The sequence below is a fragment of the Callithrix jacchus genome, chromosome 8 (genome assembly GCF_049354715.1).
Source record: "Callithrix jacchus isolate 240 chromosome 8, calJac240_pri, whole genome shotgun sequence".
NCBI classification, from domain to species: domain Eukaryota; kingdom Metazoa; phylum Chordata; class Mammalia; order Primates; family Cebidae; genus Callithrix; species Callithrix jacchus.
The window spans coordinates 135,433,954-135,503,027 of record NC_133509.1 but is presented as its reverse complement, the minus strand read 5'-3'; the positions used below and the strand labels follow the sequence as shown (position 1 = coordinate 135,503,027).

Genomic DNA, 69,074 nt, shown 5'->3' with positions numbered 1-69,074 from the left:
GGGACTCAGTCCTTCCATTGTCTGCTCTCCCAGCCTTTGTTGCTCGGCTTCCATCCCGTACGTCCCAAGGTGGCCCTTGGTTCCAGACATTGCCTGCACATGTTCACACACCCTTAGGGAGGACGGTGTCTTTCCTGTGAGTCTCTTCGATGGGTGAGAAAACCTTTCCCCAAAGTCCCTGCAGTGCTTTCCTCCCATCTCCTCGGGTCCGCCCCAGCCACCTCAATACCCATCCTGAACTGTTGCTGGCAAGACCAATGCCACCATGATTGGCTTGGTGGCCACAGGGCCACCTGCAAGAAACCAGGTGATCAGAGCAAATCAGGGTTCTCTTAGCAAGATAGAAGGACAGGCAAGGGGGTGAGGGGAAGGGTATCAGGCAGCAACACTCCACAGGCTGGCCAACCTTGCCAGGGAATAGCAACCTGCGGGAGGCGGGAGTGTGAGGGAAGTCACATCATCCATGCCAAAGTCACAGCCTTGCACTGCACCCCACCCCACCACTGGGACTCCCTGCACCGCCTCTACCACCAAACTGCCCCCACGGCTCCACCCCTGCACCCCTCACGCCACTGCCCCACCCCCAGGACTGCATCCCACAGGGCTACAGACCGCACTGTCCTCACCACTGCTCCTGGTAAGGTGTGTGGGCCCAGCAGGGCTGGACCAAGGCTGGCATGATATTTGGGGAGCAAGGGCAGGAAAGGGAGGCAGGACTGGGAACAAAGTCCACTTGTGGGCCAGATCAGGGGTTAGAGGAAAGACGCCAAGACAACAGCCAAGAAGACTGGCTGCCCTGGCCAACTGCGGAGGGGCCACCAGTCAGAAAAGGAAGGCAGAACCAGAGGCGGGAAGCAACAGGGAGGAAGAAGCTGGGCAGAGCAGGAGCAGGAGGGGTTCTGGACTCGTCTGCCGGCACCAAGTCCTGGCTGAGCAAGGGAAAGGGTCATCACAGGAACCCACCAGCTTCAGGGCTCCCCTGCTGTGGGTCGTCATCCTCTGGGCACTTTCTGGCTGGACATTGCCAAGAAAAGTTAGGATGCTTTGGTATGGCGGCTCTGTGTTCATTAGAATCAGATTTGGCTGCAAAACAGGAGGCATGGAATAGTGCAGGATTCAACCCTCAAGGATTTATTTTCTCCAGTAAAATTGTTTGGGAGGTAAGCTGTCCAGGGCTTGGGTGGCAGCTCATCAAGAACCCTGGCTCCTTCCATGCATCTATATTTTCCCTTATCTTCAGCATGTAATTTCCATCACTCAAAAAACCTCTTGGTCTAAGAAAGATCCCAGAATTCCAGCTATTACATCTTCATCCCAGACAGCAGGAAAGAGAAAAGCAGGAATGCCAGGGGAGGCATGGCCCACTTGTCTGTTCCCTCTGAGAAGTCAAGCTAAGAACTTCCATTTCCTGATAAAACTGAGTAACACGGATCAGATTTACCCTCCAACTTTACACTTTACACCCCCACACATGCACACATATGAAACCACGGTTTTCAGACACTGGATGAAAGGTAGTTCAGAAGAATGAGCTTGAAGCGAACATAAGCAAACCCTCTGACCAGCCCTGGAGAGAATTTCCAGGCTATATTCTCAGTAAGGAAAATCGAGAGCCCCACAATGTCTCTGAGATGGAACGCTGAGTTAGAGAACACAGGACACCTACAATTCACAGTGTAGAACACCAGAGGTGAGAATGCTGCACAGAGAGAAAGAGTTTCAGAGGTCTGCAGGGGCTTCTCTTCCAACCCTTAGCTAAGCACTAATCCGTGCACAAGCTTGAGGAAACTGCCATCACTGAGGAAAGGGCAATTAGAAAGGAAGAGGCAGAACAATCACACCGTGGAATGAAAATAGTTTATCTTCCCACTGGCCAGAGTAGAGAGACCTCCTAATGATAGACCGCAGAGTGTTCGGAAGGGTATTATTGCCTGGGTCATGGGTCAAACTAGCCCTAGACTGAAGGCTGACCTGGATCTGCCTCCAAACCTTAAAAGTAAGTCTTGAGGGGCGAGCGCAGCGGCCCACGCCTGTAGTCCCAGCACTTTGGGAGGCCGGGCGTGGGGGCCCACGCCTGTAGTCCTAGCACTTTGGGAGGCCGGATGCAGTGGCTCACGCCTGTAGTCCCAGCACTTTGGGAGGCCGAGGCGGGTGGCTCACGAGGTCGAGAGATCGAGACCATCCTGGTCAACATGGTGAAACCCCGTCTCTACTAAAAATACAAAAATTAGCTGGGCACGGTGGCGTGTGCCTGTAATCCCAGCTACTCGGGAGGCTGAGGCAGGAGAATTGCCTGAACCCAGGAGGTGGAGGTTGCGGTGAGCCGAGATCGCACCATTGAGCTCCAGCCTGGGTAACAAGAGCGAAACTCTGCCTCAAAAAAAAAAAAAAAAAAAGTATTGAACAAACTGTCTCTGAGTAACTCAAATGTGTCTTAGAACAAGGCCCAAAACCTTTATAGGAACAGGAAACCTCTAGGACCTAACAAACTAAAATGACAATGTCTGGCATCCAACAAAAAATTACCAGGCATGCAGAGAAGGCAGAAAAGAAAAATGAAACAGCTCTAGAAATGATCGGATGATAGATGAGTTAAATGGTTGGTAAAATGGATATATGTTCGGGAAGGTAGCAAAAATCACAAACACGAAAAAGAAACAAATAGGCCAGGCATGGTGGCTCACACCTGTAATGTCAGCATTTTGGGAGGCTGAGGGGGCTGAATCACCTGAGGTCAGAATTTCAAGACCAGCCTGGCCAAGATGGTGAAAACCACTCCCTACTAAAAATATAAAATTAGCTGGGCATAGTAGTGCATGCTTGTAATCCTAGCTACTTGGGAGGCTGAGGCATGAGAATCGCTTGAACCCAGGAGGGGGAAGTTGCAGTGAGCCAAGATCACACCACTGCGCTCCAGCCTGGGTGACAGAGAAAGACTCCATCTCAAAATGAAAAAGAAAAGAAAAAGAAACAAATAGAATATGTTTTAAAAGACCCAAATTGAGCTTTTAAGAGTTAAAAAAATAAAATGTGCGAGATAAAAAATACACTAGATTAGATAAGATTAACAACAGATTATATGGGATTAGCAGAAGATTAAACACTGTAAAAGGAAAGATTAGTGAATATAAAGCTATGGCAATTGAAACTATGCAACATATAACAGTGGGAAATTACTGGGGGAAAAATGAACAGAGGATAATTGAGTTGGGGGATAACACCAAGTGGCCTGACACATGTGTAACTGAGTCCCAGGGAGCAGGGAGAAAGGAAGGGAACAGAAAAGAATATTTGAAGATATAATAACCAAATTTTCTTCCAAATTTGATGAAAATAATGTATCTACAGATCCAAGAGCCCCAATGAGCCTTAAGCAGAAAAAAGAAACAGGAAGAAAACTACACCAAGCCATGTTAATAACCATAATTCTGAAAACTCGTAAAAGCAGAGTAAAAAGACACTTTACGTAGATAAACAAAGAAAAGAACGACAACAGACTTTATGTTGGAAATAACCCAGGCCAAAAGAAAATGGAGCAACATCTTTATTGAAAGGAGAAAAAAAATCAACCTAAAACGTAACACTCAGCGAAAATATCTTTCAAACATGGAGGTGAAACAGAGCATTTTTCAGACCTCTGAAATCAGAGGGAATTCACCAACAGTAGTCCAGAATTAAATGTGAAAGGGAGTCCTTCAAATAGAAGGAAAGTTATACGAGAAGGAATCTGAATCTACCCCAAAGAATGAAGAATACCAAAAATGGCTCTTAACGCAGAAAAAGATAAAAGACTTTGTTTTATGTTTTTAAAGATCTCTTTACAAGACATGTAACTTTCTAAAGCAAAAATAATAACAATGTATTTTGGGACTTACAGGTAGAAATAAAATGTAGAACAAAATAACCCAAAATCTAGGGTAGGGGAAGGTGAAAGTATATTGTGGTGAGGTTCTTATATTGCTCATAAAATAATCCAGTATTATTTGAAGGGAGAGTGTAATAAGTGAAATATGTATACCACTAAAGTGAGTTAAATGTGTACACCTAAGTGAAATTGTACACCTAAAGTACCATTCAACAACAGCATACATATACACACAAAACAAAGAAGGACAGCCGATGAGCCAACACCAGGGTACGATGTAATAATAAATACTACTCCATCCAAAAAGGAGGAAGGAGTGAGAAAAAGGGACCTGAAAACAGGCCAAATAGAAATAAGTATTAAGACAATCTAATTAAACTGAACAAAATTAATAACCAAAATGTAAATTGTGGCCAGGTGTGGTGGCTCACACCTGTAACCCCAGCACTTTGGGAGGCCTAGGTGGTCTGGATCATGAGGTCAGGAGTTCAAGACCAGCCTGGCCAACATGGTGAAACCCTATCTCTACTAAAAATACAAAAGTTAGTCAGGTGTGGTGGCAGGTGCCTGTAATTCCAGCTACTTGGGAGGCTGAGGCAGGAGAATTACTTGAACCCAGGAGGTGGCGGTTGCAGTAAGCCAAGATTGTGCCACTGCACTCCAGCCTGGACAACAGAGTGAGACTCCATCTCAATAAATAAATAAATAAATAAAAATAAAATAAAATATAAAACAACAAATTCACCAATTATAAGGCAGAGTTTATCAAATAGAAGAAAAATCAAGACCCAATTATATAGTGCCTGCAAGAAACCCACTATACATTCATGAAACCTATTACACATAAGTATAGAGGCAAAGATTTTGTGCCCTTAATGAGTGATACAAAAACCAACAGAACTGCAAAAAGAAATTAACAAATACACAATTGTAACTGGAGACTTCAACCCTACTTTCTCAGTGATTGACAGAAGCAGACAGAAAATCGGTAAGGATACAGAAGAACTGAATAACACTAACGATGAGCTTGACATTTACACAACACACCACCCACAACAGCAGGATACACACTCTTTTTCAGAGAATACAAATTATTTAACAAAATAAGATACGTTTTGGGCAATCAACAAGTCTCAGTGAATGTTGAAAGAACTGAAATCCTACCAAATATATTTTCTGACCATAACAGAATTAAACCAGAAATCAACAACAGAAAGATGCCAAGAAAATCACCAAACCTTTGGACACTAAACAACAAACTGCTAAGTAATCCATTAGTTCGAGAAGAAATCACATGGAAATTAGTAAATGTTTTAAGTTGAATGCAGTGAAAAGACGGCATATAAAAATGCAGCTAAGGCAACGGTTCGAGGGAAGTTGTGGCAGGAAATGCTTATGTTATAAAGAACAAAGTCTCAGATCAATAACCTCAGCTTTTTTGTTTTTGTTTTTGTTTTTTTGAGGCAGAGTTTTACTCTTGTTACCCAGGCTGGAGCGCAATGGCGCGATCTCGGCTCACCACAACCTCTGCCTCCTGGGTTCAGGCAATTCTCCTGCCTCAGCCTCCTGAGCAGCTGGGATTACAGGCACGCGCCACCATGCCCAGCTAATTTTTTGTATTTTTAGTAGAGACGGGGTTTCACCATGTTGATCAGGATGGTCTCAATCTCTTGACCTCGTGATCCACCCGCCTCGGCCTCCCAAAGTGCTGGGATTACAGGCTTGAGCCACCGCGCCCGGCCTAACCTCAGCTTTTGCCTTAAGAAACTAGAAAAATCCAAATTAAGCAGAAGAAAGGAAATGAAAAAGATAAGAACAGAAATTAGTGAAATGGAAAACATTAAAACACCAGAAAAATTAATAAAAACAAAAGCTGCTTCTTGAAGAAATCCATAAAATGACTAAACCTCTGGCCAGATTGATCAGGAGAAAAGAGAGAAAACACATATTACTAATGTCGAGCCTGAGAGTCATCATTATGGAACTCACAGACATTAAAAGGATAACAAACGAATATTCCGAACAATTTTTTGCCAACAAATTTGACAACCCAGATGAACCGGAAAATCTCTGAAGCATGCAAACCACTGAGGCTCTGTCAAGAATTAACAGATCTCTGAATAGCCACACATTTGTTAAAGAAAAAGCATTTGTAATTTAAGAATCTTTCACAAAGAAAATTCCAGACCCAGATGGCTTTTCTGGAAAATTCCACCAAAGCACTTAAGGAAGATAGATATGGTACCCATTCTACAGAAACTCTTCCCGAAGATAGAAGTGAAGAGAACTTTTCGCCTGGTTTTCTGAGGCTAACGTTACCCTGATGCCAAAACTGGAAAACAGCATCACAGGAGAAGAAAGCTGCAGACCAATATTTCTCATGAAATCGACGCACGAATTCTTAACAAAATATTTGCAAAGTGAACCCAGCAAAATATAAAGAGAATGACATTAAGTCAAAATGGGGTTTATCTCAGCAATACGAGATTGGTTTAACATTTGAAAATCAATCAGTATAATTCAGAATATTAACAGGCTAAAAAGAAAAACACATGTGATCATCTTGGTAGATACAAAACACACTTTTTTATAAACTTCGACTTCCGTTTCTAACAAAGACTCAGTAAACTCACAGCATACAGAAATCTTCTGAGCTGGGCACGGTGGCTCACACTTGTAATCCCAACACTTTGGGAGGCCAAGGTGGGTGGTCTTAAGCCCAGGGGTTCAAGACTAGCCTGGGCAACATGGCAAGACCCCATCATAATATTAAAAAAAAAAAATTTACCCTGGGTTTTTCTGAGGCAGCTGTAGTCCCAGCTACTCAGGAGGCTGAGGTGTGAGAATCACCTGAGCCCCAGAGGTCGAGGCTGCAGTGATCCGAGATCACACCGCTGCATTCCAGCCTGTGCCTCAGGGTAAGACCCCATCTCAAAGGAAAAAAAAGAAAAGAAAAAAGAAACTTTCTCAACCTGATAAAGGTCATCTAAGAGAAGTTTAACAGCTTAGTGGTACATTACGCTTAATAGTAAAGGGTCCTCAGCTTGCTTGCTAAGATAGGGAAGACACGGACGTATACTCTCACTGCTTCTGTTCAATATTGCACTGGAGGCCCCAGATACAGGGGCGCCTTGCAATAGGGCAAGAAAAACAAACGAAACGAGATGACAGTCATTCAGATGGCAACGCAGGAAATGCGAGTGTCCTTGCACCAAGATGCCACGGTAAAGGTGTGTGAAGAAGGTGTAAAGATTTCTAAGGAATTTGCAGAAAAACTGCTGGTACTAATATACAGGAGTCACAGGATTGCCAGTTACAGGGTCCGTTGACCTGTGTATACTAGCAACAAGCAATTGGTGAGGAAAGGCGCCTTAGCGCGGTAAAGACGAACCATAAGAGAAAAATCAATGAAGGGCACTTTCACAAAACTAAAGCCTTGTTTTCCTCTTTGAAAGTCACTTTTAAGAAAATCGAAAGGCAAGTAAAAGGCTGGGAGAGAATATTTATAAAACACGTCAAGTGAAATTAAGGCTGTTGAGGCAGAAAGAATTTGATCAAGCTTGCTGGAATCCAAATGTAAGGCTCAACCCGGGAAGACTCACCAGCAAAGCTGGGCACGTTCCAAAGTCTGTTACTAGTTGGAATGCTTTTGTGAGAAACGTGGCAGCGGGAGGGAGAGCTCCTTATATTAAAGTTGGCCTTTTTTTGTTTTTTTGAGACAGTCTTGCTCTGCTGCTCAGGCTGGAGCGCAAGTGGCACAATCTCAGCTTACTGCAACCTTCACCTCCCAGGCTCAAGGGGTCCTTCCACCTCAGCCTTCTGAGTAGCTGGGACTACAGGTGTGCTCTAGCACACTTAGCTAATTTTTGTATTGTTTTGTAGGCACAGGGTTTCGCCATGTTGCTCGGACTGGTCTTGAACTCCTGGGCTAAAGCCATCTGCCTGCCTTAGCTTCCCACAGAGCCAGGATTACAGTGTGAGCCGTCGTCCTTTTCCATTGGTGGGTATATTTATATGGAAGTTACAATCATTGGCTACAGGCAACAACATACAGGCTAACACGTTCCACATGTAAGACAATCAGTAAAACTTCATGATTCAGAAATAAATCAGTAAAACTCCACGATTTAGAAAAGTCAGTGTCCTCATCAGTGCCCGGAGGTTACGTATTAATCGGTAGGTCAACAGTTTGAAGGACTCACGGTAAGATTCTTTACTCGGGAACAGAATGTAAGCCCTGAATCATAAGACTTACCATGGCACTTAATTCGGAAGCCTGCCAGATGCAATCTGTAGGTTATCAAACACTTATCTGACAAAGAACTTATGTCCAGGCCGGGCGCGGTGACTCACGCCTATAATCCCAGCACTTTGGGAGGCCGAGGCGGGTGGATCACAAGAGATTGAGACCATCCTGGTCAACGAGGTGAAACCCCGTCTCTACTAAAAATACAAAAATTAGCTGGGCATGGTAGTGCACGCCTGTAATCCCAGCTACTAGGGAGACTGAGGCAGGAGAATTGCCTGAACCCAGGAGGCGGAGGTTGCAGTGAGCCAAGATCGAGCCATTGCACTCCAGCCTGGGTAACAACTGCGAAACTCCATCTCAAAAAAAAAAAAAAAAGAACTTATATCCGGAATAGATGAAGAACACTTACAACTGAATCACAGTAACACAAACAACCCAATGAAGACATGGGCAGGCCGGGCACGGTGACCCACGCCTGTAATCCCAGCACTCTGAAAGGCTGAGGCTGGCAGATCACCTGAGGTCAGGAGTTTGAGACCAGCCTGGCCAATGTGGTGAAACCCCATCCCTAATAAAAATACAAAATTTAGCTGGATGTGGTGGCTGGTGCCTGTAATCCTAGCTGCTCAGGAGGCTGAGGCAGGGAGCATTGCTTGAACTTGGAAGGCAGAGGTTGCAGTGAGCTGAGATTGGCCACTGTACTCCAGCCTGGGCAACACAGTGAGACTCTGACTCAGAAAAAAAGAAAGAAAAAAGAAATGGGCAAAATATTTGAACAGAGCATTCACTACTGTAGGTTTTTAGCATCATCTGTCACTAGGAAAATTAGAATTAAAATCACAGTGAGCTGTCACTACACGCCTATTAGAATGGCTGAAATTAACAAGACAGACCATTTCGGCAAGGATGTGGAGTAACTGAGTCTCCCGTACTCTGCTGGTGGAATAGAAAACAGTGCCATCACTTTGCACAGTCTGGCAGTTTCTTAACAAGTTAGAGCTAACATCTCCCGTATAACCCAACCATTCCACTCTGAGGTATTTATCCAAGAGAAATTAAAGCAATATGTCTTCACATAAAGACTTGTACACAAATGTTCGGAGAATCTGTTTATAACAACCCCAAACTGGAAAATCCCTCACATCCATTAGTAGATGAATGGTTAATGATAGCATATTCATATGGTGGGCTGTCACTCAGCGATAAAAAGGAATGAGCTATTGATACACAGGGCGACATGAGTGAATCTCAAAACTCATGATTCAGAGGAGGAGGAGGAAGACTACCCCACCAGAAAAAGCACATACTGTAGGCTGCCACTGACACAAAAGTCCAGAAAAATGCAAACTAACCTCTAGTGACAGAAGGCAGGTCAATGATTACCCAGGAACAGGGCAGAGGGAGGGGTGGTTTACCAGGTGACACCAGGAAATATTTGGCGTTGATAGAAATATCCGTTATCTTGATGGTGGTGATGGTTTCAAGAGTGTGCATATGTCAAAGCTTATCCAGTAATGCCCTTCAGCCATGAGCAGTTTACTGTAAGTCAATTATGCCTCAATACAGCTGTAAAAAAAAAAAAAAAAACAACGAAAGAGTCTCTTTCAACGACTTCCTCCACACAATCCTGGTTGTGCCTGGCTGCAAGGGTGGCTGGGAAACGCAGCCTCTGGCTGGCCCCATTCCTCCACTAGTGGCTTACAGGGGTTCCACTGGTGAGGAAGGAGCCTGGATGGAGAGGGGGCACCTGCCCCTTCCTAGGCTCTGGGATCAGAGGGACAATGGGGGCCTGTCTGGCCTCTGCCTTCCTGTTGTGACAGCAGATCCAGTTCAAACCCCAGCCCCTGTGCCGTGGTGCACACTTACCCCCAGGTCCCGCGCTGCGACAGCTGGACCCACGGTGGTGCATAAAGGGCTCTGGGGCCATGTGAAGCTGCTCCATGGACTTTTCCTTTCTGGCCCTCACCTTCCATGTGTGGAGCCCAGAGGGAAGACACCAGCCTGGTTTGGGTGTCACCAGCACAGAGCCCAGAGCAAGGTGAACGTGGGATGGGGGCTGCTGGGAAGAGCCCTGTCATCCTGAGAAGGCCAGGAGGAGGCCAGAGATGTTGGTGAAAGAAGACTCGATCCACTGGCCTGGGCCAGGACTGCTCCTGCCTCCGGCCCCCCAGTCCTGGCTGGAGCGGGACATCCCTGTCCGCACTGTGCATTTGAGGATGGCCGCAGCTACAGTTCCACGAGCTGAGCGGCCCCTGGATCCCTTGCAGGCACTAGAAGCGGCTGGAACACAGAGGAAGAGGCAGAAATAATTTTCCTGCCCAGTGGAGTGAGGCAAATTGGTGGCCGCCTCTGCAGCCCGTTTCCAACGAGGGCAGCCTGGGGCATCCCACAGCTGAAACCCTGCCGCCACCTTGCGTCCCTTTACGAGGAGCTCTGTGCCGGGCACAGAGGATGCCCCAGCATCAGGGTCTTCCAGTTATTTGCCCCCAGGACGAAAACTGCAAATGTCTCCCGGACAAGCCTCTTGTTTGCCGCCTCATCCCCTGCTCACAGGGAAGGTTTTCTGAACAGTTATGTGAGAAGCGGACCGAGGCTGGGGTGCGCTACCAGTCCACAGATGAAGAGATAAGGAAACTGAGCTCAGAGAGGAGAATGCCTTGCCCGGGGCAGTGGTGGGCAGGCAGGGCCAGACCCCAGGTTTCCTGGGGCCCTGTCAGGAGGTCTGACCAGTGCCGTGTGGACATCTGGGGAACGTATGGGTCACCCATGCCTTGACTGGCACTGTCCTGGCTAGGAGCCCGAAGAGCAGCAGGCGTGGGCACACCCTCGAGGGGCCACCATTAGGCTGGGAGGAGTGCATGTGGAGGCATTAAAGGATGGAGTGGTGAAGACAGGTGTGTCTTTGGGGCCAAGAAATGGTGTCCTGGACAGAGATGGGGTTGCACAGACCAGCCCCTCCCCCACCACCATTCCAGGGGCCCAGGATCACAGGAGCCTCTTTTTTTCTTCCTTTTTTTTTTTTAAGAGACAGGGTCTTGCTCTGTAACCCAGGCTGGAGTACAGTGTGAAATCACGATTCACTGAAGCCTTGACCTCCCAGGCTCAAGTGATCCTCCCACCTCAGCCTCCAGGCTAATTTTTTTTAACTTTTACTTTTTGTAGAGATGGCCTCTCCCTGCGTTGCTCAGGCTGGTCTTGAACTCCCGGGCTCAAGTGATCTCCCACCTCGGCTACTCAAAGTGCTAGGATCACACAGCACCCGATGGAGCCTCTTTTCTTATGGGAATGTTGCCTCCCGTCTTGAGCAGGGACAAGGGGAAAGGAGGCTATGTGATCGTGCCTGTGGGCAGACAGGGTGGGTGGAGGGCAGCCCACAAGGGGAATGAGGGGACAGCAGAGCCTCAGCATCCGCCAAGAGGATGAGACACCAGTGAGCCCATGGAAGGCCTTGAGTGCCTGGATAGGATGCAGCAGGCAGGCAGCTGAGAACCATGGCAGGTTCTTGAGCAGGGGAGGTTCAGGGTGAAAGAGCACTGGAACAGACACAAGGCAGGTTTCAGACACAGGGGCCGGCAGGAGACCATGGGGACTCCCCAGAAGGAGGAGGGAGCTCCTCAGCTGGGAACAGGGGGTATGGGGGTCTGCCAGGCTCTGGGCACCCTCAGCTGCTATCTTTTGGGCCAGCGTCCCACCTCCACACTGCCTTGGTCTCCACCTCCAATCCACGTCACTCAGGGCAGTGCCAGGCGAGCACAGCAGGAGCACTCCAGGCAGCCCAGCGTGCGGCCATCCCTGACCTCAGGTACTCAGGTCACCTGTCCACCTTGGCCTCCCACAGCGCTGGGATTACAGGCATGAGCCACCATGTCCGGCCGATCCATCCATTCTTTGGCACATTTAACCACAGTACCCAATGTGGTGCCACTTCCTGCCCTGCCTCCCACCACAGTAGAGGACCACACACCCCAGGGTAAGAACGCAGTAAGAGACACACAGAAAACAAAACAGGGCAACAGGATTGAGCCGTGGGGGTGGTGATGTCAAACAGAGTGGTCCTTAGAGGTATGAATGAGGGCAGGGGCCTGGGGAGAGTGTCCGCCACAGCCCTAGACTGTCATCTCCCAGTCCTGCCATTTTCATCCCTTCTTCCCACCCCCAGCTGAAACCTCACCTCCTCCAGGAAGCCTGCCTGATGTCCCAGGCCCTGCTGCTCTGACTGTAGCTTCCCTATCTGCAAAAGGGGGCTGGTACTTCTTCCCCCCCAGGGGCATTACAGGGATGATCCCTGACCCACAGCCAATGCCTGCTTCCTCTCCTCCCTTCCAGCTTGAGGGGCTGGAGTGGGAAGGCTGAAAGAGAGGGCAGGGAGGGTGGGGACAGGAGGTGGGTGCGGCATGGGGGAGGGGCTCTCCTGGGGCCTTCCCAGGCAGGCCCGAGCTGAAGCCTGCAAGCTGCTGGAGCTGAAGCAGGAGCCGCCCCCACCCCGCCCGCCCCTCCCCCGCCTCCCCAGCCATCTGTGGCGTTGGCAGCAGCAGTGCCAGGGCGGGCGGTGAACATTCTGGCACCATCTGAGCAGGACCAGCCTCTGGGGAAGCGCCGCAGCCCAGAAGGAGGCAATGCGGGCAAAGCCCCCCCTGCACCCCAGGTTCCACATCCCCCAGTGGTGTTTGTGCCCTGAGGGACTGGGGAGGGAAGGGACACTGGAGCTGGCAGGCTGGGCCCCCACTGCCTCTCACGGGCTGCCTCCACTGCTGTGTGCTGCCTGAACAGTGTCAGAACCTGAGAGGCCAGAGTGGAGGTCAGGGAGCTTGTCCCTACTCCTGCTGGGGAACCTGAGGCCCCCTGAGCAAAGAGACCAATCCCATGGTGCACACCAGTGACGGTTTGCACTCAAATGACCGGGAGATCCCCACCCTGAGCTGCTGCCTCCCATTTTGTCTTGACTGTGGCTGCACCTGCAGGCACTCCCTCTGTCCATTGTTACCCAATCATGTCCCTGGGGCCTGAGAAGGAGCACAGACAGGATTTTGCTTGGCACTACACAGCTCCAGTCAGCTGCGGGTTCTTCTTCTTGCCTCCTTTTTTTCTGGGTTTTCTCTCTTTCCCTGCTCTCAGTGCCTTTTCTCAGCACTGACACTGCCTGAAGGGAGCAACCTACTCCCCAATGAGAGCACGTGGAAACTGCAAAGCATACAGCACACAGCATACAAGGATGGCGGTGACGGCAGCGCAGCAGTGGGCACTTAATGCCCTGAACTGTACACTTTAAAAGTGGTTAAAATGGTAAATTGTATGTTTTGCATGTTTTTTCCACAATTATAAAATATATATACAAAGTACTCATTGGCAACATCTTCTAATCTGCCATGTATTTGGAAATGATATAAGCATGTGTGAACCATGAGCCCATAGGTCCCGAAGGAGGACAGGAGCGAAGCACACAGGCTTTGTGAGCTGTTTCCACCATGCAAGACCCTCCCTGGCTGCCAGTGCTCCTCCCCGGGTTCCCACGCTGGCAGCTGCTGGGCTGGCTGGGATGGAAGACCCTCATGCAGCTGGCACCCTCAGGAATGCCCCTTGCCTGCTTCTAAGGAGGCTCCAGCCTGACTTGGGCCTGAGATGCCTTTGGGAGGAGAGAGCACCTTTTCCAGGGCAGGACTGGGCCAGCCTGGCTCTACCTGGGCAGGTCGGCGGGATGCTTTAGACTGGGAGGAGAGGCGGGGGCACGCTGGTCCTCCTGAAGCCACCTTCCCTTCCTGAGAGCTCCCTGGGGAGAAGGCAAGCCCTGGAAGCCACCGACTGGGGGCCGGGGCAGGGCAGGGGCGGGGAAAGGGATAGCTTGGCCAGGCGGCACCCTTGGGAGCCAGGGTTTCCTTATCTGTAAATTGTAACTCTGAGAGGGCAGGAACTGGGTTTCCCTCGCTGCTGTACCCGCCTGGGGTCTACAGTAGCGCTGGTTGGTACACAGCAGGCGTCTAATAAATGTTGAAGGATTGAATAGACGGACGATGAAAAGGTTGGGCAGGTGGTTACTGACAGCCTCTGGGCTTCAGGGGCCCGTTCACTGCCTCACTCACCGTGGTGCCCATGCATTAGTTCCCTCATTTATTCATTCCTCCGCACGCTCTACAGCACTCATTCATTCATGCACTCTGCCATTCATGCACGCGCAAGTTCATTCATTCCCTGCCCCGCCACCGTTCCTCGCCCGGCCCCCGCGCACGCTGCACCCCCGCACCCCTGTCCGGCCCCGCGCCCACCACGTGCGTCCCGGCCCGGCGCTGCGGGGGGGAAGCGCGGGCTCAGCCGCGGCTGCGCGGGGCCGGGTCTGGCTGGGAGCCGGGCTGGGGGCGGGGGGCGGGCGCTCCCAGCGGGAAGCCGGGCGGGGTGGGGGAGCCCCGGCCGCGCCGGCTCCCGGCGCGCTTCGCCTCGGAGGGGAGGGGAGGGGAGGGGAGGGGGCGGCGGCGGCGGCGGCGGGACCGGAGCGCGGCGGCTGCGGCGAGGGCCGCGGCTACCCCGGGACCATGTGGACAGGCGGTCGCCGGCCCGGCCGGCTGCGCCGAGCGGTGAGTACCTGCGGGCCGGGAGGGCAGGGCACGGGCGCGGGCGCGGAGGCGGGGCGGGCGCCACCCACGCCTGGGGCGGTCCCTGCTCGGCGCGGGAGGTGGCCGCGCCCCCGCCATGGCGGCTTTACTGGCCCGGGAGGAGCCGGGCGGGTCCCCTAGGGAGGGGGTACCCTCTGGTGGGGCGGGGATGCCTGGCCTCTGCGCGCCGCCGGGAGCGCCCGGGTCCAATCGCGGGGTCCTTGCGCCCCCACACGCGCGCCCCTTCATCGGGAGGAAGGGAGGGACGGGGACCCAGGGCGCGGCCGGAGGACAGGGGACCCGGCACTGTCCGGGATGGGTGGCGAGGGTACGGGCAGGCCCGGTCCCGCCTGCGTCAGGGGGCAGGGCCAGCCCCAGCTCGGGAGGCCGGAGAAAGGCCCGGCAGCCGGAAGGAGGCTGGACCCAGGGCCGCCTCCTTGAGCATTTGCAGCGCGTGGGCGCGCACGAGCCTCGGACACCGCCGTCCCATTCAGTACCTCGCGGCAGGTACTGTCATCCTGCCCATTTACAGGCGAGGAAACAGGCCAGGGCCTCGCCTAGGGCGGCCCAGCCGGCGCGCTCACGCTCCCTGAGCCCCAGCACGTTGGATGGGAATTTCTGCCCCAGCGTTTCCGCTTCCTGCTTGGTTTGGAGGTGTTTCCTTCCTCGTCTGTGCCCCACCCATCCCCAGTGTGGTTTCTTCAGGGCAGGAACAGCGTGGGCGACGCGCTGGAGTCTCCTGAGCCGGCAGAATGGGAGCAGAGTGGGCACCCGCGAGCGGGGCCGGATGGGTGCGGAGCACTGCACTTGCAGAGTGCGCATGGCCGAGGGCGGCCGCCAATGCAGCCTGGGGGTCCAGCCCTGGGGGCATGGGGTGGGCGGGGTCTCCATGGCCAGGCTCCGTCTGAGGCCCCAGTGTCCTGGCTCTCTGGAGGCCATGGACAGTTCCTCTGCCTTCTCTGGGCCCCAGTTCCTCTGCCTGCCAGGAACAGCAGAGACCCCCACTACTCCTAGGGCCAGGCTCCCACCAGTAATGTGGGCGAAAGCCCCTAACGAGCTGCGGTGTGTAGCCCTGCCAGGCTGGTCTTGGTCCTGCCAGCTGGGGCAACTGGCCGTTGGGGGTGGCTCTGCCTGGTATCTGTGACACGCAGGGCGGGGAGGCGGCGGCAAGGGCCTTGGCAGCATCCTGCAAACCCTTAATTTTCGCGACTCTCACTATAATCAGGGCGGCTTGGAAAAGCAAGCATGGTGGCAGATGCGGCTCTGCCGGGGCGCAGCATGCGGGCCCGGGGCGATGGGCGGCTGCGCTGCCGCGGAGGGCCCTACCCAGCTTTTGTCTCATATTTATAGATTCCTAGGCTCGGCGTTCTGCTTGCCGTCAAAACCTGGAGCTGTTAGCACCTGGGAGCTGAGTGGGGAGGGGAGGGCTCCCTGGAACCTCCTCCTGGAGGACGAGATTTCCTTGGGCTGGGGTGGGGTGGAGGACATCTGTCAGAGCCCAGGGCCAGGGAGAGGAAGTGAGTCGGAAGCATTCTGGATGATCTTCCATCCACTCTCCCAAGACTTGGGCACAGGGTCTGGCCCACATAGCTGCCATTTATGGAACGCCTGCTATGTGCTGGGCCCTGGATCAGCATTGCCACGCATCATCTCCACGGCAACACTTTGAAGGCGCTTCCCTACTCCTGTAGGAGCTTCCTGGTGTTGAAGAGCGAATGGATGGATAGTTGGATGGATGGATGGTTGGATGGATGGATGGGAATGGCCACAGCCCATGAGTCCATGGCTATTGGAGACAGTCTGCAAATCATTTCCCAGGGTCCCAGGAGGTGGGGCCCAAGGACTGCGAAGTTGCTGAACAGATGAGGGGGTAAAGGCATGTTACAGGAGCCTGGCCCAAGGCCTGAAGGTGACGGGGAGAGTGTAGAGGGTTTAAGTCTCAAGACTTAGAGAGGCTGTGTCCTGCTGACGTGTGGTGGCCAAGGGCAAGGCCGTGGGGGAGGGGAGGCGGGACTTCTCTCCTCAAGGGAGGTAAGGATCCCCAGGAAAGATCAGAGGGTGACCCTGGGACATGCCATGTTGGTCTGGAATCACCCTGCAGGGTTCTCCCCTGGCTCCCCCTCCTGTTGCAGAGCTGGTCCCTAGCCTGGTGGAGAGGCCTAGATGGAGGACTGCAGCCCTGGGTTCTAGTTCCTCCTCTGCTGATGACTCACTGTCTCCTCTCTAGGGCTCTGTATCAGAAGCTTCTCTGTTTCAGAAGCTCGGTATCAGCAAGGCCCATTACGGTCAAGGGAGTGACTTCTGTGGCCTGAGAGCAGGTACCAGATTGTAGCCTGTGGTGGGAGAAGCTGGCCAGAGGTTTCTCTATTGCTTTAATCATTATAGGAATGAATGAATGAGTGGATGAATTCTACACTCACCTAACATGCTCTCCCTAAGCACCCACTCTTCACTGCTCATAGGGGTCACTTAGGTGAATCTGCCACTGACCTTCCCCTCCATGAGTCCACAGTCTGCTGGGAGAAATGGACCCTGGCCAGTGCCGCAGGAGTCAGGAGCTGCTGGGGTCTTCTCTGCAGAAGTGGCCCCTGCCTCAGTAGGCCATAAGTCTGGAGGACAATACAGCAGCCTCTGGGGTCTGCCTGGGGAGGACCAGCCAGGGCCCAGCTCTGAGCCAAGCAGGAGAATTGCAGTCACTAGTTGAATCAGCAAGACCTGAACCCAAGTCAGGTGTGAAGATGGGTCAGGCTTGGGCTTTGCCTGGGGAAGGCAGACATGGAAACCGGGTCATCCCACAGCGAGTGCATGCTGGGCTTAAGAGGCACGCTGAAGGGGACGTTGGGCGGATAATGCTGGATGGAAGGGAAGCACTAGAGGACAGAGCAGTGGATGGATGGGTATAAACCTAGAGGGATAGGCCAGGCATGGTGGCTCCCACCTGTAATCCCAGCACTTTGGAAGGCCGAGGTGAGCGGATCACCTGAGTTCAGAAGTCTGAGACTAGCCTGACCAATATGGTGAAACCACTTCTCTACGAAAAATACAAAACACATTAGCTGGGCGTGGTGCCGTGCACCTGCAGTCCCAGCTACTTGGGAGGGTGAGACAGGAGAATTGCTTGAACCCAGGAGGCAGAGATGAGGTGGCAGTGACCCGAGATCATGCCACTGCACTCTGGCCCCTGGGCGACAGAGTAAGACTCCGTCTCAAAAAAAAAAAAAAAAAAAAAGCTAGAGGAATAGATGGATATGAGGAGAGGCTGATGACCGATGGATGTAAGTAGCAAGATAGTGATGGATGGGTGGACGGATGGAAAAGTTGATGTGGATAAAGGACTGGATTTATAGACAAAATATCAATGGATGTTTGATACATGGGTGGAGGGAGGGAGACTTCTGATACACAAGACAAGATTGATAGATGAATGGATGGAAGGATCTTTGGATGGATGGATGGATGGATGGATGGATGAAGGGATGGATACAGGCAGTGCCGGGATGCTGGGATGGGTGGGTAACGGGATGGATACATAACTGGATGCAGGCAGTGCTGGGATGCTGGGATGGGTGGGTAACGGGATGGATACATAACTGGATGCAGGCAGTGCTGGGATGCTGGGATGGGTGGGTGAATACTTGAGTACATGTCTGTAAATGGTGGATGGAGAAATAAATGAACACTGGAAGAGTACATGCATAGGTGATGAGTGTGTATTGATGGATGCCTGGATGGCGGCCTGGGAAGGCGGATCAGTGCACAAATGGATACAAATCAATGGATAGTTGCATGGGTAGGAGACACAGTAACAGAAGTATGGACAGACACAGGGAGAGATGGGCAGGTGGACGGGCAGAGACAGGAGTGAGAGGGCCAGTGGACAGGCGAGTCCCTGTCATTGGGCGAGGGACTCAGAAATAGAGGGATGTGTTGGTGTGCGGATGGCACCTGTAAATGGGTCACGGGTGGATGGTGGAGGATGATCCCAGGTACCGGTGTCTTGCTCACAGATCCCACATCCCTCTGCTTCAGAGACAGTATACTAGGCGGGCCACAGGGCCAGGAGGGGGCTGATCAGACACAGAGACCTAACCCTACCTTGAGTGTTCAGTGGGAGAAAAGCCAGTCCAAACTAACAGCCTCACAGCCATTTGGCCTTTCCAGTCCCACGCTGCCCTGGAAGACATGCTCAGGAAATGAGGGAGCAGCAGTGAGGCCCCTTCTAACAGTCGGCGGCCAGCCGGGGTCCCGCAGCGGCGTCCTTGCCCAAGGGGGCTCCCTGGAAGGTCCGGATATGAGTGAATGTGTACATGTCCTATCTGAGGAAGGGGAGCTGGTGCAGAATTCCTGTGCTGACAGCACAGCCTGTGCATGGTGCAGGGGAAGGTGAGACCATGGCTGCCCCTCGGGACTCTCAGGCCAGCGTGGAAAACCCACTGGACAGCGGGGCAGATAGGAGCACACGTGTGCAGATTTCCAGAGCCTGAGTGTCCTCATCTGCAAAAGGGGCAAAATAATACAAACGTCTGTGCTGGGACAAGGAGAGGGTTAGTGAAGGTGACTGCACCCCAAATGGCCTACACTGCAGCCCCTGGCACCATGGGGGTTACCTGAGGCCCCTCGGAGCCCAGTTTCCTCCTCTGTGAAGCAGGCCTGCGGTAAGAATGACGCCAGCTGATGCCCGGCGTGCCTGCTCACACGGCAGGGTCCTCCTGAGCTCCTGTGGCCTGGTCTTCCTGCTCCAGTCCCAGCAGGCAGTGGGCAGCCTTGTGCCCCTTCTCTCGGAGCTGGCAGGGGCCGGCTTTCCAACCACGGGGGCAGTGTGTGCCAGGCAGCAGGAGGGGCTTGGGCGTCCTAGAGAGGAAGCAGGGGTGAATGCCTGACCTTTGGGGTTCCGTCCTGTGCCTGCCATGCCCAAACCATGTGACCTCCAAGGAGTCACTGCACCTTTCTGGGACTCTGCTCCTTTTAGCAGAAAATAGAGCCTCTGGCCGTCCTGCCGGACAGGGGCAGGTAGGGATTTGGGTGATGACACATGCCCAGCACGGAGCTTGGCACATGGGAGGGGCTTGGGAAGCAGGATTGAGTGAGATGAGTCAAGAGGCAGGGGCTGCAGTGCCAGGAGCCAGAAGCGCCTTCAGGAGGGGCCATCAGGCTGCTGGTAAGTGAGCAGGCCCAAGCCACGAGTCCTCAGCAGCTGGCAGCATCCTCAGAGCCCAGGGCCCAGGCACCTGAGAGCCAGCAGGTTGTTAAGACACTGGAAACTTGTCTGATGCGGCCTAAACTCTGGAAGCAGCTCAGAGGACTGATTGGCCAGGGCCCCCAGCGCACTCCTGTGACCACGCACGCTAGTGAAATGGACAGATTAGAGCCCCGGTGCTAATGAGTCCTGGAGTTCCTCACTGAAGCCACTTCTCAGCATGGCTGTGGGCTGAGTACTACCTCATGCCCACCTGACAGATGAGGAGGGGATGTGGCTGCCCACGGGCCTGTGGAGTGTCGAGAAGGGATTTGAACTTGGATCTGCCAGCCTCCAAGTCTCTTTCCCGCAGGCGATAGGGCAGGAGCTGGACGGCTGCTGCTGGGGAAGGGCTGTCTAGGCATAGAGGGGTGATTTGTCAGGGACTGCCGGGTGGGAGGAGGACACCATGGCCTCCCAAGAGCCTGAGACCCCTCCCCTGTATTCCCATCCTGTGTCCAGTCAGAGTAGGCCCACACCAGGCTGGGGATGTTTGTGAACTAACATCCTGAACCGGCTATGCCATTCATTCAGTCAGTCATTCAAGAACTACATATTGAGCACCTACTATGTGCCAGGCCCTATGCAGAGAGCTGGGATAGAGTGGAACTTACATTCTAGTGGGGGAGACACACATAGATAATAAGTAATTGCAAACACATTCGTAACAGTTGGGGCCAGGGCTGAAAGGGGCTGTCACAGGGGTACTTGATTTAATCCGAGGGGCAGAGGGGGACAGGCTGTGAAAATGAGACCCTGAAGGTTAGCTGGGAATTAGATGATGGGAAGGAAGGGAAGGGAGAGAGTGACAGTGTTTCTGGCAGAGGGAAAGCAAGTGCAAAGGCCCTGAGGTCAGGTAGTGCTTAGCACGTTCGGGAACCCGAGAGACGTTCCTTGGCAGTGGGGAGCACGGGGTGGGAGGGTCGCAGGAAGAGAAGACACCAGCAACTGCCAGGGCCTTGCAGTGTGTATGAAGGTGTGACATTGTCTAGTTTCCTGGCCTATGGTCTTATTTATTTTTTATTTATGTATGAATTTTTTTTTTTTTTTGAGACAGTGTCTTGCCCTGTTGGCCAGGCTGGAATACAGTGGTGCCATCTCGGCTCACTGCAACCTCTGCCTCCAGGGTTCAAGTGATTCTTCTGCTTCAGCCTCCCAAGGAGCTAGGACCACAGGCAGGTGCCACCACACCCTGCTAATTTTTGTATTTTTAGTAGAGACGGGGCTTCATCATGTTGATCAGGCTAGTCTCAAACTGCTGACCTCAGGTGATCTGTCCTCAAGTTGCTGGGATTATAGGCGTGAACCACCATGCCCAGCCTGGTCTACGGTTTTAAAAGGTCCTACTGGCCGTGTTTGTGGGATGCGATGGGCTGGATTAGCATGGAGTCAGGAGCCGCAGGGAGGGATGATCACAGGTATCCATGGTGGCATCTGGTACCAGCAAAGTGATGGTGAGAACGCGGGGACGTACCCAGGCCTGAGAAAGACTGAACCGCCAGGGGTTGGTGGTCAGGGGTGGGGACAGGGAAGAGGGGAGGAAAGAGTCGAAGCAGCCCCCCTTCCTGTCTTGGGTGGCTGAGGCCATGGTAAGGTCATGCACTTGTTTTGCAGACTCTGGTGCCTTGGGCATCCAGAGAGGTGTCCGGCTGAGCCCGGAAAAGCAGGGGTCCCCTGCACCTGAGGGAGGCATCCAGACAGGGCCAGGTGTGCAGCCATGACATGCACATGCCCTGGTCTGGCCTCAGCCTCGCTCCAAGCAGCTCCAGAGGCCATGCTGGGGATGGTGGTAATGCCCTCCAGCTGACCAGCCAAGGGGCTGCCACTTGCCACCCCTAGCGAGGCTTCCTTTCACTCTAGTGCCCACAAAGCTGCTCCTAGGAAGGATCTCTGCAGAGGGCACACTGGGCATGCGTTTTTCCCTTCACACAGAGAATGGAGGGTCCAGGCCTGGTTCTGGCCCTTCTCTGAGTTTATCTGCCCCACCCCACTCCCACAGTCCAGGCTTCCCTGTGCCAACTCTTGTTCACAGCGTTGGCACCTGCTTTTTCTCATGCTGTCTACTGTGTATCACTGGAGGATTCCACATAGCTGCTACCAACAGAGATGAAATAACCCTAGCTTAAAGAAGGCAAGGGGTTATTTTTCTTTCAAGTTAAAGAAGTACCAGGGGCAAGCCAGGAGCAGTGGCTCATGCCTGGAATCCCAGCACTTTGGGAGGCTGAGGGTGTGCAGATCACCTGAGGTCAGGGTTTCGAGACTAGCCTGACCAACATGGTGAAACCCTGTCTCTACTACAAATACAAAAATTAGTTGGGCAAGGTGGCACGCGCCTGTAGTTTCAGCTACTTTGGAGGCTGAGGCAGGAGAATCACTTGAACCTGGGAGGCAGAAGTTGCAGTGAGCCATGATCATGCCACTACACTCCAGCCTAGGCAACAAGAGGGAAATCTGTCTCAAAAAAAAAAAAGGAGGTACCAGAGACAAATGATGCAGGGCTGGTGTGATGATTCAGTGGTCATCAGAGATCGGGATTCCTTTTGTCCTTCTGCTCCTCCATCTTTTATGTATGGCTTCTGCCACAAGTTTTTCTCATGGTGCAAAATGGCTGCCATAGCTCCAGCTGTCACTTCCATGTTCTAGAGAGGAAGCAGGAGGATAGGGAGCTGAAAAAGGACACAGGCCGGCTGTCTGGTCTCTTTTGCAGAGCTCTGCCACAAGTCACACCCAACTTCTGTTTATAGTTCATTGGCCACCCGATGGCCTGGCTGTATATGAACCTGGGAAAGGTGGTCTTTTAGCTGACTATCCTGTATCCCACAAGAAAACAAAGGCTCTGTAATAAGGATGCATGGGAGGACAGTGGGCCGCCCATGGTCTCTGCCACCCGCTTCTGTTTGGTAGTTTGCAGTTCCTGGTTGCCCTGCTTTGGGCCCAGCGCTCACACTGTCATGGTGGCCATCGTGGCCATCCATCCACTGCCTGCACTCTGTGCCCCGCACCCTGCACCACACCTGGCAGAAGAGATGTGACAGCAGGAGAGGGGAGGCCCAGCCCAGGGCCCTGTGCACCACGGGAGCTCACTCAGGGCAGGCTGACTCCCCAGGCAGAACCCAGGACACGACCTTCCCCTCTCTAGCACTTTCCAAGCCCTGGAGCTCAGCTCCCATTTAGTGATAATCAATTTGGGGTGGGAGCCATGAGGCCCTGCCACTGGATCAATGGGCATGCGGGCAACTGGTTGGTTGCCCTGGCCTGTGAGGACGGGAGGCACAGTCCCCAAGAGGGCACAGGGATCCCGGTCCCACGGGAGGAGAGGAGTGGGTCACGGCTTCCTTGGGGAGCACGGACCTTGGACTGACTCAGAAGGATGCTCTCGGGGGCCAGCTCCCAGGCCCGGGGCCCCAACCCTGCCTGTCCCAGGCAGGACGGCTATGGCTCCCTCCTGGAGCCCAGGGCAGAGGCTCCCATCAAGGAAGTGCACAGACAGGACTTTCGAAGCCACACGCCAAGCTCCAGGCCGGGTCGGAACCCCGAGGGCAAAGCATCTCACCCCAGCTGGGCAGCTCGGCCCAGCCAGGAGACGGTCCGGGTGTCACCCGCCCGACCGTCCTCCCCGGAGTCCCTGAACACAGGCAGCAGGGCTCTCACAGGCTCCCTCGCACGCCTGGGCCGCCGGCGGGAGGCCAGACTGCCCTTCTCCAGGTTCCTGGATGAGGTCACTGTGCGGGTTCTGGACCCTGGGACCCTGGACGCCTTCAGGGTGCCCAGAGGCCGCAGCCCAGAGCCCTCTGCAGTCGATGGAGGCCCAGGCCTGGCCCAGGAGGCCCTTGAAGGAGCAGTAGCCCCAGGGGAGAAGGACCCAGCCCTGAGCCCCCAGCTTTCTTTGGAGGCAGCCGCTGAGGCTACAGGCAGAGTCGGGCCAGGCCAGGCTGTGGAAACCAGAGGGCCTTGCTTGGGCAGTGGCAAGCATGGAGGCCGAGCTGCCTCCCCTTGGAGGCCTCCAGGTCGGGTGAGTCTCAACCCCAGAGGTCTCTTCCCTCCCCACATGCTCTTTCCCCACAGGTCCTGGCTGACCTGCTCTGAGTTCCCTCCTCACACCCTTTTATAATATCTGTTACAGGAAAGACATTAAGCGCCAAAGGAATGAATCTCTAAGGTGAAAGTTCTGGCTTTGGGGCAGGCAGGCTGTTTCTGTCTAGGATGCACGAGTGAGCAGTAGTGACGGCAGTAGGAATGATCCCTTCCCGCCGCGGCAGAGCCTTGGTGGTTCACCTCGGGCTTTCCTGTGGCTGTCCTTTTACATGTTTGAACCTGAGACCGCCCCACAAGAGGCAGGCTGTCCCACAGGCTGTCGGGCAGGTCGGGGAGCCTTCATAGATGCCCCCATCATATAGAGTTGGAAATTGAGGTTGTGAGGGGCTACCACTTGCCCCGGGTGACACAGGGAGTCCGGGCTTGGGCTGAGAGCTCGTTCTTCGCACCCCATCCACACGCGCACTCTGGCGTCAGGCGGACGGGCAGGCGGACGGGCAAAGATGTAGTGAGATTTCCTTGGCTGTGCCGGAGACAGAGCTGTGCAGAGTTGAGCAGGGGGACCTCACCCAGGGGCTGGCACTCATACCTTGGTGCTAACCTTCCATGTCCTGCACCATCTGTGTCCCCTGGGCCAGGGAGGGTCCTCCTGGGCTGCCCGGGACATGGCTGGTGCCCCAGATCTACCTTCTCCCGGCACAGGACGGAGGTGGAGGCCATGGGCTGGTTTTGTATGATGCCAACCCATAGCCTCCCAGGAAGCTTTTCCTGCCGGGAGAGGGTCTGTTCTGAAGACAAATCCCGGTGAGCGGGCGGCGGATACTCGCTGAGCATTGACTTGTGTTCTCTGCTTCTGACCCCAGCCTGGGCACAACCCCGGGAGAATGGTGACATTGTCATGTCCCCAGTGCATGGAGAAGGGAGGCAGAGGAGCTGGGTTGGATCCAGGCAGTTTGCCCTCCACCTCTGTGCATGCTGCTGGCCCTCAGGTGGCCTTCTCTGACCAGGGATGGCCAGCCACAGTCCAGTTGGTGGGACGTTCTGGTGATTTGAAGCCTTGCCAGCCCTTTCCCTGTAGGGCTGCGTGGCCAGCTGGGGCAGGGCGGCTCTGGGAAGTGCATCTCAAGGGTCAGTGGTTTTCTGTGAGACTCTGGACAGGTCAACCATCCTCATTGTGCCTCAAGTTTCCCCAGCAGTGAAAGTCAGTCATTACCACAGGCACCTAAGCATTGTGTCCCCGCCTGCTCCTTCAGAGGGTGCTGAGCTGGGAGCCCCGCTTCTCTGCTGCTCTGGGCTCCACTTACCACGCAGAAGACTCTGCCCTGGGGACTGCTGGGCCCCAGGGGAGTCCTGGCGCCACCCAGGCCCCAGAGAATTCCACAGGGCTCCTCGAACATATCTCTTGGGACCACCGAGCTGCACAGGGCCTCGGGGCGTGTTGGGACCCAACAGTGTGTTCAGGGCGAGGCTGCACCCTGGGGCCTGGCCAGGTGGCCCTACCTTGGAGCCCAGCTTGATTCCTTGGAGTGGGAGGTGGGCAGCAGCTCTGGCAGGAGGGGCTGGATCATGCCTAGCCTTGGAGTCCCCTGTCTCCAGGCCAAACTCCTGCTGCCCCCCACCTTCCCCCACCAGCCCCCACAGGATCGTATCTCATGGTGGGCACCAACTCTGAGCCCCACAGCTCCAACCTCAAATCAAGCACAGCAAGGCTGTGGCAGTGACTCTAGGGTCAGGCTCACTCTATGGACCAGGCACTGAGGGGCCAGCAGAGGCCTGGTTGTGCCCTGGCTCAAGTCACACTCCCCCAGTGTCTCCATGGGGACATTAGAGATACCTGGGGAAGGACCCTGGCACAAGGTAGAGATTCGGCCCCTGGGATGATGGTGGTGATAAAGATGGTGATGCCAGCCCTCCACAGGAGTTGTCTGTCGATCTGATACCCACTGTGTGCCTCTACCTCCTCCTCCCTCCCCGGCCTGGACAAGCCTGTGTCCCCCAGAATGCTTTCTGGAGAGGGTAGCCCCCGGCTGCCAGTTGCCCACTCACAAGCCCTTTCTTGAGAGACAATGCCTGGGGCTCCGATGTGAACCATTTCTGGGAGGAAGCTGCCACCCAGGAGGGCCCTGGGTTTCAGGTCTGTCCTGTGCTGTCCTGCCTGGCTACGTGGCCATAGGTGGGTCCCTGGTCCTCCTCTTCATTGCTCAGCAAATAAGAGGTTACTCTAGAAGGTCTCTGGGACCTCCAGTTATCACAGACTTGGGACTGAGCCTCAATTATACTATAGTGTGAATGACTCAATCCAGTCTTTATCTGAGAACAAAAGTCAAGAAGGAGCAGGAGGCACAGGGGCCAGGGGCATGGCCCTGGGTGGGGTCGTGACAGTCCCCCCAATGCCAGTCTCCAAGGCTGCAGTTGGATCCTGTCCGAGAGGCTTTCCAGCTGAGTGACCTTGAATAAGTCACTCTGCCCCCCCTCCCCTGGCGTCAGCCTCCGGATGATAAGGAAAGCTCAGATGTGGTTGGTGCCTCTCATGAATGAGGGACCCCCAAGGTGCCCGGAGAGGGGCAGCTGCTCCCCAGCCCCTGAGCGTTGCCGTGTGGGCTGACATTGCCAGATCTTCCAAAATCTTCAGGAGAAGCCAAAAATACGAGTTTTAAAATGTAAACTCTCCCAATTTTTAAGTGTTGGCTCAAATGTTTAAAAAAAAAAAAAAAAAATCCTTGTGCAGGCCAAATACAACATGCTGGTGGCCAGATTTAGCTCCAGGAGGCCAGTTCGCAGTCACCAGCCTAGCCCAGCGGCAGCACTGAGGCACAGCTGGGAAAAGCGAGGCCTTGTGTGAAGTCACATGGAACCTAGACAAGACCTGGGGCTCAGGTCACAGGCGGGACAGGGTCACCTCTACAGCCGAGGCCAGGTGCCCCGGGTTCCCCAAGGGAAGGACATTCTTGGCCCATCTGGGGACAGTCCCAAGCCAGGGCCTGGGTTCAGATCCTCAACCTGCTGAGTGACCTTGGGCACGCGCTCTCTGCTCTCCCATCGATCGGATACGGCCAGGAGTGAACACCGCTCCTTTGGTGCCGCAGCGGATGCTCTGGGGACACCCACTGAGCACCCAGCACTGGCAAGGCCCTTGGGGGTGTCCTTGTCCTACCTGTGGGTCAGCCCATACACTGATGACCCCACTCTCCTCCTTCAGACAGCCCCCGAATGACCACCCTGCCCCCACTGCACTCTCCTCCCACCTCCCACTCACCTCTTCCCAGTCTCCCTGGCCGATCCTGCTCGCCTCCTAACCCCTGACAGTGGCAGAGTCCCCAGTCCTGTCCCAGCCCCTGTCCCCTTCCACCACGGCTGTGCCGGCGGCCTCCCCAGTGCTGCAGCTGTGTCCCCTCTGATCTGACCACTCCCAGGCTCACATCTCCTGGAGCCTCCCCTGAACTCCAAGCCCATTTCCTAGCCCTTGGTGTCTCCCTGGGGGTGGCCAAGGGACACCTCTGGACCTGAGTTCTCCATGTGCCCCTGCCTGCCTCCAGCCACTCGCATCACAATGCTTCTGTCACCTCGGGGCTTCTCTTCCTTCCACATCTGCTTCTAGACTGTCTGGGAATCCGAGAATCCCTCCCACCTCCACCCTGGGCTGTGGGCCTGGCTGGATGCCCTGGGCCTGCACTTGCCCCTCTCTGCACTGCAGTGCGAAGGACATACCTCCTTCCAGGGGTTCCCATCCTCTCCCGGCAGAAGTCAAGGTCCTGATGAGGACCCACGGGGCCGCACTCCAGCTGCTCCTTTCCACTGGTGACTGTGATGCTTCCCAGACTCAGCAGGCACAGCCCCAAGGCTGCTCCTCCAGCGGCCCTGCAGGACTCACCCGCTCCTCCTCCAGCAGCCCCCCACTCACCTGCCCCTCCTCCAGCAGCCCCCCACTCACCTGCCCCTCCTCCAGCAACCCCCCACTCACCCCCAACTCACCAGCCCCCCTCACCTGTCCCTCCTCCAGCAGCCCCCCACTCACCTGCCCCTCCTCCAGCAACCCCCCACTCACCCACTCCTCCAGCAGCCCCCCACTCACCTGCCCCTCCTCCAGCAACCCCCCACTCACCCCCTCCTCCAGCAGCCCCCCACTCACCCCCCACTCACCAGCCCCCCTCACCTGTCCCTCCTCCAGCAGCCCCCCACTCACCTGCCCCTCCTCCAGCAGCCCCCCACTCACCCCCTCCTTCAGCAGCCCCCCACTCAACCCCTCCTCCAGCAGCCCCCCACTCACCTGCCCCTCCTCCAGCAACCCCCCACTCACCCCCTCCTCCAGCAGTCCCCACTCACCTGCCCCTCCTTCAGCAACCCCCCCACTCACCCCCTCCTCCAGCAACCCCCCACTCACCAGCCCCCCTCACCTGTCCCTCCTCCAGCAGCCCCCCACTCACCTGCCCCTCCTCCAGCAACCCCCCACTCACCCTCCTCCAGCAACCCCACACTCACTCCGCACTCACCACCCACCCTCACCTGCCCCTCCTCCAGCAACCCCCCACTCACCCCCCCTCCAGCAACCCCCCACTCACCCCCCACTCACCAGCCCCCCTCACCTGCCCCTCCTCCAGCAACCCCCCACTCACCCCCCCACTCACCAGCCCCCCTCACCTGTCCCTCCTCCAGCAACCCCCCACTCACCTGCCCCTCCTCCAGCAACCCCCACTCACCCTCCTCCAGTAACCCCCCACTCACTCCCCACTCACCAGCCCCCCTCACCTGCCCCTCCTCCAGCAACCCCCCACTCACCCCCTCCTCCAGCAGCCCCCCACTCACTCCCCACTCACCAGCCCCCCTCACCTGCCCCTCCTCCAGCAACCCCCCACTCACCCCCTCCTCCAGCAGCCCCCCATTCACCCCCCACTCACCAGCTCCGATCACCTGTCCCTCCTCCAGCAGCCCCCCACTCACCCTCCTCCAGCAACCCCCCACTCACCTGCCCCTCCTCCAGCAACCCCCCACTCACCTGCCCCTCCTCCAGCAACCCCCCACTCACCCTCCTCCAGCAATCCCCCACTCACCCCCCACTCACCAGCCCCCCTCACCAGCCCCTCCTCCAGCAGCCCCCCATTCACCCCCCACTCACCAGCCCCCATCACCTGCCCCTCCTCCAGCAACCCCCCACTCCCCCCACTCACCAGCCCCCTCACCAGCCCCTCCTCCAGCAGCCCCCCACTCACCCTCCTCCAGCAACCCCCCACTCACCTGTCCCTCCTTCAGCAGCCCCCACTCACCCCCCTCCTCCAGCAGTCCCCCACTCACCCCCCTCTTCCAGCAGCCCCCCCCCCACTCACCTACCCTTCCTCTGATGGTCCCCGGGAGCCACCCACCCCTCCTCTGATGGTCCCCGGGAGCCACCCACCCCTCCTCTGATGGTCCCTGGGAGCCACCCACCCCTCCTCTGATGGTCCCCGGGAGCCACCCACCCCTCCTCTGGTGGTTCCCGGGACCCACCCGCCCCTCCTCTGATGGTCCCCGGGACCCACCCACCCCTCCTCCCGCAGCAGCTCCTGAGCCTCATCTGCTTCTAGGCTCAGCTCACTTCACTGGGGCCTCAGTGTTCATCACTGCACCCTTCCCTGCCCCACTCTGCCTCCCATCCTTCTCTGTACATGTATCCCCATCAGACACACAGGGTGGGAGGGTGGCTTACTGATTTCTCTCTTGGAGTCTGCTTCCCTGCATGAGAATATCAGCACAGTGAGAGCAGAGAATTTCATCCAGCTTCACCAGTGCTGAATGCCCCAGAATTTACACACAGTAAATGTTTGCTGAATTAACGTCAGAAGGCAGGGTACCTTGTAAAACATCTTAGAAAGGGGGCCACCCCAAGCAGTCAGTTAAAAGACTGGTCTCCAGAACAGCCACAGCCCTTTCCCAGCCCTGGCCCCAGGACGGCCCCTTATACACAGCCACCTTGTGACCTTGTGGCTCCCAATGAGGGCTTTTCCATCTTTCCTAGATGAATAACTGGGTGTCAGAGAGGTCGAGCGTCTTGCCCAAGGTCCCACAGCTACATACCAGGCCCCGCCCCCCCAGGCCTCATGTCTGCCCTCCACATGTTAGGCTCATTTCTTTCCCCCAAGGAGGGGTAGGGGCAGCCAGATGCAGGGGAAACTGAGGAAGCTGGAGCCCAGCATGGGTATGAGGAGGCCCAGGGGGCCAAGCACTAGGGGTGGGGTGGGGGAGGCCGGCCCCCTGGGCTGAGGGAGGGTGGGGCTGGCCTGGGTCAGAGGCAGAGCTGGGACAGGAACCAGGCCTCTGTTCTTGGCATGGCCTCAGCACCTGGCAGGCCCCTACAGAGGCAGGCTTATTCTCATCTTCATGTTGCCAGAAATCAGCCGGATTTGGGGGGCAGTGGGCAGCCATACAATGGGGCCAGATGGTCCAGGAGAGGATTTAGGCACTTGATCGTGGGGGTCGCAGCAGGACTGACCCACATCTGCAGAGGGATTTCCCAGGGCAGAGCTCTCCAAGATACTACATCAGGTACCAAGGGGACTCCATGGTCTCTGGCACAGGGGCAGGCTTGAAGAAGGGACAAGGATGGTGTGTGAATGACAAGGACCTTGCCGTGAGAGCAGGAGGGATGCTCAGGACTGGGGAGCAGGTGCCTCTGGCCGGAGGTTAAGATGCACCACGTTGCCTCTGGCTGGGGGTTAAGCTGCATCTCGATCCTTCAGGCCAGCACCACCTGCTCACTGCACGGCCTGCAAGCCAGGCCCCGAACACAGGGAGATGCAGCGGCAGAAAGGAGGAGTCCAGGGCGCCACCGATACTTTAGATAGGTAGTCAGGGAGGGGAGGCCCTGGCCCTAGGTCAGGGCAGAGCATTCCGGATGCAAGGAAGTAGTGCAAAGGCCCTGAGACAGGGATGGGCTAGGTGAGCCTGGGACCAGTAAGGCAACCATCGTGGCCATGACGTGCCTAGTGAGGGGATCCTGCTGAGCATGGGGGTCGGAGGGTTAGGCAGGGCTGGGTCGGTATTTACCAACCCCTCACGGAGGCCTGACAGGTGGCACGGAGTACCCCCCCACCTTGTCTTGGGAGGCCCCACTGCGTGTATCAGCTCTGTGCCCGGGTGCCGCAGGGAGGATGGCAAGGGCCCTGGTCCCAAATCCCCAGGGTCCTGCCTGTAAACTGCAAATGCACAGCTGATGAGACCCACTGGCAAAGCTGCTGTGAGGCTTCAGTGGAACCGATTTCTGTGACCGGGCCCAAGGCCACCCTGGGGACAGAGCAGCGAAGGAAGGGGTGGATCGGCCTGTTTCCGACCCAGGCAGCCCTCCCGACACTGGTAAGGAAAGGAAGCAGGGGGTGGAAGGGAGCCGGCCAGGAGCTCTGCAGGGCTCAGCCCATGAAGGGGCCCGCACATCATCCGGTCCCAGCCGGCCACCAGTGGGAATGTGGAGAGAGCTGGGGCTGGTGGCCAACAGGCAGAGCTCCTGTGAGGGCTCAGGAGATAAAGGTGGCTGCTGGGCTGGACCCCCAGAAAGAGGCAGGGGACTTAATGGCAGACAGTGGGGAGAAGGGTGTTGCAGGAAGAGGTAGTGGGTGTGAGCGTGGCTGGACAGTGCCCAGAGGCGGGGAAGGACCCCCGAGAGCTCCGGGTGCAGCCTGTGCTCCCCACTACCCTGAGGCGGGTCCCACCCCCAGTTCACAGAGGGAACCCTGGTCACCCCACAGACTCCTCATCCTCATGGCCCAAACCCACTGGCCCAAGACCCAGGCAGCACCCGTTCTCCGGCACATTTGGCAGGCCGGCTAACCTCAGGGGACTGGAGCAGCCACTCATGCACTGGCCTCAGTTTCCCCACCCACAGCAAGGGCCTCACACAACATCATGTAGTCCTGTGGTCAATGAATGGCTGAGTCGAAACTTGCACTTGGAGTGCTGGTCCCCTGCAGGAGCCTCATAGGAGACTGTCCCTGAGGGCACAGCTTCCCTTCTGCGTCCTCCCTAACCATGCACAAAGATGCCTGCGCCTCAGGCACAACCCTTGTCTTGGTCCCCCCGGACCCTGCCAGGTGCTGGGCTGCCCCAGGAACACAGAGCTGGGACACAGAACCCTGTCCCATCCGATGTGGGGGTGAACTCAGTGACTCCGCTGAATTCCCACTGAGGGCCCGTGGAGGACACAGCCTCCAAGGTCGAGGGCAGCGGCCACCCCTAAGGCACTGGGTCAGAGGAGGATTTGAGCCACGGGAGGATCGAAGCCAGGCTTCAGGCTCTGGAATAGGCGTGAAGGGCGGGGCCTGCCTGCTCCCTGCCTGTCTCCTGCCCTGCCCAGCACCCACCCTCCATCAGGGCAGCTCAGCAACCTCCCCCACCTTTCCCCCCAGTTCCCTTCTGGGGTGGGGGGGATTCCCAGACAGGCCTTTTAGAAGAGCTGAAACATTCAATGTAAATAATTAATGCTAGATTTTTTAAATTAAATTTTAATACATTCTTATTAATTTTAGACAAACTCCCTGGCAGGTCATTCACGGTGAGTGACTGAGGGAACAGGAGACAGCCTTTGGGTGGGCAAGGCTCCCGAGCAGGGGGTCCAGGTGCAGCTGGCCGCTTCAGCTGTGGGACCTCCAGCAAGCCTCCTTTGCTCCCGCATCGGTAAATGGGGGCTTTGGGGCTTCGACGGTAGAGCTGCGGGGAGGGGCGGTGGAATGTGCGCCGTGGTGTGTAAGGGGCGGTGGACGTGATTGTTACCATGATTGTGGCCATTCTGCTGAGGGTGGCCTCCTGGGACCGGAGGTGGGGGTGGGGTCTTCATCATTAGCTCGGAAGAGCAGGGCTCGCCTCCTCTGCTGTCCCCTCTCTCTGGAGAAAGTAGCCCAGAGCTAGGGAATGAGTGCGTGTCGTCGGTGGAGGGACACTTGCATTTCTTGGGTTTGCTTTGATCCTGGTTCAGGTCTGACCCTCTGAGTGGACGGCTCCTCCCACCCTGCGCTGGCTCAGTGGAGGCCAAGCCTGCTGGGTGCTTGGGGGTGTCCTGGTGAGAACACAAGGCTCCTGCCCGGGAGCTCGCAGCCAGGAGGGGAAAGGGCCGGGAGAGACAGGCTCCTGTGCCGTAGGATCCAGGCATGCACTATCCGTGTTTATTGAGCGCCTGCTGTATGCTGGGACCCAGCATGAGGAGGAGCGCTGTGATGGGGACCCGGAAAGGTGGGCCTGGGGAAGAGAGGCGTGTGGGGGTCGCGCTGGCCGCTGGCAAAGTCTTCCCAGCAAACGCCTTGTCTTGCAGGAGGAGGGTTTATGGAGAGGGTCCAGGCTCGTGGTCTTGGACAACTTTTAGAGCGTCTGGGGAGGGCAACCGCCATCCAAGCTCCTTGGGGAATCTCTTCCCCTGAAATTCCTTCTCCCACCCCAGCCCCTCCGCAGCCCGCGGGTGCCGAAGGGCAGCGGAGCGCCTCGTCAAGCTACCGCCCCCTTCCCCCCAGCTTTTCAGGTGAGGAAACTGAGGCCGGGAGAGCGCCTGAAGGCCGGCCTGAGTACCGGGGAAGTTGGTGGCCGAGGCCCCCGGGCTGGGCCTTCTAGCTTGGCGCTGCGGCCGGGCTGCGCCCTCGCCCGGCGGGGCGGTGGGGGAGGCGGCGTGGGGCCCGGACCCGAGCGGAGCGCGCTCCCGGCGGACGCGGCGGCGGCGCCCGGCGCGAGGGGCCGGGATGGGCAGTCATCAGTCTTCCCAGGTCTGTCGCGTGGTCCCTGGGCTCGGACCCCCGTCCCCCTTGAGAGCCAGTCGCCGCACGGAAAGACGGGGAAAGCCCGGGGGAGCTGCCTCTCCCGGGTGGTGGAGAGCCCGCCCCGCGCCCCCCGCTCCACGCAGGAAGTGCGATCCCGCCCGGGCCGCTCGCGGTCCCCGTCGCTTTCCTGCGCCCACAAGGTTAACGGCGGCGAGTGGGTTCCCCCACCTGGCTCGCTGAGGGGCTGCCTGGCCGCGCGGGGCTGGGCCGGGAGGGTCTCAAGCCGCGCGCGGGTGGGTCTGCGCAAGCCCGGCAAGGAGCCCCGCGGGCGAGCCGGGTGCTCGCGGGTTAATCCCTCGGGCCCGGGAGGGGCGAGCCAGGCCCAGAACCCCAGAATCTGAGGGCAGCGGGTCCCTGGTTGAGGAGTTGAGGCTCCAGATGCCATCGCCCTCGGATCCTGTGTCAGGTTCTACAATCCTGCACCGCCGCGAATTCCCCAACATTTTCCGACTCCGGAGATCCTGCGATTCCGGGGCTCGGCTTCCTCTGAGAGGGAGCGCGGGGCAGGAAGGGTTAACGGGCGGGGCGGGGCGGGGGGAGAGCGGGGCCGCGGCCGCCGGGGAGTTCGCGGGGACAGGCCGAGTCCCCCTCCTCCCGGCGAGGCTGAGATCGCCCCTGGCCCCGCCGTCCCGGGCCGGCCCTCTCTTCGCCCCGGGGGGCGTAACTCGGTGAGGGGAGCGCGGTGGCCCGGGCGGGCGGGCTCACCTGTTACTCGGCCGCGGCCCAGAGCGCCCACTGAGTCACGGGGGCCGCGGAAGGGACTGGGGGCCGGGGGACGCGCGGGGCCGGGCTTCCCACGGACGGGGCCCGGCGGGATTGCCCCGCCGCGGCGCCCGGCCGTGCCCGCTGTGCCCAGCTCTGCCAGGCGCGGCCGCGGAGCGCACGCCTCCTGCCTGCTGACCCTCTCGTTTGGTTTCTCGCAGGCCTCTGCCGCAGACATGGAGAAACTCAGGTGAGTGGAGCGTCTCCCGTGCGGCGGCTCGCGGGGGCCGGGTCGGGGTTGAGGGCGCTGGGGGGAGAAGAGGGGAGGCTGGGGGAGGGGCGCCACCCGAGCGCAGCCCCCCTGGGCCCGCTGGCGGCCTCGGCGGGGCTGCGGGCCGGGTTCCTGTGTGTGGTGCGTGTGTGCGCGCCGCGAGGCGATGGGAAGCCCCGCGCGGGGGCTCCTCGGCTGGCCCGGGCCGCTGCGGCGGGGGCCTGGGCACGCGTCACTCAGGGCCGGGCCGCCCCCGACCCCGGGCCGTCCAGTCCTGCCCGGTCCTGGGCGCCCCGGTGCGCCCTGCCCGGGAGCCTCGCTGGTCCCCGGGGACCCGCCGGGTTGGGTTCCGTTCCTGCCGTTCCGCACCGCCCCCGGTGCTGGCTTGCCCCCCACCCCCCTTCCCCCCCGGGCTGCCAGTTGCCTGGCTCCGAGCTTTTAAGTGTTCGCCTCTGGGGGGCGGGGGTGGGGGATGGAGTCCTCGCGGCTGGACCAGGCAGCCGCGTCTTGGAGCCATTTTAGGGGAATCCCGCGACCGCGTCTGGGGAGTGTTCCCCGCGGCCTCCCTCCCGGTGCTAAACTTTAAGCCTCTGTTGACTTCACGGGGCCACCTGCGCGGCAGGCCTGGGATCAGCCGTTAAAATATTGACCAGTTCCTTCGCGACTTCCCCTGGCACCCTGACCCTGCTTTGGGAACACCCCTCCCGCGTTTTCCTTCCGGAGCCTGAGCCCAGGCGTTGTGTGGGCGGCAGGCCCAGCTCTGGCTGCTGGGTTTCAGCTCTGTCTCCCCTGGCCTAGAGGGTCATTGTCCTCCCCCCTCCCTCCTGAGACCAGAATTGGCATCCTGGGGAGGAGGCTGGGTAGAGGAGCACCCCTTCCCCAAGGAGCAGAGCCCCAGCGGGCCCAGGCTGGGCAGAGGTCTAGGGCAGAGGGGCCCTAGGCCCTGCCAGCTGACCCTTAGTGCTGTGGGCAAGTGGCTTGGAAATACCCAGGTGGGAGCCTGGAGATAGGTGGGCTTGGAGACCCAGGCTGGATGCTCAGAGCAGGGCCATCTCCTGGGCCAGGGAGCTGGTGTGCAGCCCGCACTGTGGGTCCCGCAAGGACAAGACCAACATGTCCTGTGCTGGGAGGAAGAGTCCAGTCTCTGAGGTGGCACAATCGCAGACCGGAAACATCCGACATCTGTCACCCAGGCCAAGGTCCACGTGGGGGCAGTGAGGCCCGAAGATCACCGGCCCTGGCTGTGGTCACACTGATGACCTCAGGCCCAAACCCAGGCTCTGGCCCAGCCCAGGGCCCTCGCTGATGCCTCACATTGGCTGTCATTTCATGGCCTGGGCAGCGCCGCCTGTGGGGAGGGAACACTCAGCTGAGACTTGAGGAAAAACTTTGCATTCGTGGGGTGCCCTGAGGCCAGCCTGGGGGTTCCCCATGGTGGTTCTGTTTCTTTCCCTCCTTCCATGTGCCCAGCCAAGGCTCTCCAACACTGAGCACAGGCATGACCCCGCCCAGCTGTGCACAGGTAGACAGGGGTGCCAGGTGGGCGGATCTACTGCCTGAGCTGCTGTCCCAGGCCGGCTGAGGCTTCCCTGGGTAAAGCCATAAAGGCGGAGGTGGTGGCCACGGCCAGCGCTCCTGGGCTGCACTGGGCCATGTGGCTTTTCTGGAGTTGCCAGGGGTGGTGTAGGGCAAGGACTCGGCATAGCTCCCTAGAACTGGGGAGGGGTCCTGCCCTCCTCTCCCGCTCACCCAAGTAGTGTTCTCAGAGTTGCCTCAAGGGGCTTTCCAGAACCTTCCCTCCTGGCCAGTGTCGGGGCTGCCCCAGTGGATTTCTGTCCTGCATTTAGTGCCAGGGATTTGGAACCAAAAGCCCAGGGGCATGTAAGGGAAGTTGGTCAGCGTGGCTTCCTGCAGGGAAAGGCATGGGGTTTGGGGTGCCACAGACCCAGTCACTGGCAAAGTCCTGGCCCTGGCTGGGCCTCAGTTTTCTCATCTGTAAAGTGGGTGTCCTAACCACAACTAGGTTGCAGGGATGTCGGGTGCCATGAGCCCCTGTGGTAGAAGCACCTCTCCTGGGACCTGGCCCAGAGCAGGCGCAGGCAGAGGGTCTCTGGGGACATGAGACCATGCAGTGGTCATAGTGAAGGGGTCCTGGGGTGTCCAGAGGGATGACCCTGTGGCTGGTCCTGCCTCCTGGCCCTTAGATGTGGGGTCTGCACATCACAGGCCGGGCCTGTGGATCTGGATTAAGTTCTGAGGGCAGTAGTCCTGGCCCCCTCCTCTCCCGGACCCTCTGGGACCTGGAGCCAGTACAGGACAGTCCTGTAAATATTTGAGTAAAAGGACAGTGTCACCTGGTGGCACCATGGTCCTCAGTGGCTCCCTTTGGTGGGCAGGTGTACATTGAGGGGTCTCCCTTCCCTGGCCCCTCTGGCTGACTGCCCCCCCATTGTTGTCGCCCTGCTTCAAGTCCCCCACAAACCGCTACCTTCCTGCCTCTGCCTTTGCCCACCCGGCCCCCACTGTAGAGAATGCCCTTCCCTGCCTTCTTGTCCACATGACAAACCTTGTCTCTTCCCTGTCGCGTTTTCCCTGTGGTTTTCATGATGCTCTTGCCCCTCCCACCCAAGTGGACTCCAGCCCCCTCCAGGTACTGGCTCCACAAAAGACTCAGGCTGGCCCTCTAGTGCCATAGACACAGGCTAATGACAAATCCTCCTCAGCCAGCAGATAGAATATAGTAGAGGTTTGCTCGGAATGCGCTGGGGTCTCAGGTTTTGAACCCTGACCTGGGGTATTGGGAAGAGCTTCCTGGAAGCAGGGACACTTAAGCCAAGGCATGAAGGATGAGTATGAGTTCCCAAGGACACACAGGCCACCTTCCAAGAGGTGCAAAGGCCTGGGGGCTGCCCAGAGCAGATGTGCTCAGGGAGATGGGTGAGGGGTGGGGAGTACAGGTCCACAGAGATCCCACTGACACCTGGAGTGTCCTGTCCTCCCCAGGGCCCCAGATGGGCAACCCAGAGAGCAGAGCCTGGGTCTAGCCCCTGGCGTTCTGCCAGCCCCAGTGCCTGGCAGAGGCTGGTGCACAGTAGGGTTCCCACAGGCCAGGGGTGGGGGGGGGCACATGGGAGACGTGTAGTCATAGCATTTGATGGCCTGGCCACCTTAGCTCTCGTCCCTTGACCCTTGCTCAGCCACGCTCAGCTATCCTGCCTCTGACTGCTTGAAAAACTATTCTTGTGACTCTCAAATATTTATAGATGTTACCAAGTCCCGGTTGACCCTCTGTGTGCTCAGAACTGCTGCATCTCTAATCCCTCAAATTAATCCCCTCCTCTCCCTTCTCACAGGGTCCCTCCTGCCTGCCTCCTGCCGCCTGCTGCGGGGCAGCCCCGTTTTCTGTTTGAGCTTTGGTTCCCTCCTCTGTCAAACAGGGAAGTGGGTCAGTCGCCTCTCATGGCTCCCGGGGTGCCCAGAGCTACTCCTGTTCAGTGTCCACATTTTCCCCCCAAAATAGAATTTTTCAAAGTCATGAACTGTGATAGGCATGCAGAGACATTAATAAACATCCGCACAGTTCAGTGGTTAAGTTTAGAACACCCACCTGGCGACCACCACCCATGTCAAGAAGTTCAACGCAGCCAGCCCTGAGATCCCCGAAGACCCTTCCCCAAAGCTAGCCCCATCCTGCTCTCAGTGGTCGCCGGGACAGCGACATTTTGTTCAGGGGTTCGTTGCTGTCTTCATGGGTTCTGCACCTGAGAGGGCGTCCCCAGCAGAGATTGTTGCATTTTGCATGCTTTGAGACCTCATAGCTGGATTCCTTCCGCCTGTGCTTTGGAGGTGGCTTTTTTTTCACCAAAACTATTCTGTTTGTGAGGGCCCCTCGTGGCAGGAGGTGGAGCTACCGGTTGCTGTTGTCAGGGCGAACGGCCTTTCTGGTGGCTCCCCGGCAATCTGTTTGTTCCCTGGTGGACTGCTGGGCATTGTGCAACCTGGGCCACCGTAGGAACTCCTGTGCGGGCACCTGGGGATGTGGCTGCGATTCTGGGCGTGCACCCTCAGTGGGACCTCCGGGCACAGGGTGCGCGTAGGGTCAGCTCTGGAGGATCAGACCGGACCCTCGAAACCGCTTCTCCCTGCCACTGTCCTCCAGCGTTGCTGGGGTGGGCGTAGCGCAAACCGCACTGCCCTGGGTTGTCGCCCGCTGAGTTTCCTCGCTGGCGAAGGCTGTGCGCGCTTTCTACCAAGGTGTCTGTGTTTTTCTAATTGATTTGCGGGAGCTCTTCACGTTGTCAGTTACACGTGTAGCAGAAACACCTCCCGCGGGATGCAGCGTCTCGCTGCTCTCACCGTCCTCTGATGAGCAGAACTTCTTAATTTTAATTTTGTTGCCTGCCTCTGGTGTTTTCACTTTCTGATTAAAGCGTTTTGTGTCTTGCTCAAGGAACCCTCCTGAAGTCATCAGGCTCCTGGCTTTTCATGCACTTGAACTTGGTTTTGCCTGTGGCTGGAGGTCAAGGTTGAGCTCCCTTTTGTTTTCGGTTTTGGTTTTGCACAAGGACAGTCAGGCGCTGGGGCCACACTCTCTCGTTCACTCCTGTGACCCGGGCTTGTGGTCCTGTGCATGTCGGATGCTTGTCCAGGCTGAGACGCTCTGCTGAAATGCCAGGCTGACATCCCAGCGATGGAGACAGATGGAGATCAGGTGGCCTCCAAGATTCGAGTCCTGCCCTGCCCTGTCCCTCCATGCTTTCCTCTGAGGAAACACCCTCTCCCACCCGAGCGTCCCTCCTGGGCCCCATGGCCGTCCCTGCCGCTCTTGTTCACCGATCACGGATTCCACACGCATTCACTGAACCAGACGCTGCTGCAGGCACTGAGGACACCGCAGTGACCGCACAGGCAGAATCTTCTAGTTGGCGGGAACAGGAGACTTTTTAAAATAAATATCGCGATGACAACTGCCACCAGGACAAAAAGAAAGGAAGGCGTGGGTGGGGGGGCGAGCGGGTGACTTGTACAGCGTGACCTGGGAAGGTCCTAAGCAGGTGCCACCCAGGGCAGGGTACCAGGAGGTCCAGGCAGAGGGAGCAGCTAGTGCGACGGTGGCCTGCAGGAAGCAGCAAGGGCCAGTGGTCATGGAGGAGGGCAGAGGTGGCTGCGTTCTGGACGTGTTGGAGGATCCGGCGACTGGGTCTGCTGATGGGTGTGACATGGGGTATGGGGGGAAGGGGGTGTCAAAGGTGACTCCAGGGCATTGGGCATGAGAAACTGAAAGAAAGGATGGACTTCCTTCACCTGAGGTGGGGACAGCTGTGGGGAGGAGCGGGTTTGGGGGTGTGCAGGCTTGAGGTGTCCCCTTTTTTTAGCAACCCCTGCTCCACACCTGCTTTGGGCAGGCTCCTGTCCTAGACGCCACCCAGGTTGGGTGCTCTGGGCATGGGGTAGGTGCTCATTGAGGGTGGGGAACTGATTGCATTGTGGTCTGGGCCCCAACAACTCAGGGAGAGACGTCCTGCGGTGGGGCTGGCCACCTGCTGGCACCGGCTTTCCAGATAGCTGTTGAGTTTCTTTATCCCTTGCCTCCAGGGCCCTGCTCTCCGTCTCTTGTCTCCTCCAACCCACCCACTACCCCGCACCCCTCCCTGAGTGTCATCCTTCAAGGTTCTCTACCCCACTTTTAAACTGGATCCTGCTGGAGGAAGTGTTATGGACTAATTTCCACTAAGGTGTGAATGACTGCCTCACTTTGCTTTCTCCGTTTGCGGCTAGGGGCTCAGGGGGTGAGGACCCAAGAGACCCAAGACACTGAGAGCTGGGACATGAGTCTGGGAGTCACTCCTAATCCGGAACAGCTCTGATGGTACCAACTTGGGGGGCTGGGGTTATGGGCAGGGCCAGGGTGCCCAGTTGAGTTCCCACTCCTCAGCAAGGCCTCCCTGATGGGGTATGTGGTTAAGAAGGTAGACGCCCCTAGGTTTCAAGCCCCAGTCTGTCACCTACTGGCTGTGTGGCCTTCAGCAAATCTGTTTTGTTTTGTTTTGTTTTTGAGACCCAGGCTTGCCCTGTTCGCCAGGCTGGAGTGCAGTCCAGGGCTCAAGCAATCCTTCCACCTCAGCCTCTCCCAAATAAGTGGCACTACAGGCAGCATGCGCCACCACGCCTGGCTAAGTTTGTATTTTTGGTAGAGATGGGGTGTCACCATGTCACCCAGGCCGGTCTTGAACTCCTGGGCTCAAGTGAGCCTCCCACCTCGGCCTCCCAAAGTGCTGGGATTGCAGACATGAGCCACCGCAGCCGGCCTCGGGCAGGTTTAGGAAGCTTCCTGGTTCTTGTGCCACATTTGTAAATGGGGTAGTGACGGCACCTGCCTGCGGAAGCAGCTCTGGGGACTCAGTGAACTTGGGACGTGCACTTGGCTTGTGGGCTGGGCCTTGCTGCTGTGGCCTGCCCGTTTGGCTCTGTCCATCTCCGGTGGCTCTGCCCTGCTTGGGCCTTGCTGGCCATCCCTTGGGCAGTGCCATCATTCCCCTGTGAAGGAGAGGGCCAGGCTGGCAGTGCGACGGTCTCTGAGCTGGGGGCGGGGCCAGCTCTTCTGCACCTTTGCCTGTCTGCACTTTTCTCGGGGGCCTTCAATGGTCGGGGCAGATGCTGGGTGTTTTAGAGGAGACGATGCCAAGTGCCTGTTTCTCAGGGCTCCGTGCCAGGCCTGCATGTGGCTCCCCTTCCTCACCCCCCACTACTACAGGCAGAATATCCTTCCGAGGCCTGTGCTCTGCAGTGGAGACTGTGCCCGTCTCTTCAAGGTCTCCCTGTGTCTGCAGAGCAGCCTGAGAGAGGCCTCATGCTCCGTCCCCCGATGGACCCAGTGAGGCTCTGGGGCTCATGTCAGGGCAGCCGCAGGACAGACTGCAAGAGCTGAGATGGGCGGCAGGAGATGCGGCAGGGCCTGGGACCTGGTCTTCTGGGCTCCTCAGCCACACTTCCTCTGCCCCTCCTGGTCACTAGCATGGGTGATGTTGGGGGGGTCTGCCAGGGAAGCGGGTAGTGCTGTGTCTCTGTGTCCTGGAGATCTGGCCGGAGTGTGAGGGGCCGGTGGTGGCGTTTGGAATGACCATCCCAGGGAGGGGAGGCTGCCCTGCCACACGCCACCCCAGGCTACAGGCCCTAGCCATGTGTCTGCGGGGTCCCCAGAGGAAGCACATGGCGGGGCTTCCCTGGGTAGGGCTTTGCCTAGCAAGACAGAAGAAAAAGAGACGCAGGGGCAGGTGGGTGCTGCTGGGGACACAGGAGGACGAGTTGGGCCTGAGTCCCCCTCCATCCGGAGCAGCTCTGAGGGTGTCAGCTCAGAGTGGGGTGGGGCCACCGGGATGATCCCCGGATCTCAGGGGCATCTAGGGGCTGGCTACGGCTTCTGCCCCCATTCCTCCTTGGGGAAACTGAGGCTCTGAGAGCTCAAGTGCCAAGCTCAGGACCCCCAGTGACCTGTGGCAGAGCAGAGTGCCGAATTGGGGTCCGCTCAGCCACCCACCCTCTCCCGCCCATACCATTCAGCAGGGTAAATAGTCCACAAGACCCTCTCAGCCCCCCTGGGGCTGATACAGGGATAGGGGGATCCTAGACACTGCCAGAGGGAGGCCTAGGGAGCCCCGGGCCTCCTAGGGAGCCTCTAGCTCCCTCCTCGCCCCCGCGCCTCCCTCTAGCCCTTGCTGCTGCTGACCACCCTCCCCGTAGTTACAGGCTTTTCTTGGAGACTGGGTCTCGCCCGGTGAGTGTGAGTGCAATGCACACGTACGCAGAGGTGAGGGTGGAATGGGACCAGCCCAGGACAGAGGGCATCCCAGAGAGGCCCAGGGTGTGAAGGGGGCCCAGGTCCTGCCGACCAGGTTTACTAAGTGTCTGCCGCCCTGATTAGCTCTGTGATCCCCGGAATTCCAGAAAGCAGCTCTCCTGCCGATCCAATTAATAAGTGTGCCACGTCTGTTTGCAGTGGTGAGCAGGCTGGTGGGGTGGCCAAATTAGCAAAGCCAGTGTGGGTTCCTTGGTAGCCAGTAATGAAGCCAGTCATCAAAGCCTGAATCGCGGCCCCTTCTCTCCTGGGCACCAGGGAGGCTGGCAGGCACCGCGGGGTTAATGTGCAAGTCCCATGAGGAACTCGTTCCTGGCTGTGGGGCCGGCCCTTGGCCATCTGTCTGCCCATCCTGCCCCTGGGGTTCCAGGGCCAGGGTGCACACAGCCCTACCACCCCCCCCCCCCGGCAGTCCCATCCCCTCTAGAGGGAGAGAGGAGGGAGAAGTGATCAGTGGTGCCAGGCTGGTGCTGGGAAAGGGGCCCAGGCAGGGGCCAGGGAGTCTCCTGGGTCCACCATGCAGCTTCCCTTGCCTCAGACACAGCCCCCCTGAGGCTCCCTGCTCCGTGCCACTCTCCACCAGGGGACGACCCCAAGCCCAAACCAACTTCTGGACCTCAGTGTGAGCATCTCTGGAGCCCCCAGAAAGAGGAGCAGATGCTTTGGCACATGCTCAGGGCCTTCTGCCAGCTGACCCCAGGCCCACCCCTTATCCACACCCCCACAACCCCCAAGCCCCAGGCTCTGGTCACACCCATCTCCAGGACACCTCCTGACCCCACTACCATGCTCCCAGCCATGTGTCCTGCGCGGAATATCCCACCTCCCCACAGATGGGTGTGACACTGATTTCAAGGAGGTCTGGGGCTGAGAGCAGAGGAGAGCAGGCCCTGGGGCCCGGTGTGGGGCTGTGCGGCAGCCACGCAAGAGGAGAGGGCCCGGCGTGCTGGGTGGTCCTGGAAGGCAAGGCTCCTATACACGCTGGAGTCAGAGCCTGGGGCTTGCTGCCGGCCTAGAAGGACGGGAGAGGAGGAGAGGAGGAGAGGAGTCACAGATGCCTGGAGGCCCGGGGAGGACTTGTCTTGCTGCAGGGTGTGGGGGGAGGCTGTGGATTTGTGGGGTGCTGGGAGTTTGGCTGGGCCCTGCAGGTCTGTGCTGCCCATGAGTCAAAGGGGAGGCAGTGAAGTTGGGGAGGTGTAAATGTGGGGGTCCCGAGCAAAGGGATGGTATTTGCTGGCTGGGATATCCACTGGGGAAAGCACACAGGGAAGGAGATGCTGCAGCCGGATCCCCGGGATGCACTGGTGCCAAGAGGCCAGGAGAGGAGGAGCACCCCACACAGGAGCCCAAGAAGGGGCAGCTAGACAGCCTGGCGAGGGTGGGAGGTGCGGGAGCAGGGAGAGGCAGCATGTCCCCGGCTGCTGAGGACGCAGGTCAGGTGATGACCGAGACGGGACCAGTCCAGTGACAAGATCCTGGTGGGCCTTGGTCCTGGCAGGCTAGGAATAAGGAGGCAGACGTGGCAACATCAGACACTTCCACTGAGTGGGGAACAGGGGCCGTGCCTGCAGGGTGAACAGAGGGCTGTTTTTAATATGAGAAAAGTAAACACGGGTTTGCCTGCCAGAGAGTGACCGGGAAGCGAGGGAGACTAGCTGGACCCCTGCCCCACCTGCAGCTGGGGGAGGCTGGTGGCCACAGTGCAGCCCAGCTGAGGGGCTGCCTGGCCGGGTGTCTGTAAGTAACAGCAGGCAGCACCAGGTGTCGGGGCAGATGCTGGTAGGTGGGGAACGTGGAGGTGACATCTGTGGCTCCACCCTTTGGATGGTTTCATTTCTCAGCAGAAAGGGAAGAAAAGGAAGCAAGGTCATCAGCCTGAGTGGGGATGGGGAGGAGGTGTTGGGAGGTGAAAGGCAGAGAGGGGAAGGTGTAAAGTCACTTTCCAGGCAAGTGGGGAGGGAATGAACAGGCATGTCTAAGATTCCTGGGTCCGTCTGTGGGTGAACAGAGAGTGAGGCCGTCTGCCCACCACTGTCTCCTGCCGTCTGTGTGGGTGCAGGAGCCCAATGGATGGAGAGGTGGGTTTAGCACCCTCGTACAGAGAGGAGAGTGATGGGGAGGAGGCCATCATGCCATCATTTGCTGCCAAGTGACAGCAAGGTCGGAGAGGTGCTGTGAGAGCCCCCCGGTGGCACCGATGGAGCGATGGGCATCCTCAGGCCTAGCTAGAAAGAGAGTGGGTGTCAGAAGTGGGACTGCACAGGGGTCCGCATGGGTGGAGTACAGTGGCCATCACAGAGGGTCTGGGAGCTGGGCCTGACTCCCCTCCCCGCCACCAGCAGGGCAGCCCCTGCCATGGCAGTCATCTCTCAGCAAGCATTGCTTGTGTCCTGCCCACCAGGCTCAGAGCCAGGGTCTTGCATTCCCTGCCCCTGTCCCTCCTCCCAGTCCTGGGTTCTGGAGGCCAATGTGCTCCCTGGCTATCTCATTTCTTTAGGTTCTGTGGCCGGAAGAGGCCGACAGAGCCCCAGTCTGGGAGTGGAGGCCTGGGCTCGGCCCGCCTTGACCCAGGTGTGGTACTTAGTCATGCAGCCGCCCACGGCCTGTGCGTTCCGTCTAAAATCCAGGATGGATGGAGATCAGTGAGGACGGCGGCGGCCTGTGACGGATGCCCAGGGACATAGCCTTCTGCCCCGTCAGCTCTGCCCCACCCACCCTCCTGGGACACCCAGCTGTCCCCTCACTGGGGGCCAGAGTCCCCAGGCCTTCTTCCTGCAGGTCTTTCCTGAAAGCGCAGCTGGGAGCTCAGAGCTGACTGTGCTCTCCCAAGGCACCTCCAGGCCTGCAGCAGGCACTGGGACCCTGCTGAGGAGGAGACGGCCCCTCTGCCCAGAGAACACCCTTGCACTGTAGGCCTGGGATGAGGATGGAGAAGGGGGCTCCTGACTCGGGTTGGGGGAGGTCAAGGAGGCCTTCCAGGAGGAGGTGAACAGAGTGAACCCACGTGCAGGGAAGGTATGCTCTGAGCAGGAGGGCAGCCTGTGCCAAGGTCCACGGGTGACTCTACAACCACCCCAACTACCGGGATTGTCCAGGCCTGGGCGGGCGTGGCTGAGCCCAGAGCTGGGCCAGCAGTCCTCCCTGGGTCGGCCTGCTTTGCCCTGGCCCAGGGCATGTCCTGGGTCTGCCCACCCTCCCAGGGCTCCCCAGGACATGGTGTGCTAGCTCCCAGCACGTGGTTCTGCAGAAAAGGGGGGCAGCGGGGCAGGGCTGTGGCTGCCTGATAAGATGAGGCGAGATGAAGCTTTGCCGGCTGACTCCAGTCTCCAGGCAGGAGGGAGCAGGGGCACAGCCGGCCAGGTCATCCTGGAGCCGAGGGTCCAAAGGGTGAGGCGGGGCCTGTGAAGGAGGGGTCAGCAGAGGGCAGGGGAGCAGGAGGGGAGGCCTTGAGCCCAAGTCAGCACCATCAGGGTGGTCCCAATTGAGCTGGTGATGATGGCAGCTCACTCCTCTCCAGGCCACCCCTCCTGGCCGTGGGACCTGGCTCAGCACTGTGACAGCCCTCCCCCAACCAGACACACACAGGCCTACATACCATGTACACACATGCACATAACGCGTGCACGTGTCTGTACCCCGGGGGCAGCTGCACGACAGCCGGCGGCCATGGTGATGACATTCAGAGTCCCTCTTTCTGTACAGGCGGAGTCCTGGTGTCTCGCTGCAGAGATCAGCCGCGGGATTGTCCAGGCCTGGGCGGGCGTGGCTGAGCCCAGAGCAGGGCCAGCAGTGATGGGCTGTTCTGTTGGACTCCGGGGCTGCTGTGGTCAACCCTCCAGTCACGCAGGGAGGCAGAGGGCAGCTCATCATAGTTGTCTAGCATGCGGGAGACACCAGGATGGCTAGAACGCCGCTATTTGCATTAAAATCCGGCATCTCCACGTGAGGCTGGCCTGGAATCGAACCCCAGCCAGGTTGTGTGACCTCGGACAGGCCCCGTTCCTTGACCGCTGTGAAGTTGTTTCCTCATCTGGAAAATGAGGTGGGGTACACGCCTCCCTTTCAGGGGTCTGAGGACTAAATAAATGGGTGCACATGGTGGAGCAGAGTCTGGGGTGTCCCACCTTCTGCTGGAAGTGGTCCACTGATGGATTCTGGGCAATACAAAGGGCAGTCAGTGCAGCAGAAGCAAGCTGGAGGGAAAGAGCGGAGGTGGCCAAGGGCGCAGGGAACACAAACCCCCAGCACAGGAGAGGTTCCGCCAGGCCAGGGGATACTGCCAGGTGAGGGGTTCTGCTGGGTGAAGGGCTCCGCCGGGCGAGGGGTTCCACTGGGTGAGGGGTTCCGCTGGGTGAGGGGTTCTGCCAAGCGAGGGGTTCCTCCGGGTGAGGGGTTCTGCTGGGCGAGGGGTTCCTCCGAGTGAGGGGTTCCGCTGGGTGAGGGGTTCCTCTGAGTGAGGGGTTCCTCCGAGTGAGGGGTTCCTCTGAGTGAGGGGTTCCTCTGGGTGAGGGGTTCCTCCGGGTGAGGGGTTCTGCCAGGCGAGGGGTTCCTCCAGGTGAGGGGATACTGCTGGGCCAGGGGATTCTGCCCACCCAGCCCAGGTTCCCACAGGGCTGTTGCTGCTCCTTCGACGGAAGGCTTGGGGCACCGAGGCCTTCTGCAGGGAGATCCGGAATGGCCCTGGTGTGGGGCAGAAGCAGCTCTGTGGGGACTCAGCCCACAGCAGGCATCCCAAGGGTGTGATGTGGGCTCCCCCAGGTGTCAACTGGAAGTTCTGCTGGGAAAGACCAGGCAGGGTTGCAGCAGCTCTGGGGAGAAAGACCTCCCACAGCTGATATCAACTCGGTGGAGGCTGAGAGGGTGGGTATGTGACCCCCCTGCTCCGCCTGGTCCTGCTCTAGGCATTGGAGGTGGGAAGGCAGGCGCTTAGGGGTCACGTGCACAGCCGGAAGGCCAGTGTGCCTGGCAGGAAGTTGGGGGGTCCTGGGATGGCGAGGCTGGGGCAGCAGCAGGCCCCAGGGGACAAGAATTTGGGGTGAGGAGCTGGGCTTTTGGTCTTAGTGCAAAAAGGAGTTGGGGAGCTCTGAGAGCATGGTCTGATTGGGCCTAGAAATGAGCTGTCTGGGGGGTTCTGGAGTTTGGGGGGCCAGGGTGGGAACAGGAGACCCAGGCATTGCAACACTCAAGGACGGAGGTGGTAGGGAGTGAGAGGCAGCAACTGATCTCGTTCAGGGAAGGGTGGGGTGAGCTGGGGCTTCAGGACCCCTCAGGTGCTACATGGGGAGGAGTTAACTTGGAGCCAGAGGGAGGAGTGAGATCCTGGTGGATGGGGACACAGGGACAAAGACACCAAGCTGAGAGCCTGGCTGCCTGCAGCCTGGAAGGAAGGAGCAATTTGGTGTTGCTGGAGCATGACTGGGGTCAGGCTGAGAGCCATGACAGATGAGGGAAGACGGGCTGCGGCCAGGGCATGGCGGGATCCCACCTCAGTCAGGTATACAGGCGGGTGGGCACTCAGGCCTCGGCCAACCGAAACAACGACAGCCACAGCCCAGCCCCTCCCCACTGCCATGACGTTGAGTGGGAGGACGGGAGCCAGTCCTCCCCCACAGCCTCCAGGGCACACCTCTGCCCTCCAGGAACGTGCTCAGTGCCCTCTGAGCTCAGGGGTCCCGTGTCTCCAGCCCACCATGGGGCTGGGAAGGGTTTCCTCCTGACACAGGGGCCCTGGAGGCTGTGTCCTCCCCCAGCCCAGCAGGACCCCATGGGCATTAGGGGAGCAGGAATGGCTGGGCCCTGGTGGCTTCGCATGGTGGAGGAAGGTCAGGCAGGGCCCCGGGGCTCCAGCCCTGACCGTCACTAAGTGGATGCTTACTTGCTCCACCGAAGTCACCTTGTCTGAACTCCATTGGCAGGGCCATGATTTGCAATCTGGTGGGGAGCCAAGGAGAACCCCGCCTCTGTTTGGAAGTGCCCTCTGGCTGCCTTGTTTAGTGGCCTTGCGGGAGGCAGAGCCAAGAGAGCCAAGCTGAGGAGGGAAGCAGTATCCTAGCAGGAGGGTTGCCCCGCACAGGCAGAGGTGAAGGGAGGCACCCAAGCGGAAGAGAGGGAGCTTCAGCAGGGGGAACCCAGAAAGGCTTCCCGGAAGAGGCACCATCTGAGCAAAGCCTCACAAGAGAGGAGAGGACCTGGGGACACAGAGAAGGGAGGGAGCACATGTCCAGGGGAGAGGACGGTATGAACAAGGGTCTGGATGTGTGTGATCTGGGGGAAATCTGAAGGCCTGGAGGGACAGTTCTTTTAGCAAGGGCAAGAAGAAGAACCAGGCCTGGCTGGCTTGAGGGAAAGTGTCCTGTCATCTTGCCTGGGGTCCAGGAGTATGGTGCAGGGGTGTGGCCAGACTCGGCTGTCACCAGCTTCCTCCCCTCCTTCTACCCTGGAATGGGGTGGAAGGCAGGCACAGTGTCCCACAGGTGGCCACAGGCTTTTCTTCATGTGTAGGATGGCGGTGATGGTGGCATCCTTCCCAGGACTGAGATGTAGGGGGACGGGCATCTCACTGGGAGAACAGGACACATGCACTGTGTGGTCCCTGCCGGGCACACCCTGAGTGTTCCGTTCCCCTTCCCCATCCGCCAAGGACCTGCAGCTGCTTGTGCAGCCTTCAGGCCATTGCCTTGGGGAGGAAGAAAGGCATCTGTGGACAGTGCCACCCCAGGGCCCAAGCCCTGAGAGGAGGTGTGTCCTGGAGGCAGGCAGAGCCTGCGCAGTCTCCTGTAGGGCTCCAGGCTTCCTGGGGTCATCTCATCCTGAGACACAGAGGGCCCAGGTGGCACCTGCTCCCCACGTGATGACACCCATGTCCGAAAGGGCTGCCAAGGGGAACCAAGGCAAGGTCCCTGGGCAGGTCAGCCTCAGGGTCCCAGGCCAAGCCCCAGTCCATCTGTGCAGCTAGTGGTCACCAGGTCCTTCTGCCAGCAGGAACAGGAAGGTGGTTCCGTGCACCCAGCTGGAGGTGACACTGAGACAGGTTGTCCCCGGGGCCCACATGATTTACTGGCTCCTGCTTTGCTCTCAGCAGGGTGGCCCTTCTGTGGCAGGCTCTCAGTGGCATAACCCCCCCGCCTTCTTTCATAGGGGAGTCCGAGGAAGAGGAGGTGGCAGTCCCAGCAGGCCTGGCAGCCCTGGTTCTGCTCTCGTCCTCACCGAGACTTGCTTTTCGATCTTGGGCCCTCTTGCTTAACTTCTCTGGGTCCCAGTTTTCTCATCTCTAGGATGGGACGTCCCCAATGCCGCAGGCTGCGAGTGAGAACTTCCATCCCAATCTTGTTTCCTGGCTCAGAACCAGAGCGGGTCATCAGTGATGCTTAGTCAACATCCTGTGAGAGAGCAGAGTCCGAGCCTGCATCAAGTCACAACCCTGCCCGGCTCACTGCGCCTGCAGGCAGGGCCCCCCCTTCCCTGGGCCTCAGTTTCCCCTGGAACCTTTCTCCTCTGAGCGCCTTCCTTCTTCAGAAACCCCACCTACCATGAGGCCCCCTGCAGAGGGCACCTGTTGGGGTGGGGTCTCCTTGGCAGGGGCTGGGAGGAGGACGCTGGCCTTGGTCAGGCCACCGGGGCCAGGGCAGTTGTTTCTGGCGGCTCTCAAGCAAACGCGCTCATCCCATCCTGCTTTCTGTTCACCCAGCAGCACTGGGGTCATTTGCTGAGGGTGGACCTGGGACCGGAATTCCAAAGTCCAGTCCAGCCAGAGGTCAGGCCCACCGCCCCTATCCCTTCCCCTCCCCACCATGTGCTGGGCATGGGACCCCTGCCCACTTCTGCTCAGGAATCGAGGGGCCGTGGCCCGATTTTGTGATGCAGAAAGTGAGCTCGCAGCGGTGATCAATGTGTGGCTCGTGGCCAGGGCCAGGAGCTTTCCCTGACCTCTGCTGCCCCCTCAGGCTGACCCATGAGTGCTCATGGTGACTTTGGGGGGGGTACTAAAATTTGATCTTTAGCATTTTTTTCTCCAATTTATCATCCTCACTGTAAAAAAAATACGACAAATTAAGAAAAGCATAAAAGAAAAATTTTAAGTCATCCAGCACTTTACCACGCAGGTGTGACATTAACAGTTCTCTGTGGCTGTCCGCAGGCAGTTCGTTTTTAAATGGGATCATACAGCTGCCTTTCGGAGCGCTCCCATCTGTCCGTATCTTTAAAAGCCTGATTTCTGGGGCCACATCAGAGCCTTTGCTGGTGGAACCAGCCCCTCTAGGCAGAGCTTGGATCTTCCACCTTGGCCTAGGGTCAGTAGGGCTGCCCAGGCATCCCTGCGAGCCCACCAGCTGGTCCCAGAGAACACCCAGGAAGGGGAAAACCAAGCAGGCACTTGTCTGAGGCGTCGATGTATTTCTTGTGTCCTGTGGCAGGCCAGCACCCTAGCGGGGCCGCGGTGGGCCCGTGTCCTTCCTCACACCCATCCTTCCAACCCACACAGGCCACAGGCAGGGGCAGGGGAGCAGGGGCCCCAGGGCAGGGTGAAGTGGACCCCGGGTCCCTAACATCCGCCAGATCCCGCAGCCTACAGGACATTCCCTTCATCAGCCATCAGGGCCTCCTCCTTACCAGCCAATCAGGCAGGCACCCGACAGACGCAGAGCTAGTGGGGAGGGGGAGCTTGCCCCATCAGTACCCTCTGATGCTGCGACGTGGAGGCAGAGCTGAGGGTAGGCCTGCCGCCCTGCAGGGAACAACTGACCTGAGGGGCTGCTGCCGCTCCCCATAGTGGTGGGATAGGACGATCAAAAGAGGCATGCAGCAAGTGACCAGTGACCTTGCCACGGTGGGACTTGGTGCCACCGCTGAGCTAGGACCCTCCAGAGTGAGCAGCGAGGGCTGGCAGGTGCACAGGCTGGGGCCCTTCTCTGGTAACAACATCCCCCCAACCCCTGCCACTTTGTAGATGACAAGGACTTTTCCTGGCAGGGGTGGGGACCAACTCCCCATCTCTGGGTCTCAGGCGAGGGGCTGTGGCTGTGCCCCTGATGATGGGCCCTGCATGGCCCCAGCCCTGCCCACCCCCACCTGTTCTGAGCAGCTCTGTCCTCTTTGCCCACAGGCTGCGCAGCCCCTGGGTGCCCTTGTGCCTCGGGCAGCCCCGAGTCCTGCAGGGCCGGCTGGTCAGGTCCTCGCCCTCGATCTGGGACAGGTAACATACCTGCTGTCTCCCCTGGCTCCCCAGTGTCTCTGCGTCAGTCCCCAGACATCTGTCCAGTGTCTGCATCCAACTCCCCGAGACAGATAGGGAGGCCCAGCAGGTGAAGGTGAAGGTGGGGGCCAGCAGCACAGCCTCACAGCGCCCACCCTAGCAGCCCAGCCAAGGGCACCATCCTTGGGCTTGGGCCCTTCTCCATCCCGGTGGAAGGCAGAAGGGAGATCCCTCGAGGCCCCACCATGTGCCAGGGGAGCTGGGCACTCACCCGGTTCAGGGAATTCCCACAGGCAAGGAGGGAGCCAAGAAAAGCACTTGTACTGGTGCACCCGCACACACACACACACACATATGGACACATACACACATGTGCGCGCGCACACATGCGCACACATACATGCACACACACATACACATACACGCGAACACACACACACGCTGCCAGTTTAGGCCTAGATCCTGGTGTGACTCACCAGGCAGCAAGCCCAGCAGGGCCCCCCAGGTCCCCAGGCCTGGAAAGGTGACCTCAGCCTGGAGGTAGTGGCCCTGGCTCCTCTGGGCACCACACTCCTCTGTGTGTCTGCTAAGGAGCTGTTTCCAGATGCTGGGGACTCCCTGACCCAATTTAGCACTTGCCAGGCCACCTTTTCACCCAGGGCAGGGGGCAGAGAGCTCTGAGCCGCAGGCCCCCAGCAGCCTCCCCAGGTTCCCAGTGGCCTGTGCCCCCCGCCACACACAGTGCCACCTCTAACATCATCCACTGTGTGGGGGGTGCTACTACATAGAATGTGGACCAGCGACAGCCCTGCCCCACGTCTGGGTGCACCATCCCATTCTGCAGATGTGGAGACTGAGGCTGCTGTGGCCCAGCAGGCTCTGGTTAGTGCCTGGTGAGGGAACACTGGACAGGGAAGGCGGCACTATCTGGGCGACCACAGACCCTAGGTGAACAGCCTGGACCAGGCAGAGGGGACATGTTCAGAGGTTCTGAGAAGCTGAACCCCCAGGACTTTGTGACAGGGCTGTGAGGGGTAAGGGGTAAAAGGGTCACCATGGCCACCCCCAGGGTGAGGGCGTGGAGGGCAGTGAGCGTGTACTGATGTGGCTGCACTGGACAGTTGGGTGTTGAGATGCCCGAGGGCCATGGCAGGAGGTGGCTAGCCGTGGTGGGGGTATGGAGCCTGACAGATACCCTGCTGGAGTCGGATGGAGGCCTGGGAGGGTCCTTGTGCAGGAGGCAGGGAGGGGGTTCGGCCTGAGCATGCAGGAGGCGGGTACACGTGCAAACCGGGGCCCCAGGGAACAGCCCAGGCGAGGTCGGGAGGGGCCTGTGTTGTGACCGAGGGACCAGCAGAGGTGGGGAAAGGTGGCAGGAACTAGGGGGCGGCCAAGCTCGGGGCATCAGCTATGCCTGGGGGCTGGGTGCGTGTCCAGGGTCCGACGCCTGCAGCAGTCGGACACTGAGGCAGAGAGAGGTGGGAGAGTCAGGGGCTGGGGGCACTGCAGGCCCAAAGATTGGTTGGGTGTAGCAGGTGGGTGGGTGTGAGGGACTTGGGGAGGGGAGCAGTATTTACGGGCTGGTGGAGTAGGGAGTCGATGCTGTGTCTGGAAGGCCATCCAAAGGCCAGGGGTAAACTGAGGCTCTGTGAAGCTGACTTGTGAGATGTCTGCCCCGAACTCACCCCACAACCCCTCCATCCTCCCCTCCCACACCTGCCCCGTGGAGAATCCCTGCCTAGTTCACTGCCCGCCTTCCTCTGCACCGCACCCTCCAGGGCAGGGGCAGGGTTTGTCTTACTCCTGGTTGTGAGGTCTCAGACAGGTTGCTGGCTCTGAGAGGTTAGGGTAGGGGCCTTGGGGTGCTCAGGAGGGGCAGGGCTCGGTGAGGGGGCACAGTGAGCTGGGGGTGCAGGTCTCAGAAGAGCAAGGGTCTGAGGCTGGTCAGTGAGGCCTGGGGTGTGGCTGGAGAAGGGGCAAGGAGTCGGGGCTGAGGTGGTCACATGGGTGGATGGATGACGCCCTCACAGCTTCCCCGGTGGCACTCTGCCTCGGGACTTCCCTCTTTGCTTGTTACTCTACATCCTCTTGCGGGGACCGACTCTTGGGAAGACCCGCCCCACCCTTCTCTGAGGTTCTCAAAAACGTAAGCAACCTTTTATTTTTATTTACTTTTAAAAATATAGCCCTGGACAGGAATCCAAGGGTGCTTGCTGGAGGCTGACTGGGTGAGTGCCTGTGATGCCACATGGGTTTACTCAGAGGGCCCAGACAGAGGATGCTTCTGCTCGGGGCTGGGGGACAGTCGTGGCCCTGGTGGGGCTGGGAGGAAACCTCCTGCCTGCCCTCTGCTCCCCTCACTTGGGTTTGCGTCGGGAAGGTCGGGAAGGTCGCAAGAACGTGGGCTATTGCCCAGGGTCCCACAGCACACGAGGCAGAGTCAGGGTTCCAGGCCCTTCCACACCTCAGTTTCCTGTGTGACACCTGGGGCTTCTGTCCTGCCCCATCTCACAGCAACACCATCCAAAGCTGTTGGCCCCGGACAGCCCCTGGGCCGTGCACTCCTGGCGAGGAAAGAACTGCCAACCCCACCTGACCCAGCCAACAGGAAGTGTGGCCCCTGCCCTGGGGAGCTCCCCGCCGCCCCTGCTGGAGGCCCCCACACCACCCTCCTGCCTTGCACAGCTTTAGCTCAGGTGAATTGTCAGCAGGCAGTTCGAGAGGGTGGGTCTGTTTCCTGATCATGTGCGGCTCTACAGCCTGGGGTCCCACCTCCAGGATCTCCCATTCTGGGGGAAGACAACAGAGCCTCAAGAGCTGTCTGGGCCTCTGGAAGGCTTCCTGAAGGAAGGGGAACGTGAGCGAGCCTGGGCCTTGCCACGTTTCCCGTGCTGCGTGCAGCCTCACTGGCCATGGTGATGGACACTGCCTGGGCATGGGGCATTGCCACCAACCCTCTCTCTGGCCCAGAGAGGTGACCCAGAGTGCCAGAGCCACACAGCTAGTTGGGGGAAGTGAGGTCTGGTCTTGGGTGTGGCACAGCCGACTCTGGGCCTCAGCGATCCAACCCTAGCACTGAGAGGAGCACGAGTGAGGGCCCCTGTGCCACCAGGGGCCAGCTCTGTGATGGACAGCCTGGGTGCTGCTGGGCGCTCTTTATACCTTGGTCCTTTAAACCACCCCCAACACACTGGCCAAGTTCTGGGGCCAACCACTCCTTCAGCCAGCACCTGGAATTTATCTGTGAGTGGGGCACTGGTGGAGTCTGAGGAACCGCCACGACCAGACTGGCTCGGGGTCAGAGTCCCTGACTCTGGGGCGCCGCGGTCTCCAGTGACGTCTAGGAGGGTGTGTGTGTGTGTGTGTGTACGTGCGCGTGCGGGTACCTGCGTGTTAGTGCGGCGCGCCCGGGCAGGCCCGCGGGCCTCAGTTTCCCCCGCTCAGTGCAGCGGCCCGGTCCGCCGCCGCCGTGTCGTTGCAGCGCGCTGCAGGAGCAGAAGGGCGAGCTGCGCAAGCGGCTGTCCTACACCACACACAAGCTCGAGAAGCTCGAGACGGAGTTCGACTCCACGCGCCACTACCTGGAGATCGAGCTGCGCCGCGCGCAGGAGGAGCTGGAGAAGGTCACGGAGAAGCTGCGCAGGTGAAGGGCGGGGCGAGGGGGCGGAGGGGGGGTCGCGGAGCCGGAGCGTGGGCCGGGAAAGCCCTGCGGGCCCCCGGAAGCCGCATGCGGTGCTCCCCTCTCAGGCCGGCTGTTGACCCCACGCAGATGGGGAGTCCAGAGGTTCGGGAAGGGGAAGCTCTTCCTCCTACTTTGGAGCAGCGGAGCCAGGATTTGAAACCGGCAGATCTCCAGACCCAGACTGATCCACCCGGGTCCCAGCCATGATCCCCTGAGTCCTGATGGGGAAAGCTGTGTCTAGCCAGGAGAGGAACCCGTTTAGGGACCATTCCCTTGAGTGCCTGCAGGACAATGAAGGGTCGAGCCACACGTGCCAGACTCCTTCAAACACAAAAGTTTTCTAAAAGCTTTTTTTGGGCACATTTAGGATGGATATTCTTCTAAAATGTTATATACACTTTCCCATCTTCTTAAACAGAACGTGCAAGGAGCATGCGAATTTTGCTGTTGGCTTGATTTGTTTTCGACGTTTGTAGAGCATCCACTGGTGCCGCCCAGGGAGGGTTTACCGGGGATGGAGGATTTGTCCTCTCCGAACAGCCCCGCCCTCCTGAGTGTTTTGCATGTCATCCTCCATTCCTGTAGAAGCCAAGCTTCGGCAGTGCAGTCAGACCTCAGTTCAAGTCTGGGCCCTGCCAGTTACTGAAGTAATTAAAGTTTCACTTCAGTTTCCCCGTTGGCAAGACGGGGACCATCACACGACACGACACGTGGGTTGTCTGAGTGGACGCCATCCCCAAGCCCCTCCCACTAGCAATGGAAGCGCCAAGCCCCTGACTCCCATCCGGCGCTCGGCTCCACTCGCCCTTTCCAGCAGAACTGCGTCTTGTTCGCTGTGATGCTCCAGCCTCCCTCTGGGGCCCCTCATATAGTTAGTGTTAAGTCTCTTCCCTGCTCATTCGCATTCGAACTGTCAGCCCCATCACAGGTTTGTAAGAATTGTGGGTCAAATGTGAGTAAACTGGCTCCGCGTGCAGATGGGACAGAGTCTCTTGTGAATAACAAGCCTTCGATTCTCATCTTCAGAGGCTCCCGGGGCGAAGGGGGAAATTGGTCCTGGACCCTGGCCTAGGATAGGCCTCTACAAGTTAGCTTTAATGGGATGTTTTCTGCCCTGTGCAGAGGGGCACACATTCCATTCCACCAGGGTGAGGCTGGTGGGGTCAGCTCGAGAGGTCCCAGTTCAGCCCCACCCTGCTCAGCAGGCTGTGCGGCCGTGAGGGTCATGGGAGTGCCAGGCCTGGCACCACAGTGACCCCATTGCCTCCTGCTCCAGGATTCAGAGCAACTACATGGCACTGCAGAGGATCAATCAGGAGCTGGAGGACAAGCTGTACCGCATGGTAAGGCTGCCACGCAGCACCACTCCCCAGCCCCACACCTCCTTCCCTGGGAGAGCCACCCAGCGGACACCCCTGAGCCACTCAGGAGCTGGGACACAGGTCTTGCTGGTCCCACCCCTTTCTCCACGGAATGTGCAGGGTGGGATGCGTGCTCTCAGGCTAAGGAAGTACTAGGGTCCAGGGCTGCCCTGTGCTGCCTGAGCGGCGGATTTGAGCACTCCAGCCTGTGGGCATGTAAGAGGGGCTGTGGACGGAGGGCATAAGCTGGGAACAGGCCCTCCAGTTCAGCCTGCCAGTCCAGGGACCTGAGCCCAGGAGGAGAGGGAGGCCCAAATTCAGGCCCTGGGTGAGCCAGAGACAGGTTCCAGCCCCAGTTGTGCCTCTCATGGGGACCCCACTGTGGGGACCCTCACACCACCTGCACATGACTGCAGTGGGGTTGCCATTTTCTCTGTGACTGCACTGCTGGGACACATGTCCAAGAGGGACAGGGTGAGGGCTTCTGGAGCCACTCCATCACTAGGATGAAGAGGTTTCCCTTCTTTCTAGTTTGGTGACCAGCTCATTTTGTTTTTGAAAGCAACAACCCGCCCACCTTTGCAGTGCTGTCAGAGGGGAGGTGGCAAGCCTGGGGTCTGGACCTGGCTCTGCCTGGGTCCCTGGACATGGGCCCTTTCCTTTCTGAGCCTCAGTTTCCCAATCTGTCCCAGTGAAATGGGCTGGGCTCTGTGTCAGGCACAAATCCTCCGTGCTGAGTCCCCACTCCCAGCTTCTGAGGCAGGACACTGTCACTTCTGTGTTACACATGAGAAACAGGCTCAGGGAGGCAGTGACATGCCCAACGCTGTCTGGCTTGGCAGTGTTGGACCCAGGCATTGAACCAGGGTGTGTCTGTGCTCTTAAGTCCCATACCCATGGCCCTCCAAGTGTCTTGTCGTTCATGGCTGCAAGGGGCAACATAGGGGCGCAGTTGAGTGACGGGGCAAGGAGCCAACCAGAGACCTCCTCCTCCCACCATCCCACCCGCAGGGCCAGCACTATGAGGAGGAGAAGCGTGCACTGAGTCACGAGATTGTTGCCCTCAACAGCCACCTGCTGGAAGCCAAGGTGACCATCGACAAGCTGTCAGAGGACAACGTGAGTGCCACGCACGCTTGGCCCACAGAGGGCTGCCGGTGGGCCCGGGCGAGGGCTTCCCAGGACGCGCCGGGAGTCACATTCTGACTCTCAAGGGTCTGAGCCCAGCTGCTTTGGCCCCAGCATCAAGGGGCTGGTGCAGGGTACAGGTGGATGGACAGGCTGGTCAGGGTTTTGAGAAGGACCTGGTACAGTTTGGGAAGGTTGGGGCTGCCTCGCCGAGGATGCCAAGGGTATCCTAAACAGACTCTCTGCTGTAAGGACTTGAGCTAGAGGAGGTGGAGCCATATTATCCCATTCAAGGCAAGGCTTCCTGACCCCAAGGCAGGGTCATGGCCACTCAGGACTCCCACCCTTGGCCAGTCCCAGTGTCACATCACAGCCATGTATGTGGCTGCCCAGGGGGCCTAATTTCGGGGACCTTGTGAGATGGGCCCACTTGCCCCCGCAGGCCCGGGACAGCTGCCTACGCATTCACGAATCAGCTTCTGCTCCTTGCCAGACCCTACTAGGCTCCAAGATTATGGTGTGAACAACACAGGCAAAACACACACACAAAAAGAAACCTCTGCCCACGTGGAGTTCACATCTGAGTAGGGCAAACTTTAGAGTGTGTTAGAAGTGTGAAATGCTGTATAGAAACAGACAGCGAGGAACAGCACCAGGGAGTCGCCAGCTGCAGGGCCTGCAGATTCCAAGAGGGTGCTTCTGGAAGGGGCTGCTGGGCCAGGACCCGAGGGCGTGAAGGAGCCACCACCCAGACAGCTGTGGGAAGAGCGTGGCTTCCAGGCCGAAGCAACCGCGGTGTGCAGCTGTACCCGGATAACTTGCAGGACCCCAAAGAGGCCAGAGAGCGCCCAGGGGAGGGGCGGCCAGGGTCAGAAGGACAATAGGAGGCGACATTGTGTAGGCTCCTCCCAGAGATCTGGGCTTCATTCTGAGTGTAGTCGAGAGCCATAGAGGGTTCTTAAACCCTCTATGAGGAGCAACATGATCACACGGACAGCTTGCAGGGCTCACATGGCTGCCGTGCTGGGAACAGGCTGTGGGGACGAGAGCAAGAGCGGGAAGATCAGGAAGCTGCCAGGGCCTTAGTACAAAGGATGATGGTGGCTCAGGTGACAGTGGTGGTGGAACTGGGCAGAGGGCTGCGATTCTGGTCTTTTTGAAAATAGAATCAATAGGACTGACCAAGACTTAGGATGTGGGTTGCTAGAAGAACTGAGTCCAACCCAGCTACAAGGTTCAGAGCCCAAACAAAAGTTGTTGCCGGCCATTTCCTGGCTGGGGACAGCGAGGGAGGGCAAGAGCTGGGTAGGAGACGCATAGGAGCCCTTCGAGAGGAGATGTTACCAGGGTAGCGGGAGGCCCGGGCCTGGAGTTGAGGGTGAAGGCCAGCGTGCCAGTGGAGACTGCCGAGGCAGCCTGCTGATGAGAAGCAGGGAGGCCCAGCAAGGATGCCTGGGGGAAGTGCCAGCAGGCTGGGGGACACCAGGCAAGTGTGGTGGCCCAACAGCCACTTGAGGAGGGGGCTGCCATCGGTGCCCTGGCCGGCTGGCTCACCAGCTGCTGAGAGATTAGGTCAGAGGGCCAAGAAGAGGCACTGAGATTTGGAGACCTAGAGATCAGTGGTGGAGTGGAAAGGTGGTCCCAGGCACAGGCCGCCCTTCTGAGGAGTGTGGCTCTAACAGAAGGGGACAGGATGACATGGGCTCAGGACAAGAGGTGTTTCTTAAGGTAACAAGGCTAGGCCCCTTATGTAAGTGGGCACCAGTCCCGGGGACCTCTGCAGGGATGGAGCACAGGAGGAAAGTGAGGCACAGCCAGCTTCAGTGGCTTCCCAGGTAATCCAGGTGGTCGCTCGCACACGGAGCCAGAACTCAACCTCGGGACTCCAACTCCAGCAGCCCAGGGCCCTGGGCAGCCAGAGCGCCTGCCTCTACCTGCTGGCTCTGCCAGAGCGTCCCGTGAGCATTTCCTCCCTGAGACAGCAGTTGTGGCCGCTCAGGAAAAGCTCCCAACGTCCCAGAGCCACCGCAGACACGGACAGCCCAGGGGCTTGGGTGCCCAGCCAGGTGCCCCAGGGGCTATGGGCATGGCACTGGCTTCCCAGTGGCATCTGCTCCTGGCTGTGGCTGGTGGGGCTCAGTGGCAGACCTGGGCTGGCTGGGCAGTGTCTGCAGCCCGCTGGTGCCAGGAGCAGCCAGTCGACTGGAGTTACACAAGGGGCCAGTTCTCAGCTCTCAGGCAGCTGTGCTGTTCTCTTCCAAGGAGGCCTGGGGAGGCATTGAGAGGGGCTTGGCCACTCCGATTCCCTCCACCGTGTGGGCCAAGTTGGGGGCACCAGCCTCAGTGGGGAAGGCTCCAGGGCCATGGTGGGGGAACCGAAAGGTGCTGTCAGAGATAGCCTTGCCTGGGCAGCAGAACGCCTAGTGCTGGTTGGGCTGGGACACTGGCCAGCCCTCGCCAGGAGCAGCCATGGAGCAGCTTGGGTGGGTCACAGGGCTTCGGGGCCACCCCAGGGCCAGCTGTCAGAGCCCTCACAGTGGGGACCCCGGAGGGGCAGGCATGCAAGCCCCAAACACAGGCACATGCAACAGAGATTTTCAGTGGTGAAGCCACACCCCTCGAGTCCTACTGTTTGCATCTGTTTTCAGAGCCAGCGCCCGCCTGGGCCTGCGGTCACACACCTGCCCGGTCCCTGCCCAGCCCTCCAGCCACCCTGTTCCCAGGCCACACTCTGGGAAGGCGGGTGTGAGCAGCAAGTCTGAGGTGCAGGGTGGAAGGTGCTGGGACTCGTCCTGTCACCCATTCCTGTCTGGCACTCCCACCCAGTCATCTTTGGAAGGACTCCGGGAGCCCGAGGGACAGGGAGACCAGGCCTGCTCTATGAGCCTGGGGGGCCTCCGGGAGCTCAGGGCCATTGGGGCTCCTCCTCCTACCACCGCCCCGACCTTATGGGGGTTCCTATCTTAGCACAGCCCTGGGGGCGCCAGCTAGGGCAGCGGCAGGGCCCTTGACGCTCTGGCAGCCCAGGTCAGAATGAGGCCCTCATTTGCAGGCAAGAGCATGGCTCCCAGAGAGGGCCAGAGCCAGTAGTGGGTCCCTGTCCTGCCGAGCGCACAGCGGGCCCTGTGCACCCACTGCCCCTGCTGGCCACTCGGCGCTGGGCAGGGCGGCGGGGCCTTGGCTGGGGGAGTGGCGCCGAACGCCTTCTCTTGTCTTTTAGGAGCTCTATAGGAAGGACTGCAATCTTGCGGCCCAGCTGCTGCAGTGCAGCCAGACCTACGGCAGGGTCCACAAGGTGTCTGAGGTAACGTGGCCCCACAGCCAGGCCGTCCCACCCCAGGACCACCGGCCTCCTTGTGTGCTGGTCTCACCCCAAGGCCACTTCCCATCCTAGGGGAGGAAGATGCTGGCTGAGCCCAAGCCTCCTCTGTCCCCGTTGCTCCTGTGGTGGAGGGGCCGTCAAATGCACCCATCTCACCCAGCTGGGCAGCCCCTGGCCCTCACCAGAGTCCCCTCAGCCCACCCCGGCTGCCTGTCGCCCTCAGTTTCCTTCGGGGACTATCTAGGTCCCTGCTCCCTCTGAGCACTGACACCGCAGAGTGACCTCGTGTGAGCCTCACAGGAGCCTTGTGTCTGGGCACGGTTTACTGACAGTGCCCATTTCAGAAAGAAAACACTTCAGGAAAGATGGTGTGGCCGAGGCCACACGGCAGGCAGGTAGCAGAGCCAGGACCCAGAACCAGGCCTGTCTGATGGATGCCAAAGGCAGACGGGCCAGCAGCCCACCCCTGCCCACCTATGGCCACCACACCCTGCGCCCCCTGCCCCCGCCTCACATGCAGTCTCCTAGCCAGGCCTGTGTTCCTTCCCCCGGTCCTGGGCCACACCTGAGACACTCACAAAATAGATCAAACAGTAGCGGGACACCCTCACACGGCACCAGGCACTCTCAGCCCTGGCCCTCAATCTTTGTTGCATCTGTTTCTGGTCTGTCTTCAGGAGTGCTCAGGCAGGACTGGGGGCGGGGGGTCGTGCCCCCCTGCTTCCATAGGACCCATGCACCTGGGAGAGCAAGTCAGCCCCTCTCTGGGCACAAAATGGGTGGGGATAGGGGTATGTGCAGCCTTGAGTGTGGCCTGAATCAGACCCAGGTTCCGGCTTCTCCAGGTGACTGCAGCTTCTGGGCTCTCCTGGGCCCAATCAGAGTGGGGAGGGAGGAGGTGACCCGGGATCCCCAGGCCATCACAGCACCCACACCCCTGGGAGCTTATTCAGTTCAGCCTCCAGGGTCCCGCTCCCCCGGGTGTGATATGAGAAGCTGGGAGGCCCTGTTCATCTGTCTGCCTGCCTGTCAGTCATGGCTAACGTCAGTCTCCAGCTTTGGGGCCAGGACTGGGCCACCATGCTGACAGTGACCCTGTCCCCGCCCCCTACTCCTCGCGCCCGTTCCAGCTGCCCTCGGACTTCCAGGAGCGCGTGAGCCTGCACATGGAGAAGCATGGCTGCAGCCTGCCCTCCCCCGTCTGCCACCCGGCCTATGCCGACAGCGTCCCCACCTGCGTCATCGCCAAGGTGCTAGAGAAGCCTGACCCTGCCAGCCTGTCCTCCCGCCTGTCCGATGCGTCGGCCCGAGACCTGGCCTTCTGCGACGGAGTGGAGAAACCAGGCCCGCGGCCCCCCTACAAGGGAGACATCTACTGCAGCGACACAGCCCTCTACTGCCCAGAAGAGCGGCGGCGCGACCGGCGGCCCAGCGTGGACGCACCCGTGACCGACGTGGGCTTCCTGCGGGCCCAGAACTCCACCGACAGCGCGGCTGAGGAGGAGGAGGAGGCCGAGGCAGCGGCCTTCCCGGCGGGCTTCCAGCACGAGGCCTTCCCTGGCTACGCGGGCTCACTGCCCACATCCAGCTCCTACTCCAGCTTCAGTGCCACGTCGGAGGAGAAGGAGCACGCGCAGGCCAGCACGCTGACCGCGTCCCAGCAGGCCATCTACCTGAACAGCCGTGATGAGCTCTTCGACCGCAAGCCACCCTCCGCCACCTACGAGGGCAGCCCTCGCTTTGCCAAGGCCACGGCCGCGGTGGCAGCCCCGCTGGAGGCCGAGGTGGCCCCAGGCTTTGGGCGGACCATGTCACCGTACCCGGCTGAGACCTTCCGATTCCCGGCCTCTCCGGGTCCCCAGCAGGCCCTGATGCCCCCAAACCTGTGGAGCCTACGGGCCAAGCCGGGGACTGCCCGGCTCTCCGGGGAGGACATGCGGGGCCAGTGGCGACCCCTGAGCGTGGAGGACATCGGCGCCTACTCCTACCCGGTTAGCGCCGCTGGCCGTGCCTCACCCTGCAGCTTCTCTGAACGCTACTACGGTGGGGCCGGGGGCAGCCCGGGCAAGAAGGCCGACGGCCGCACCAGCCCACTCTATGCCAGCTACAAGGCCGACAGCTTCTCCGAGGGGGACGACCTCTCCCAGGGCCACCTGGCAGAGCCCTGCTTCCTGCGGGCGGGTGGGGACCTGAGCCTCAGCCCCGGCCGCTCTGCTGACCCACTGCCAGGCTACACACCCAGTGAGGGGGGTGACGGGGACAGGCTTGGGGTGCAGCTGTGTGGGGCCACCAGCAGCCCTGAGCCCGAGCAGGGCTCCAGGGACTCCTTGGAGCCAAGCTCCATGGAGGCCTCCCCGGAAATGCACCCCGCCGCCCGCCTCAGCCCCCAGCAGGCCTTCCCGAGGACTGGTAGCTCGGGGCTGAGCCGCAAGGACAGCCTCACCAAGGCCCAGCTCTATGGAACCTTGCTCAACTGAGCGCCACGTGCAGGCCTGGCTGTGGGCCTCTCCCCGCCAGCCCATGGCGCCCCAAGGGGCCGGCCTCACCCCCCAGCCCCTGCTGTTCCCCCGCCCCTGCCAACAACCAGGCGTCTGTTCCTCCCCGTACCTCCTCTCCTCCCCAACCCCATAGGCCCGAGGAGGATCCCCCCGCACTGCGGTGTCCACCAGCCCCGCCCCATGGAGCTCCACTTAGAACGTTTTTCACACTCGTCCTTCCCCCATCTGAGAGGGGCATCCCCCCTTTTATAAAGCGAAACTATTTTTATAGAGAAAAAGGGTCTTTCTAACGCACTTGGCCTCCAGCTCCCTGGACGGCTGCCTTGGCGTTTTCAACACAAAGCTCCTTTATTTTTGGGTGAGGGTGCGTGGGGCCTGCCCCTTGGAAGGGAAGGGAAGGGAAGGACCGTGTCCTATGGAGACTGGACTCTGCAAGTGGGGAGAACACCCCCACAAGCCAGTGACAAGGAAACCCAGAAGTTGTGTCCACGAAGAGGGAGCTGAAACGAATTTGGGGCTATGAAGTGTTTTAAAAATCATTTTTCGCAGTGTGGCCACCGCGCCGCCCTGAGCCCCCCCCACGGCCCATAGTCCCGGGTGGGCGGGGATGATGTCCCGGTGCGGCTGGCGCTCATCCCGCCCCCACGTCCATCCCTGACACCGTCTTACTCTACCTCAGACATGATGAGGCCCTCCACTCCCGGTTTCTGTAGCTTGCGTTCCTGTTGTCTCTGATGCATGCCCTGTCAGTTACTATTGTATTTTGCATTCATTAATAAAAGACACTGGTGGAAAGAATCTAGATTGGGCTATTTCTCCTCCTCCTGCCTTTTGGTCTTGGGAACTTGGAGTCCCTGGTGTCCCCACCCTCAGCCTTGCTCTCTGCAGCCAAGTTGGGCCCCTTAACCCCACGTCACACCCCGTCCCCACCCTAGTATCCAATTTCCTATCTAGGGTGCGGATTCCCCTGCCTTTCCCAGCCCACTGGACATGACCGTTCTTTCCTCTGATCTCACACTCCTGTGCGCTGCCCACGGATTTCCTGGCCTCTAATCCTCACGTCTCAGACCGCTTCTCCTTGAGAGGTACTCAGGCTGCGGACAGAATGTCAGCCAGCGGCTTTTCCTTGGCACACGGGAGCTGCCACTCTGCTCTGGCTTCCTGTTGGTACTGGGAACTGGCTGTCAGGCTGGGAGCCGATCCTTTGGTTGGAAAAAAAAATTGCTTTCTCTTCCCCAGCTCTTTAAGATTTTCTCTTTGACTCTGGCGTTCTGCGGTTTCCCTGAGGTGTGTCTGGGTGTGGACTTCCTTCTTAGGAATCTTCTTAGGATTCTCAGGGAGTCTGACACGTGTGGATTGGTGTACTTCACCAGTTCTGAAAAATTCTCAACCATTATTTTTTAAAAACATTTCTCTGCGCATTCTGTTTTCTCCCTGCGGGTCTGTTTCTCAGAACTATGCTACCTCAAGCCTGAGGCGGCCCCATCACCCCCCTACCGTGCCCTGTGCCACCTCAGGCCTGCAGCGGGCCCTGCCCATCCACACCACACCCTCCACGGCTGCCGCGCTCGCCTCCTGCACTGCACACCTTTCTTCCAATTCACTAATTCCCTCCTGTGTCTGCTCAGCTGCCACACACACAGTTTTTCATTTCAGTTGTTCAGGTTTTCCATTTCTGAAGGTTCTATCTGGGTGCTTTACAAGTCCACGGTGAGTGCCACTTTCGTAGCTTCCCATTCCCTGGAGTATTTTCTAGCTCGTCTCTTATTTCCATCAACACGGTGGGCGCAGCCGTTTCACAAGGTGGTCTGGGACTAGACCGTGGCCTGTGTAGGCCTCCTCAGGGCTCCTGCTCCGGTGGCCCTGTTTCTCTGGACACCACTGATCTTGGACACATGCTCACCCCTGCCCTTGAAGATGTGCATGTGTGGGTTCAAGGCTGAGGACGGAGGCCCCTCCCCAAGGAGGCCTTTATGGCTGTCCCTGTAGGTGCCTGGGGCATGTCCCAGTGGGGAACACCACCCCAGGTTCATGCCTGAAGGTTCCCTGGCACACCTGGCTTTGTGTAGCTCCAGCATGGGACCACCACTGGTCAGATGACTCCAAGGACAGTGGGCATCAGCCATGGCTTCCTGCATGCTTGCTCTTCCCCTTCCTCTGCGGAAGAAGCCAGAGCCAGCCTGGCTGTGTCCTCTTCAGTCATACCTGCCACCCCAGGAAGCAGCCTCCCTGAGCCGGAGGAAGCTTGGAGCGGTTTGGGATTCTGGTCTCCTCTCTGGGGCCTGTGGGCAGACAGAACAGGGGCTGCATCCCTCACTGAGCTGAGGGCAGCCAGGAGGGTGGGAGAGAGAAATACCTGGCACCTGGTGGGCAGAGGCACTCGCAGAGGCGAACCCAAGCCTCAGCCGCCCCAATGTCAGCTGTGAGACCTGTGGCCTAGATGTGGGAAGGCTGAGGCCAGCCAGAGGGGTGCCTCAGCTCTCACATCTAAGTAACAAAAGCCTGCCCAGCTCTGACTCCTGGGGGCTAATCAGACGCACCTGCCCTGGGCAGCAGCCTTAGCCCTGATGTGCAGGGCAGATTCAGGGTGCTGGCTCCCATTGCTACCTCAGAGCCTCTGTCCCTCACGGGGCTGTCCTGCCTGGGCTGCAAAGCCTGCCACAGCCAGGCCTCAAAGGTGTCCTGTTGCCAGAGCAGCCAGGACCATTAGGCCCCTGCCTAGGACTGGGTAGGTGACTTTGGCTATAGAGCCAGGGAGCCTGCAGGCCCATGAGAGAAGAGGAAGGTAAGGGTCCATGCGGCTCGCAGCAGCGGGGTCAGCCTGACGCCCTCTGGGTGGGGGCCTGCCTGCTGTGCGTGGCACTCAGAACACTGCTCCTTGCGGTGCTGAGGCTGGGGGCCACAGTTTACCACCCCCAATTTCTCACGGCTCAAAGCTGGCTCAGCAGGGCCCTGAGACAGGAGCGCCTGTGGCTCTGACGCGTGACTCTTCTCTCCCAGGATCCCCTGGGCTGGGGCTTGGTGCTCCCCTCCTCTTCCTGGTGCTGGTGTCAGCTGGCAGCCTCATGCTGGCCTCTGGGACCTGGCTCTGCCCACAAGGAACTCAGAGGTGGGGGAGGAAGGCAGACAGTGTGACACTCAGCTCAGGGCTTCCAGAACACAGGGCCTGTGGGCATCTGAGAAGGGAGGGCCCTCACTGCTGAAAGGGGTCAGAGGAGAGGCCCAGAGTGGGTGTTGAAGGATGAACAGGAATTCAACAGGTATTTTTGGCAAATGAAACAGAGTCATGAAAAGGCACAGATCTGTGACAGCTGGAGAATTCCAGAAACTGTTCAGTGCTCCCATGGAGCTCCCAAGGGGCTGAGCTCTGGAGCTGGCAGCTTCCCTCTGGATCTGCCCTTCGACATTCTGTACTTGGACTGTCCCCACAGTTGGACGGGAAGTCCTGGACAGTCCCCATCTACCCAGACAGCTAGCCATGGCATGGGGTTCCCTCCTTCACCTGTGCCCTCTCCCTGCACTGAGATCCTGCCCTGCCTTCAGGGAGGCCCTGTCTTTGTATCCACCACCCGCCCACACATCCATGTATGTTTTCTCCTCAACTCTCAGCAGGGCAGTGCAGGGTTGGGCTCTGCCACCAGCTGAGTGTCACCTTGGGCAAGACCCAGACCCTCCTGGCCAGTTTCCCTTTCTGGAGCCTGAGGACATTCATCAGTGCAATTTCCAGGGACCCTCTAGGCAGCTGAGTCTCCCACTGTACAGAGAGCCACGGTGAGGTGGAGGTAGAGCCCAAGGGAGGCCATTTTGGAAGGAATCCCAAGTACAAAAAAGAGCACAGGCTTGGGGCCCTAGGCACAGCTCCCTGCCCCCAGGGCAGCAGTTTCCTCTGCTGGACAGTGGGGATCATGGACACCCTGTCAGGAGCTGCGAGCATCAGCTCCACTCAGAAAAAGTCACGGCCACCCCGGCACTGCAGTGCAGCCAGCACATACAGCCGACACAGCATCCGGAGGTGAAGCTGTTTTTCTCCACGATGGCTTCGGATCTGGCATCTCAGATTTTCTGGGTGAGGATGAAGGTAAGCACTCAGCCCCAGGAAGGTGGGTGGAGGGAAGAGACCACACTTCTTTTCTATTCCTGCTCCACATTTTCTAAATTTAGCTTTCTTATTTTAAAACTGCAAACGGTGAACTCCCTGACACCTTGCCAAGGATCAAAGTCAGTCTTTAAGAATGCTCCTTGGAAGAAAGTGTTTGGAAAAGGAAACATAAAAGCATGGTGCACACCTGCCACTCTTCCCAAGAAAATGACCTAAAAAGGGAAGGGGCCGGCACCCACAGGGCTTGCGTTAAGAAATCAGACCCCAGAGGGTGGAGCTAAGAAACTGCCACAGTGGGTTTTCTGCGGAGCCCTTGGTGGCCCCCACCCCAGAAAGGTCAGAGATTTGGGTTGGTTCAAGGACACCAGCTTGGAAAATAAATGGACTTCAGGGGCACAGATGTCGATGGCATTTGTCCCAAGTGAAGTTCGGCGACAATCTGCAAAGTCCTTTCTTTTGCCTCATCTCTCCTCGTCCCCACAGGCCCACTTTACAGATGTGAAAACAAGGCTCAGAGAGGCAAGGCCCCTGCGAAGGCCTCAGACCAGCAGGAAATGGCCCTGGGACGTGAGCTGGTCTCCTGGTGGCAGGCAGTGGTGATGTGTACCAAGCACAGGAGTGGGGCCAGGAGCCCGGGTGGACAGGAAGCCTCTCGACAGCTACGTCCCAGCACTCGGAAGCCTGACACAGTGTCATGTGCGAGGGATGCTCCCGTTAAGTCGGTGATAACTCGAACACATCACAGTGGGGAACAATCAGCAAGTGTGCTGCGATGACATTTCAATCACAAAATCATCATCAGGAAGGTGGAAAAGCACTGAGGCTGGCGCTGGCTCAGGAAGCAGAGCATCTGGACTCCAAGGTCTGGGGCAGTGAGAAGGCCAGGCCTCCCTCCACCCCAAACACTGCGGCTTTCCCTCCTGCCTTGTGTCCAGGCTGATTCGTATAGCCCTCATTCATTCCACAAACACGTGCTGAGCCCTGCTCCGGCCTGGAGCTGGGGAGACACATCTTCATGAAGGTATTTGTAGGGGGGTCCTGCATTTGGGGAGGAAATCACTCCCTGCTACAAAATTACAGTTCCCACCACACCTGTCTGAGGAACCTGGGTCTGGAGCATGCGTGTGACAGAACTCAGCCAATCTGAGTCCTTTCCTGGACTTGTCAAATGGGGACAAATGAAGGCAGTAGCCCCAGCTGGTGGCTTCTGTCATGAGATTGAACCTGGAC

General features: G+C 58.5%; 1 protein-coding gene across 27 annotated transcripts; it reads left to right on the top strand.

The window, feature by feature from the left end:
* The first annotated feature begins 14,486 nt into the window (after positions 1-14,486).
* On the top strand, positions 14,487-64,543 carry BEGAIN (brain enriched guanylate kinase associated). Of its 27 annotated transcripts, none has more exons than XM_035261471.3 (9): positions 14,487-14,680; positions 34,657-34,685; positions 51,665-51,754; positions 53,941-53,982; positions 55,236-55,397; positions 56,713-56,779; positions 57,809-57,916; positions 61,146-61,229; positions 62,378-64,543. In XM_035261471.3, exons 1-9 carry the CDS (start codon positions 14,639-14,641, stop codon positions 63,722-63,724), a joined length of 1,971 nt encoding a protein of 656 aa, XP_035117362.1. In that variant the 5' UTR covers positions 14,487-14,638; the 3' UTR covers positions 63,725-64,543. The 27 variants fall into 27 exon arrangements, with proteins under 27 accessions (XP_035117362.1, XP_035117369.1, XP_035117363.1 ...); XM_078335739.1 differs by lacking the exon at positions 14,487-14,680 and adding an exon at positions 32,950-33,158; XM_054240352.2 differs by lacking the exon at positions 14,487-14,680 and adding an exon at positions 33,601-33,679.
* Positions 64,544-69,074: the final 4,531 nt, after the last annotated feature.

Coding starts and splice junctions, on each gene's coding strand:
- BEGAIN (XM_035261471.3), top strand. CDS start 14,639: ATGTGGACAGGCGGTCGCCGGCCCGGCCGGCTGCGCCGAGCG. Junction 53,983..55,235: donor GCTTGCTGGAGGCTGACTGG/GTGAGTGCCTGT, acceptor GTGTCGTTGCAG/CGCGCTGCAGGAGCAGAAGG. Junction 61,230..62,377: donor GGGTCCACAAGGTGTCTGAG/GTAACGTGGCCC, acceptor CGCCCGTTCCAG/CTGCCCTCGGACTTCCAGGA.